This window comes from Pinus tabuliformis, chromosome Q (genome assembly GCF_031772625.1).
Source record: "Pinus tabuliformis cultivar Carrire ecotype Pingquan chromosome Q, CPIR1, whole genome shotgun sequence".
Classification (NCBI taxonomy): Eukaryota; Viridiplantae; Streptophyta; class Pinopsida; order Pinales; family Pinaceae; genus Pinus; species Pinus tabuliformis.
The window spans coordinates 1,233,850,118-1,233,922,206 of NC_142296.1; positions in this window are offsets into that span (position 1 = coordinate 1,233,850,118).

A 72,089-nucleotide genomic window follows, 5' to 3' on the forward strand; every position below is an offset into this window, starting at 1 on the left:
TCAAACCATCACCCTGCTTTCGACTCGATCGACTGTCAACCAGAACAATGCTAAAGCACCAAGCTAGTTCTTTCAAGATGTGTTTCCTGCAAGCATTTTAATCAGCACTCATGCTAGCCACCCAGGCAGTCGACCAGATGTTCATCTCATAAATTGCACAGTGCTCATGAACAGGCCTCTCGCTGCCCATCAATCAGCTCAGCTTAGAAATTGTGCAGAGATGATCAGTAGGCCGGCCTCCCAGCCTTAATGCAGTTTTCCCAGCCAAAAGCTCCCAGTAGCAGACTACCTGTTCCCTCCAGGAATCGCGTTGTTTCTGATGCCAGTGACTATCAGCCAACTGGAAGTTCCCTATGGGAATTCCACAAGTCTGGCTGCCAGTGACCCCAGCAACCAACTGGAAGTTCTCTCTGGGAATTGCACAGATCTAGCTGTCAGTGACACAAGCAGCCAAATGGCAATTCCCTTCGTGAATTGCGCATATATGGCTACCAATGACTCCAACATCCAACTGGAAGTTCCCTCTGGGAATTGCATAGATCTTGCTGCCAGTCTCCCGAGCAGTTCACCAGAAAAATTTCGCAATCCCTGCTTGTTGACCCCTCATGCAGCCCGACCCGTTCCTCTAGAAAATTGCACAAATTTGGCTGTCTAGCCCCTGCTGACTGTTCATTCCAGAAAATGCAGAAAGCATTTCTATCTTGCCTTCCAGTAGCCCGGCCTGTTCGTCCCAAAATTTGCGCAATTTTTCCTCCCAGTCGAGCTAGACCTTGCAGTCAGTCATTGTTTACTCATATAGCCTATCTCCATCTCTCAGTGACACTTGCGTAGTTTTCATCAACAGTTGCTTAGAGCCATCATCCCGCATCACAGCCTTGCTACCTATCTTGGTCACCCGCATCCGAATGATCATGTGTCATGGTAGACTAGGAGGTTTTGTATTTTATGTCGTCTCATCATGAGTGACTGCAGGTACAAGTACACCCACAAACATGTCAAGACAAAAAATAGGATGAACGAAGGGAGCACAAGCAGATGGACAGGTTCACCAATGGATGAACGAATGAAGTATGTGAAGCGGGCGAATGAACGAAACATGCGAAGCAGACGAACGCGACGAACATGCACCTTCACGAACAAGTGAGCCTGTCAAGCCTTCCAACATGAAATCAAGGAACAACATGCTAGAGCTTCATCAAGTGAACCAAGGACCATCGAAGACTCCGTGCACTTTTCCATGTGGAGGTGAAGCTATGATACACCATGAAGACATCCATCACTTAGCAACATTGTAGCTCAACATGCACTCCAGCAGCAACACGAATGTACCAACATTGTCTTGTCAAGTCATGAGTCATGCTGCCTACATCTCCACTATGGGCTTGTTGCTAATCAATGTGATGTAACATAGAATTCCAAGATACCCACTTCTTGAACATAGAGTCATGTAAGTCGGAAAGTCATGGAAATTGAACGGTCATGAGGGTAGTCGAACAGCCACAAGGATTAGTTTCACCTTTGGCTATAAATACCCCCCTCATTTGTACATGAAAGTAATTTTCACCTCAACTCCTCCCACATAGCCAAGAGAGTCTGTAATTTTTTCTTTGAGGAGTAAGTAGTGGCTCCAATGCTCCAACTCACGGGGTTAGTGATGTATGGTGTAACAATGTGTCTTGGAACTTTCGTTTAATTTAGAAGCATGTTAACAGGCTATCACGTTTTCATACATGTATTGTATTTGTTGTAAGATTGATCTTTAACACTTGTAATGCATGTTTCTTTAACCATGTGTTCTACATCTGAAGTGATTCATTTGTTGTAATGCATCATCTATTAATGGAAATGTGTTGTATATGTTGTTAATGTTGTCCCATCTGTGTCGACTGCTCTTCCGGACATCAGACAGACCTTTCACATGAACCTTGTTGCAAAAACCATCGTACTCATCTTGGACTGATCCATGAGTGTTGTACCTGTTATCTTACCTTGTATGTTGTGACAGCCGCATCCGAGTGGACTGCTCTGCGGAAGTTGTGCATGTCCTTTTGTGTTGTGTGTTCCTGGCCGAGTTGGGACTAATCCCTTTCAACCAGGAACTCACCTTCACTCTCTTCCCCTCACAGTGAAAGAACCATTGACACAAGTACACTTAGACTCACTAGGTACGCGAACCTCACTTCTCGAAGACAAAACGAACCACTCTCCTGTGCTGACAAGCAAGAGTTGAGACAAATCCTTAAGACAATGGCAACTGGGCCATCATACCGGATCAGACTCCCACACCAAACAGTGTGAGGTCTAGTTGGGACTTCATACCAGGGTGATCCCCTGAATGTTGGCAGGTCTAGCACCGTCAACATTTTTGGCGCTAGAAGGAGGGCAGCCAGTTGTACATGGCTGAAGTTCCCCTCACATTCATTCAACAAACATCTGGCCAAGGTAGTAACTCACACTCTCTCTCACCTACACGAAACTCAGAGGTTGGTTACTCCTCACCCCCCCAGTGTTGAGCATGAGACTTCATATCAACACCTTCGCTTTGTTCGTCCCATCACTCGCCATCTCATGAAAGCAGTCAGACTGATCCCAGAAAGACAACATCTTCCACGCGCAGTGAGGAAGCAAGAGGCCAATCCCACAGAAGTTGTAGTACCATTAGTGGAGGAAGCAACCCTTTCCACACTTGAAGGTCCAGGAGGAGCTATCAAAGATGGAAAGAAACCTCCAATCCCCCAGCAAGGTGAACAAGGCACTCTTGTGATCTAGAGATCAAACTTTTGTGTAGGAGGTGGAGGAGAAGGAAGCGGATGAGGCAGAGGCGGAGACGAACCAATAGATTAAGAGTCGGACACATCAGACTCTGAAGGGGAGGAAGAGAATGAAGAAGACGAAGAGATGGTTGACCCAAATCTTGAATGGATGACTCAGGGACCATTAGCTCTATCGACTGTCTTACATAAGATGTCGAAGCGAGGCCCTTAAGGTATGTTATGATGATGTTGCATGTAGATTGTTCACATGTACCTTGGTCAGTCATGCAGTTGCTTTGTATCACAGCCTTCCACCAAACTCTATACGCAATTGGGTCACATTCAATCGCATGTTCCTTGAGAAGTTCTTTGATGTCAATACCCCAACCATGCTACTCAAAGAGTTGGGAAGCCTCAAGATGGAGGGAAAATACAAAGTGAAAGATTTCAATCAGAGGTTTACACGTATACTTAACAAATTCCCAGCGGACACTAAGCCTCATGACTCCATCACAACTGATTACTACACATCTGCACTGTCGACCATCACTGCGTAGTTGGAAAATTGTGAAGAGGCTATCCTTCTGAGACGGACATGCATGCAGTTGGAGTCATCAGGGATGATGAATCGACGAATGACTCCAAGGATGTGAGCAGGAAATCCCAAGCAACGGAAAGCAATGGTAGAGACAAGGAAGCAACCAACATTGAGACCCTCACTCATCTTGTCAAGAGCTTTTCCACTGAAATGTTTGAACTCAAACAACGCATAATCGGACACATTTGCAAGAATTCTCCCACCCAGACAGAGACAGGATTGGATTTCATCAACTGACTCATCAAGTAGCAACCAATTCATTCCAAAAACTACGCAAAAGCATGTGTTCCACCTCAAACAGTGTGCAGATCTGAAATTTTGTTCTTTCCACGAAGAACATCATCCTGAGAACTCTTTCCCAGGCTGGAAGTGAGTCACAAATACTTTTTATAGTCGTACACTCAAGGTGGGAAGTGATATGCAGGAGCAACCGGAAGACATGTATAATGATGCAGAGGTTTCACCTGATGAGCCATCAAGCTCTGAGCATGTGGTGAACACGTATCAGTGCTCGCAAACAATGGCAAAGACGAACACCGAGAAGCAGCCCCAGAAGCAAACTGACCATTACAGTCTTAGAAGTAAAGGGGCTCCCCCCACACTTGAGGAGATGCAACAAAAGGTTAGACTGCTGATAAGGAAGACCGATCCACCGGCTGCCTCGAAGCAACAAACAAAAAATAAGTCCGGAAAGACTATGGTGGGTCAAAGTACGTCCATGAGAAGCAAGTTGCTGAACACTTTGCCGAACATCATGAGTACCCGTTCCACCCCGGACACCTGAGTCTACCACCTCTAGATTATAACATTGTTGATTACATGAAGAAAACTCGAGCAAACATCAGTTTGTTCGAGTTGGCTAAGATCTAGAGTCAACTAGTTATCCTGTTGTGTGCTTTGGGACACACAGTGATGGACAATTCAGCCTGTACTAGTAAGGGAGCAAGCACACCTCCAGGACCACTTCCAAATGTGCTCAATACACTCTAGATGGAAGAAGCAAACTCACGTTTCCCTCCATTCCTACTATCTTTTGAAGTCTTCAACTACAATGTTCACAACTACTTGGTTGATTCTGGTGTGACAGCCAATGTCATGCCACTCTCCATTGCTAAGAGGATCAATGCATGATGGAGCGAAACATCCGTGAGAATCATCCAACTTGATAGAACATCTGTACCAGCCATTGGTGAACTATGAGATGTGATCATTCAACTATCCCATGACCGTCGAGTCCACCAATGCATCAATATAGTGGTCGTGGACATTCCGGAAGCATATGGTCTATTACTCAGTAGGGACTAGTCCAGCAAGTTGGATGGATATTTTTCTACAAACTGGTCCCACATGTGGCTTCCATACAAGGGCAATTGCAACCAAATTCAGGTAGAATCCGAGAGGTACATGAAGCATAATGTCACTCCCATCAATGGCAAGAATGAACCATTGGCTCTTGCAGAACTCGTGTTTGGAAACTGCCTCCTTGAAACAATGTTGGGGTGTTATCTTGCCCAGGCAGCTCCAACCCCACTAGACACACAGTTGGGACTCCTTCTGTTATCACAAAACCAGTACTAGGGACTGCAACCAAGCAAGGTCTCATGTAACTGTTTCAGACCATACTTTAGATTAGGAATTAGCCTTCCTAATCAGAGAGGGCTCTCTCACAACTCTTGACAAAATCCTTCAAACACTAGATGGCTAACTCTTTATTTACTTATGAAAGCATAACTGGTTGGAAACATATCAAACTAGCTCTCATTGGGCTATGGAGTCTATAATATCAAGTAAACAAGGAAAACACAGTGACCTCATAGAAATCAAGGCTCTTAGCATTACATGTCAAACATATTTCACCAAAACATAGCTTGCTGTATACACAGGAAGTCAGAGCATATATTTATGAATTCTGAGTGATTGCATACAACAAAACCATAAAATAACATAAAGTACCACACATCATCACTACATTTGATCATGACAATCCTTCGAGAATCTTGAGAAGAGAATAACTCTGTTTTACTATTACTGTCAAAAAAGGTCTTACAATGGCCCAAAACAACACTGTTTTTCTATTAAGTATCCAACCTTTTTTACATAGAAGTTATTCCTATATATAGCCTATCAAAACACTACTGCACGAGACTCCTCAACGAGCATGAAGGGAGCTCGGAATTTTGACATTAATGACCTTAACTATATCATAAACAAACTGATTGATTATAAGAGATATGGTGCTACGAAAACAGGGGATTCCATCATATTGGCACTTTAAGTCTTTATCCTCGTATACTTTGCTGCATTCTTGGAGCTTGCCACCTGTAACATTACAATAATAACCACACCCAAACTGAAAGCAGATTCAATGTATGAACAGCTCCGGATACCTGATGCATAGATGATTCAACAACCAATAAGAAAATGAAGCCTATATTCTCGGTTGCTGCCTCCCATCGGTGTTCATATATTAATGATCCATCTTCAAACCATTTAATCCTTGGATAGTCCCGTGTGACTGAAGAAAACTCATGATCTGGCTATCCCATAACTAGACAAGTGTATCACTTAACACCTCAGCAACTCTATCAAAACCCTAAAAATTCGGAGATAAAGTGACTTTCAACAAAAGACAAAACTTTACCTTTTCTTCGAATATTTACACCTGGCCTCTTTTTTAAATATCTGACTGATCTTCTATAACCTCCATGCTGGCATTAAATCATCTCTTTAAATATTTGCTGACCTCAGCATTCCAACTCAAGTTTTCAACAAAACCAGTCATCTACAGCAGTTTCGTAGCGCGCTACGAAACTGCTGTAGGTCATCAAAATTAAATACATGAACCTTAAAACAGCAATAACTCAAGTCTGTGATTTCTTCAGTCATTCTATACAGGTGTGAAGACATCAAAAAGTCTCAAAAAACTTTAAAAAGACGATGGCCCAAAATATATCAAAATTTGGAAAACACATTCCTCCTTGAATCATTTAGCTAGCTTGTCTAGCTTTTCTTTCAGGCTGATGACTTCTTCCTTCAACTTCTTGTTCTCGGCTCTTAGACCTGCATTCATTTGTTTCATAACCTTTGCCTGCTTCAGAGCTGGCACTGTCCATATATAAGCATCTGATACTGAACTAGCTTGACTGATCAAACTTGTTTTACCTTTCATTACAGCTTTCTTATAGCTTGTGTATCTTACTGCCTTTTCTTTAAAAACATTTTGAACCTGAGGTATTTCCTTGTTTGCTCCAGCTTGTTTCTTAATAGCAATCACATTTCCACTTTGACTAATAACCACCTTATTGTCCTTGTTCTTGTTTTTAGCTGCTTGGACTATTTCAGAGAAGATTTCAAGTGCCTCTGTCCTAGGCATCTCTGAAGGTACTTTCTCTTTTTGAGCCTTTTCTACTTCTTTCATTTGCCTTCTAGTCATTGGCCTGCGAGGTTTAAAGGCATACTCTTCACTTGGTTCTTCAAACTTTAACCTTTTAGAAGCCTTTGACTTCTTAGAACTTTCAGGTGAAGATTGTGTTAGATCAATATGCATTGGTGATACCAATTGATCTTGCTCAATCTCAAGTGGTTCAATTTGAATTGGATGCTCTTGTTCTAATTCAATGGCTTCCAACAAGTCATTTAAACTACCCTTAGAAACAGGACTCTCCTCCATAGGGGCTGACTTTCCTTTTTCTTTGCTTAGCTGGCCTCTAGTTCTCACCCTTGAAACCCTTTCAACTTCACTAGACTTAATTTCATCTTTTCTTTTGTGAGTCTTCTGTTTTGATGATTGAGGTGTTTCTTTAGGAGATAACTTAGAAGTTTCCTTTTCAGATATTCTAGATGATTTTGAAGTTTTGTCTACTGATGCTTCAGGTGTTTCTTTAACTGCTGACTTGGGAGTTTTCTTCATTGATGCTTCAGGTGTTTCTTTGACTGTTACAGACCTCTCTGGCTTCTTTGTTTTAGCTTTGGGCTTCTTATGGTCTGTTATTTCCTTCCTAATCTCAGCCAAAGTAGTTTCCTCACTCCTATCTTCTCTTTCTCTTACAGGTAATGGAGTGAGGCCCGTTTTACTAGGGAAACCGGCCATGAACACAAACGAATCCCAGTCCTTACCAATTTTATGTAGGCTATCCAACACCAGTAATTTAACCAGACCATGATGAAAAAGAGATGTTTCATAAGCTTCCTTCTTCAACTGAATCTTATCACACATCTTACTAATACTCCTGAATAAGTAAAAAGGTATGTCTATTGAGCTCTTACCAGTGAAGTGTAGCAGCAGCTTGAAATGGTATGAGTAGACTTTGTTGTACCGACCTTCACATGTCAAGTACTTCTGGATACATGTCAATAGCATAGCATAATTCTCCTTTAGATAGCTCCTTGGGATAGCTTTAGTGAGATCTTCGTCTACATATGGTGCCTTTAAGAACTCCTTACACGGACCCATGTCAAACTTGAAATTCTTGAACCACTCTTGGCCACCCCTCGGGATTTCTGTGACAGTAGAGATGACTTCAGGGGATACCGGAAACTCCAACATGGCCACCTTCGAATTGAGTCCAGTGAAGTTCAATGCAAATGCCTTGGTCACTTCTGCATGTCCACCCTTTAGTTTTTCACAAAACCGCCAACAACCAGCACTTCTGAACGCCTTTGCTACCTCCTCATCCCTGAGGGTTACATCTAATCCCTCCGGCTCTGTTCTCACACATTTACCCGAACGGTGCTCCTTTCTTTCCATGCTTCTTTGCGCAATTCTACACAAGGGAATGACAGAGGTTTGCAACACCAAAACACTTTTTAACTGTAGAGAACAGGCTCGCTTGCAGTAGTCTGTTTAGAACAAAGCTCAAGCTTTTCATAGAGCAAAAGCATTCATATGTTATGAAGAACACATTATGGAATGACCACCTCCTATAACGTCCTCCAAACTGACACCTAACTCTATGACTTCGGACCAGATGGCAAAGTAATGGCTAATCATGACATAGAAATGGTGTGAAGAAACAATCATGACCGGATTCGTGACTCACTACTTCTCGGATTAGACATTCAGGGAAAAACGCTGCACAAAAGCCTGAAACCGCGATTTCGTAGCGCGGGCAGTTCAAATTTAAGGGAATGCGCTACGAAATCGCTGACAAACGGGGCGCTACGAAAACACGCAAACATTATTTCGCAGCAGAACTGACCAATCACACTCGCGCTGCGAAACTGCGCAAGTACCTAAGACATCATATCCGCGCTGCGAAACTGCGCAAGTACCAATGACATGACATGACATAACTAACAATGATGGAGGATGACTAATACCCTTGCCTTTACACGAATTTCATCCATAACTCTTGAATTTCAAATTTTGAAATTGACATAAGCTAACAAACCTATTTACAAAACCTCAAGACTTTATAAAAACTTATGGACAATTATCATATACATGAACTATAGATTCTAGTGATAACAGTGGCTCCACTAGGGATAGTGTGCCCCTGTGGTACACTAAGAACACGTAGTACCAGTGCTTTATCCATTTATTACACTCACATCTGGCTGACAAGCATTCCTCTCAAACTTTGTGGGCCTTCTCCTCGGGCTAAAATCTGCTAGTTCAGCTTGTCACTTATTGCTAGCACAAAACACTTCAAAAACAATGATTATTTACAATGATCATGAACTACTTGGCAGACTTTTCACTGATAATAATGCTTTAAGAACCTGCCATTGACAGGCCCACCAGCATACTGTGATCCATCAACTTCTTGCAAAATATAAGTATTGTTTCCATGGAAGGCAGAGATCAAATATGGCCCCTTCCATAAATTCTCAAACTTACCATGTTTGCCCTTTTCCTCAATCTTGGCTTCCCATTTCAAAACCTTGTCATCAATTTGAAAGGTCACATCTTTAATCTTCTTGTCAAAAGCCCTCTTGACTCTATTCTGATTTTGTTGATAATCTTCAACCACTTCATTCCTTTTTTTTTGTAATGCAATCAATTGATTAATCCTCCTCTGTATGGCATTGGGCTCTTCTTCAAGTCCTTGAATTAATTTCATAACTGGGACACCAAGAGAGGTTGGAAAAATAGCTTCTGCTCCGTACACAAGTTCATAAGGAGAGGTTCCAATAGATCTTTTAGTGCATATGCGATCAGCCCATAATGCATACTTCAGTTTCAAATGCCAAGTTTTCTTGTTCTCTTCCAGCAATTTCTTGATAATCCTCACAAGACTCTTATTTGAACTTTCAGCTAGACCATTGCCTTGTGGATAATAGGCTGTTGAGTGACCAAGAGAAATATGATATTGGTGGCAAAAGTTTATCATTCTCTTAGACTTAAATGCTTGAGCATTATCTGTGACAAGCTTGAGTGGACATCCAAACCTTGATAAAATATTGTTCTCTAAAAAGGAGATAATGACTGCATCATTAGCTTGTCTAGTTGGCACTGCCTCTATCCACTTTGTGAAATAATCAGTGGCTGTAAGTATCCACCGATGTTGACCTGATGAAGAGGGGTGTATCTCACCTATAAAATCTAGCCCCCACTGCTGAAAGGGCGCTTCTACATAAATAGGAACTAGAGGCATAGGCATGAGCTTCCTTTTACCTTCAAACAACTGACATTCATGACAGGCTGCAACCTTTTTATAAATATCTTTGAACATGGTGGGCCAAAAATACCCGGCTCTCAATATTTTATTAGCAGTAGCCTTCCAATAATGGTGACCTCCACAATCTCCTTTATGAAATTCTTCAATCACCCTATCAGCCTCCTCTTCAATCAAACAACTTAATAGAATCCCTCCAGCATCCTTCCAAAATAAATTCTGCTCATAAACAAAATATTTAAGAGATTTCAGCTTGATGAAACGAGCTCTAGACTTGGGAAGATTGTCAGGGGCTCTGTTGTGCTGTAGTACAAATGAGACATCCTTATACCATTCAGATATCAGAAATTTTTCATTGATTTGAACCAACTCTTCCTCTTCTTCAAAAATTTCTGATATTTCTGCATTAAAATTAATGTCACTGCAGTCTAGATTTGAGTGAGTTAGCAACTCTGCTAACCCTTGACCCTTCACCAATTTAGTTGGCCTAATTTCAATATCATATTCCAACAATTTGGCTATCCATTTCCCTCTTTTACCATCCGGGTCTGCTTGTGTGAGAATTTCTTTAATAACAGCACTTGGTACAAATGCAATAATATGAGAATGAAGCACATAGATTCCAAAATCTTTGATTGCCTTTACCAAAGCATATGCTTGCTTTTCTAAAATGTTATACTTTAATTCAGCATTTGCCAATGTTTTACTAAAGAATGAGATAGGCTGCTCAGTACCTTGATTCCCTTTCTGTAAAAGAACTCCAGCGATTGTATCTTCAGAGGCATAGGTGAATATTAAAAATTCCTTGGAGAAATCAGGACTAATAAGAACAGGTGCTTGAGTGAGTGCTTTTTTAATTTCTTCAAATGATTTTCTTGCCTCAGCTGTCCACCTAAAGTCTGCTCCCTTCTTTAGCATTTTTGTGATGTGCTTAACCACCTCTGCAAAGTTAGGAATGAACCTCCTAACAAAATTGACTTTACCAAGAAAAGACTGAACTTCTTTCTTACTCCTTGGCAAATCCAGCCTTGAAATAGCACTAACTCTATTTGGATCTATTTTAATGCCTTCTTGAGAAATGATATGCCCAAGCAACTTACCAGAAGTCAATGCAAAGATACTTTTAGTTGGATTCAAAGAAATGCCGAACCTTCTACACTTCAATAATATCTTCTCCAGATGCTTTAAATGATCTTCCTCTCTCTTTGAAAAAACTGTGATATCATCAAGGTATACCACAACTGATTTATCTTTCTCCTCTGCAAAAGCAATGTCCATAGCCCTCTGGAAAGTCGCCCCTGCATTCATGAGGCCAAAAGGCATCTTAGCATACATAAAGGTGCCCCATGGTGTCGTAAAGGCTGTCTTCTCCTGATCCTCTGGATGAACAAGGATTTGGTTGTATCCTGAAAAGCCATCTAACATTGACATTCTTTGAGAACCTACAATATTCTGCAACATAAGATCCATTTTAGGAAGAGGATAGTTGTCCTTGAGTGAAGCCTTGTTCAAATTCCTAAAGTCTATGCAAATCCTTATTTCTCCGTTCTTTTTCCTAACTGGAACCAAGTTGGCTAACCAATTTGAAAATCTGATAGGCACAATAATCTTTGCATCAAACAGCTTCTTGACTTCTTTCTCAATTAATGGCATTAGCAGAGGATTTATTCTTCTCAATTTTTGCTTAAAAGGTTTCTCATTTGGCTTGATGGGGATTGTATGTTGTATAACTGAGGAATCATATTGTTTGAGATCAGTATAATTCCAAGCAAACACATCAATAAACTTCTTCATCAGATCAATGTACTTAACCTTTAGATCAGCTGATAAAAATTTTGAAATTTTGATCAATTTAGGCGCTACTAAATCACCTAGATTGCAGTTTTCTATCTCCTCTTCATTTGCTTGCAACCTTGGCGCCTTAAAGACATCATTCTGATCAAAAAGCTTCTCAAGTGGAATCAGACCTTTAGGGATGAGATTATTTTGGAGCTGTAATACCTCAGACTTTTCTTTTGTTTCAACTAACATGTTTTGCTGATCAATTTGACAATGCTCAAATTCTCCTTTCAATTCTATGAAACTTTTCACCTGCTGGTCATCTTCAAAGACTTGCCAATTTAATATATTATCAGGGATTACTGGCCTATGGCGGACTTTGACTTCATAACTGTCAGAAGCATGTTTAGGAATGACAAAAAGACTAGCTGCTACAGCAAGGGAATCTGCCATGGAATTCTGCTCTCTGGTTTTGACATTGAAAGTGTATGATTGAAACTTTTCCAACAATTCTAACACCAAATTCCTATAAGCTCTCATTCTTGCATCTTTTGTTTGGTAAACACCTTGAACTTGCTTTATAACTAGCTCAGAGTCCCCATAAACAGCAATGTTTTTTGCCTTGAACTCAATCAAATTTTCTAGGCCTAAAACCAAGGACTCATACTCGGCCATGTTATTTGTGCAATCAAAATTGAGCTTATAAGACAGAAACTTACTCTCATCAGCTGGACTCATGATCCAAATTCCAGCGCCAGCTCCTTCCTTCCCTGCTGCTCCATCAAAATACAAAGACCAGCAACCAGAAATGTCTTCTTCATTACTTTGCTGCAACTCTTCACACTGATTTTCTGCTTTTTCTTTCTGTGATTCTTCTCCCACTGATTCATTAAATAGAATGGCTGATCCCAAGCCTGTGTCACAAGAATAGATAGGAAAATTTTGTGGTTTATCCTTGCTACTCACCATATATGCCATCCTTGTTTCCCGGTATAACCTTCTCTGCTCTCCAAATACTGGAATAGTAGCATAAGTCAAATCCATTTGCATAGTACCTTTAATTTTAGCTGCCCATGACCTTGAAAGTAAAATCCCAAATTTAGGTGGAACATCAGCCACAACAATATCCATGACAGTGGTTTTGGCTGGGATTTGTGTAAGAGCCACAACAACATCCTTAATTAACCCAATACAATGTACCCTCTTAGAATCAAAAGAAAATAAATCTTTATAAGGCCTAGTCACTTCCAATCCTAACCTTTCCATAATGACTTTGGGCATAAGATTATGAGATGCTCCTGAGTCCAACATGGCATTATGAAGAGTCATTTCATGTATATTGATGCTTATATAAAAAGGAGGAAATTCATCATTCTGCTCATCTTCAAGCCTTGGGCCCAAACAAATGATAGGATTGTCTTCTTGCAAATTTAAAATATCAGCTCCTCCTGGGGGAGAATTAAGCATTTCCACAATCTTGCTTCTATACTTGTTTACTTTCAAAAGTTCATTAAATGGGACTGATATTTTGATTTTAGAAATCTCATTTTCTATATTGAATCCTGAAGTAGACTTCTCAGCTTCCTTAGGAAGAACAAGAGCTTGATTATCTTTCTTTTCAATAGGAGCATCACCTTTTTCTTCAGCTTGTTTTGGCTTTTCTTTTTTGTCTTCCACTGCTTTTGGAATATTCTTCTTAGGCTGACCCTTGTTTGCTGTAATGGGGACATCTCTATTTCTGAGGTTATATTGCTTTTGAATTTCAAATATGGCATGCTGATAACCCTTTAGGAAATCTGAAGGTTCTTCTTCAACTTTTTGTTGACTAGACTCATCATGTTCCTCTTTTGTTAGAAAGATCTCTGAATCTTCTTCACCAAGACAATGAATAGATTCTTCAGGATCCTCAGATTCTTCTTCTCCATCTACCATATTTTGCTGAAACGGAGGTCTAACAGGAGGATCAGCTTGTTGATTTCTATTCTCCCTTGGCCTTTGTTGATTTTGTGGCCTTCTAAACTGGGGATTTCTGAACCGAGGTTCTTGTTGTGCTTGAGGAGCAGCAGTATTCCCAAGTGCTAATTGGTCCATCAATTTTTCCATAGTCTTTATCATGGTTTCAACTTTATCCTCTTGAGCAGAAGTAGAAGGCCTTTCCTCTTCCTTTATCTTGGTCTTAGCCATCTTAGACTTTTTAGCAGCAAGTATATTCACCTCTACTTTGATAGCATCATTTTGCATGTCAGCCAATGTAGCAGACTCTCTTTCTCTGAGTAAAAGAGAGAAGTCAGAATCAAAAGACTCAGCATATCTTAATTGTGCTAAAGCTCCAGGAGGTTTCAAGTGAGCTGGAATGGAATTATAAATCTTGTTAAACCTCTTAGAAAAATTTTGAATAGTCTCATCTGGAGTTCTTCTTAAATTATTGTATTCAGTGAGGGCCTGAACTGGATTAGTTCTATTTCCCCACTTCCTCAGAAAGCTATCTTCAAACTCAGCCCAACTGTGAATGCTACCAGCTCCCAAGGCCTTGAACCATTTCCTAACCTCTCCAATGAAAGACTGAGCAAACAATCTCAATTTGACATCTTCATCATCCACTTCATATCTATCAATAAAGTCATTGAATCTATCCACATGCTCTTCAGCTGTAATGTCCTCATCTCCTCCCCATGTTGGGATCCTAGCAACATATTTATTTGGTAAATCATGCAGAACAGCAGGAAGAGCCAAAGGAGCATACCTAGCAGGTACGGCCATAATGAAAGGAGGAAGAGTGACAATAGGTATGTTATGACCAGAACTAGTATGAAATGTGAGTTGAGGGCTATTTGGACTTGCAGAAGCAGAGGACAAAATATGAGTACGAAAAGGACTATTAGGACTTTGTAGACCACTAACAAAAGAACTCCAGTTTGGAAGAGGTAAACCAATCTTTGAGTTGAGCAAAATTTCGAAAGGGTCAAGCTCCTTGAGCTGTTTTAAATCCTCTTTCTCTAATAATAGCTCAGAAGAAACAATTTCCCAAAACTCCTCTTTATCTTTATGTGAAATTAGAGAAGAAGTATCAATACCTCTCTTTTGTAGATCCAAAATGATACCAATTAATTCTTCTTCATTTTCAGACCTTAATATGACTTCTTGAACTTTATCATCCACAAGTTTATTCTCAGGACTTCTAGAAAACTCAGTAAATAATGACTTTGAAATACTTGAAGTACCTGGTATGTCAGAGAATCTTTGTTTACTCCTTGAGATGATATTCGGATTTTCCACAGGACTAGGTGGATTTGGATCAGGGTTACTCCTTGTGTACCTTCCTTTCGAAGCCACCTTTAAACTTTAAAATAACAAATGGAGTCACCAAGGTAGAATGCAGCCTCGAAAATCATTTGAACTCCTGCTACCTTCAGAAATTCAATCTTAAACTCCCGGCAGACGCACCAAAATGTTATCACAAAACCAGTACTAGGGACTGCAACCAAGCAAGGTCTCATGTAACTGTTTCAGACCATACTTTAGATTAGGAATTAGCCTTCCTAATCAGAGAGGGCTCTCTCACAACTCTTGACAAAATCCTTCAAACACTAGATGGCTAACTCTTTATTTACTTATGAAAGCATAACTGGTTGGAAACACATCAAACTAGCTCTCATTGGGCTATGGAGTCTATAATATCAAGTAAACAAGGAAAACACAGTGACCTCATAGAAATCAAGGCTCTTAGCATTACATGTCAAACATATTTCACCAAAACATAGCTTGCTGTATACACAGGAAGTCAGAGCATATATTTATGAATTCTGAGTGATTGCATACAACAAAACCATAAAATAACATAAAGTACCACACATCATCACTACATTTGATCATGACAATCCTTCGAGAATCTTGAGAAGAGAATAACTCTGTTTTACTATTACTGTCAAAAAAGGTCTTACAATGGCCCAAAAAAACACTGTTTTTCTATTAAGTATCCAACCTTTTTTACATAGAAGTTATTCCTATATATAGCCTATCAAAACACTACTGCACGAGACTCCTCAACGAGCATGAAGGGAGCTCGGAATTTTGACATTAATGACCTTAACTATATCATAAACAAACTGATTGATTATAAGAGATATGGTGCTACGAAAACAGGGGATTCCATCATATTGGCACTTTAAGTCTTTATCCTCGTATACTTTGCTGCATTCTTGGAGCTTGCCACCTGTAACATTACAATAATAACCATACCAAAACTGAAAGCAGATTCAATGTATGAACAGCTCCGGATACCTGATGCATAGATGATTCAACAACCAATAAGAAAATGAAGCCTATATTCTCAGTTGCTGCCTCCCATCGGTGTTCATATATTAATGATCCATCTTCAAACCATTTAATCCTTGGATAGTCCCGTGTGACTGAAGAAAACTCATGATCTGGCTATCCCATAACTAGACAAGTGTATCACTTAACACCTCAGCAGCTCTATCAAAACCCTAAAAATTCGGAGATAAAGTGACTTTCAACAAAAGACAAAACTTTACCTTTTCTTCGAATATTTACACCTGGCCTCTTTTTTAAATATCTGACTGATCTTCTATAACCTCCATGCTGGCATTAAATCATCTCTTTAAATATTTGCTGACCTCAGCATTCCAACTCAAGTTTTCAACAAAACCAGTCATCTACAGCAGTTTCGTAGCGCGCTACGAAACTGCTGTAGGTCATCAAAATTAAATACATGAACCTTAAAACAGCAATAACTCAAGTCTGTGATTTCTTCAGTCATTCTATACAGGTGTGAAGACATCAAAAAGTCTCAAAAAACTTTAAAAAGACGATGGCCCAAAATATATCAAAATTTGGAAAACACATTCCTCCTTGAATCATTTAGCTAGCTTGTCTAGCTTTTCTTTCAGGCTGATGACTTCTTCCTTCAACTTCTTGTTCTCGGCTCTTAGACCTGCATTCATTTGTTTCATAACCTTTGCCTGCTTCAGAGCTGGCACTGTCCATATATAAGCATCTGATACTGAACTAGCTTGACTGATCAAACTTGTTTTACCTTTCATTACAGCTTTCTTATAGCTTGTGTATCTTACTGCCTTTTCTTTAAAAACATTTTGAACCTGAGGTATTTCCTTGTTTGCTCCAGCTTGTTTCTTAATAGCAATCACATTTCCACTTTGACTAATAACCACCTTATTGTCCTTGTTCTTGTTTTTAGCTGCTTGGACTATTTCAGAGAAGATTTCAAGTGCCTCTGTCCTAGGCATCTCTGAAGGTACTTTCTCTTTTTGAGCCTTTTCTACTTCTTTCATTTGCCTTCTAGTCATTGGCCTGCGAGGTTTAAAGGCATACTCTTCACTTGGTTCTTCAAACTTTAACCTTTTAGAAGCCTTTGACTTCTTAGAACTTTCAGGTGAAGATTGTGTTAGATCAATATGCATTGGTGATACCAATTGATCTTGCTCAATCTCAAGTGGTTCAATTTGAATTGGATGCTCTTGTTCTAATTCAATGGCTTCCAACAAGTCATTTAAACTACCCTTAGAAACAGGACTCTCCTCCATAGGGGCTGACTTTCCTTTTTCTTTGCTTAGCTGGCCTCTAGTTCTCACCCTTGAAACCCTTTCAACTTCACTAGACTTAATTTCATCTTTTCTTTTGTGAGTCTTCTGTTTTGATGATTGAGGTGTTTCTTTAGGAGATAACTTAGAAGTTTCCTTTTCAGATATTCTAGATGATTTTGAAGTTTTGTCTACTGATGCTTCAGGTGTTTCTTTAACTGCTGACTTGGGAGTTTTCTTCATTGATGCTTCAGGTGTTTCTTTGACTGTTACAGACCTCTCTGGCTTCTTTGTTTTAGCTTTGGGCTTCTTATGGTCTATTATTTCCTTCCTAATTTCAGCCAAAGTAGTTTCCTCACTCCTATCTTCTCTTTCTCTTACAGGTAATGGAGTGAGGCCCGTTTTACTAGGGAAACCGGCCATGAACACAAACGAATCCCAGTCCTTACCAATTTTATGTAGGCTATCCAACACCAGTAATTTAACCAGACCATGATGAAAAAGAGATGTTTCATAAGCTTCCTTCTTCAACTGAATCTTATCACACATCTTACTAATACTTCTGAATAAGTAAAAAGGTATGTCTATTGAGCTCTTACCAGTGAAGTGTAGCAGCAGCTTGAAATGGTATGAGTAGACTTTGTTGTACCGACCTTCACATGTCAAGTACTTCTGGATACATGTCAATAGCATAGCATAATTCTCCTTTAGATAGCTCCTTGGGATAGCTTTAGTGAGATCTTCGTCTACATATGGTGCCTTTAAGAACTCCTTACACGGACCCATGTCAAACTTGAAATTCTTGAACCACTCTTGGCCACCCCTCGGGATTTCTGTGACAGTAGAGATGACTTCAGGGGATACCGGAAACTCCAACATGGCCACCTTCGAATTGAGTCCAGTGAAGTTCAATGCAAATGCCTTGGTCACTTCTGCATGTCCACCCTTTAGTTTTTCACAAAACCGCCAACAACCAGCACTTCTGAACGCCTTTGCTACCTCCTCATCCCTGAGGGTTACATCTAATCCCTCCGGCTCTGTTCTCACACATTTACCCGAACGGTGCTCCTTTCTTTCCATGCTTCTTTGCGCAATTCTACACAAGGGAATGACAGAGGTTTGCAACACCAAAACACTTTTTAACTGTAGAGAACAGGCTCGCTTGCAGTAGTCTATTTAGAACAAAGCTCAAGCTTTTCATAGAGCAAAAGCATTCATATGTTATGAAGAACACATTATGGAATGACCACCTCCTATAACGTCCTCCAAACTGACACCTAACTCTATGACTTCGGACCAGATGGCAAAGTAATGGCTAATCATGACATAGAAATGGTGTGAAGAAACAATCATGACCGGATTCGTGACTCACTACTTCTCGGATTAGACATTCAGGGAAAAACGCTGCACAAAAGCCTGAAACCGCGATTTCGTAGCACGGGCAGTTCAAATTTAAGGGAATGCGCTACGAAATCGCTGACAAACGGGGCGCTACGAAAACACGCAAACATTATTTCGCAGCAGAACTGACCAATCACACTCGCGCTGCGAAACTGCGCAAGTACCTAAGACATCATATCCGCACTGCGAAACTGCGCAAGTACCAATGACATGACATGACATAACTAACAATGATGGAGGATGACTAATACCCTTGCCTTTACACGAATTTCATCCATAACTCTTGAATTTCAAATTTTGAAATTGACATAAGCTAACAAACCTATTTACAAAACCTCAAGACTTTATAAAAACTTATGGACAATTATCATATACATGAACTATAGATTCTAGTGATAACACCTTCCTTGCCCAATTGATGGTAATGAAACTTGTACAACCCATTGTACCAATAGTAGCAGTAGTAGCAATGACAGTAGTAGCAGCAGTACTATCACATCAAGTGGTTAATGTATAAATGAGTTGTGGACTTTGTACTTCAACAGATCAAAGACACAGGACGGCTCAGGAGCCGGGTGTGTTCTGATCGACCCTTGCAACAGGAAGCATCTGGTGTCAAGCCACTTGGAGTTTGAGTGCACAAACAATGTAGCAGAATGTGAAGCACTCGTATTGGGCTTGCATAAATCCATCAGCCTCAATGTGTTCATGCTTAAAGTGGTAGGTGATTCAGAGATAGTGGTACGGTAGGTACATGAAACCATCCACTATTTATCACCACATCTAAAAAACTACCAGGAAGAGGTATGGCGACTAATCTCAAACTTCCAAGCATTTAATATTATTATTGTGCAATGCAGCTACTAATGCATTAGCAAATGCAGCCTCAAGAATGTCACTGATTAAGGATAGATTTACTATTGAAATTTTTTACAATCCATCTATCCTGGATAACATAACTAACTTACATGTGTTTAATGATGATCAACAAATAATACATTTTATGGACAACGCTGACATTTTCAAATATGAAGCAATAGATGATGAAGAGAACGAGCGCTCTCTACAAGCAGGAGCTAATGACATCAAAGGCCACATTATCACAAAAGGTGTGGTATAACTGGAAAAGCTATCTGACTTGCAAGACCAATTCCAAGGTATAAGGAACAGAAAGACCCATAGTTCCACCAGGAGGCACGAACTGATAAACCTAGGAACAGAAAAGGATCCGAAATTTTCAACCTTGGTATGTGTTGTACACAACAAGAATAGAAATCCTTCATCCGCTTGTTCAAACAGTACTGAGATGTGTTCGCATGGACATATGATGACCTGAAAACTTATGACACACGGATCATCCAACATATCATCCCAATCAAGGAAGGGGCCAAGCCATATCAACAAAAGCTGAGCAAAGTACATATGTCACTTCAACCCCTCATACAGAAAGAGATTACTAAATTGTTGGATGCGTGGATCATATATAAAGTTCGTCATTCCACTTGGGTCTCCAACCTCGTGCATGTACGAAAGAAATCCAGGGAAATCCACTTATGTGTCAATTTCTGGAACGTTAACCGTGCTTAAGACATAGACAACTACCTCATGCCGTCTATGGACCATATCTTGCAAACAGTATCTGGGGCATAGATGTTCTCTCTCCTTGACAGTTTTTCAGGATACAATCAAGTTCTGATAGTAGAACCTAACAGACTCAAAACTACTTTCCATACCAACTCGAGTACGTTCGCTTATAGACAGATGCCATTTGGGCTTGTGAATGCATGCGCAACATTTCAGCGCGCTATGGACATTGCCTTTCGCGGGCTCATTGGAAAAAGCATCGTGGTATACCTAGACGATGTAACTCTGTTCTCCAGAAGACGAGAAGACCACATACGCCATCTTAAGAAAAAAAAATTAGGGATGTCGAAGATACGAGATTTCCTTGAACCCCAAAAAGAGCGTATTTTCTGTGTCATAGGGGAACCTCCTCGGACACACTGTTGCCAAGAGAAGTATCAAGGTGGATCCAGACCGAGTCCAAGCTATCACATGCAGTCCTCACCCAGTCAACAAGAAAGCCATGCAGTCCTTCTTGGGCAAGATAAACTTCCTCCAAAAATTCATCTCAGATTATGCACAAATAGTCAAGCCCATGTAGGACATGATCAAGAAAGATGTAGTGTACACCTGGGGCAAGAAATAAACGAATGCATTCACCTAGATTAAGCAAATCATTTCCAAAGTGCCTGCACTATACATCCCAGGCTTCAAAAAATATTTCCTGCTATACACCTTCGCTTCCGACAACTTGCTAGCTGTTGTACTCACTTAGAAAGACGAAGCTAATGATGAATGTTCCATCTCTTTCATGAGTGCAAGCATGCAGGGACTGGAACTTAACTACCCCACCATTGAAAACAAGCTTATGCAGTTTACAAGGTGGTGAAACACTTCAGGCCCTACTTGCTGAAAAACCATTGCATTGTCTTCGTTCCCCACCCAACAGTGCGTACATTGCTGGTACAACAAGAGCTAGGAGAACGACGTGTGAACTGGATGACAGGTTTGCAAGAATATGATCTTGAAATCAAGCCAGTACACATGATCAAAGGACATGGGCTCTGCAGACTTACGGATGAAGCAGTACACGCCCCTGAGAGTGAAGAAGAGATCACCAGTTGGGAGCAGGAGATTGAAATGTACGAAATAAGGTGAGCAGCCCCCATGGAAAACGGAACCTCTTGGTACGCAGATATACATCAATACCTTGAGCATGGCACCATATCCTCTCATTTTTCTATCAGAAAGAAGAGGGCATTACGCTTGAAATCCTTAGCATACCAGTCGGTGCACAGAGTGCTTTACATAAAGCACAGTGATGGAGTTTTTCTTAGGTGCCTGGAGGCATAGGAATCATAGAAGGTACTTCAATACCTGTATGACGGACCCGTCGGGGATCACTTTACAAGAAATACTATATCACACAAGGTTATGCGAGCCGATTTTCACTAGCCCACATTATTCAAGGATGTGCATGCCTATGCCCGTAAATTCCCAGTCTGTCAACGGTGTGCCAACAGAACACGAAGATCAGCAGCCCCAATACACCTAGTTGGAGTGAATGAACCATTCCAACAGTGGGGCTTGGACATTATTGGGGAAATTTTCCCTCATTCGTCAATGTAACACGGCTATATCCTAACAACAATTGACTACTTTACGCGGTGGACAGAGGCAGTTCCGCTCAAACAATTAAACGACCAAGAGTTCATCATATTCCTCCAGCAGAATATCATTTCACGCTTCGACGTTCCAGTATCACTTGTTTTTTATAATGCAACTTGTTTTTCATCTTTGAAACTATATGAATTTGCATTACAAAATGGTATTGTGTTAAAGCATTCATCAAATTATTATCCGTAATAAAACAGTCTATCAAAGTCTACAAATAAGAACCTCATCCGTATAATCAAGAAGATCGTTTTATCTTAACAGCATAACTGGCATACCGCCCTGACGAATGCACTATGGGCTGACCATGTGACACCTAAGCCCTCTCTGAACACCTCACCATACTTCCTGGTCTAAAATAAAGAATCCATCTTCCCGCCAAATATCTACTTGCCTACTCTTCAGCTTTCCCAGGAATCCCAAGGCAAGCCTTGCCAACTAGTTCGGCATAGGATGGATGCTCTCCATAAGCTCTGGGAAGAAAGGATGAAAGCAAAATAAAAATTCATACTCCACCAGAACCGTATCAATATGTGGTTCGATAAGAAGTCTGCAAGAAAATCTAGCTTTGATGTGGATGACTTAGTTTTGAAATGGGATAAACCCCATGAAGACAAAGGAAAACATACAAAGTTCCAGTCCCTGTGGATTGGCCCATACACAGTTCATGAGAATCTTAGCCCATACACATATCATTTGCGATCACTCGGCGAGAGGATTGACAACCTTCCTGTCAACGGCCAAGATCTCAAGCATTATTTCCAATAGTTCAAGCCACGCTTGTGCCATGTACATAGTTTGCTTGCTACTTATTGTTTCATTTGATTTGTTTTTATTATTATCTTTACTTTTGCTTTGTTTTATTCTTATTACTATTTTTGTTCACGTGCATTTTGTTTGTTTGAAATATTACTATTTTTGTTTCTGGAAATAAGCGTTGCCAACTACTACATTATGTCTTTTGAATAGAGTATGTGGCTGAAATTTGAAGAGACTTGTGACACTGCAGCACTTGGCTAGTCTTGTGTCCATTTTCTCTGTGCTTGGTTACAACCTTCGGCCGATGAAGTCCTGACGGAAAATATGAACCGTTTGTAAGGGAAGCTTTGGTCCAACCACGAACCTGTGTCCACATTGGGAAGCCCCATGCCTGTACTTAGCCTTCTGCTTTGTGTTTTGAAGGTAATCCAATTAGTATAAATGAAGAAGGGGAAAAATCTAAATGAGAAAACCTATGTCAGAGGTCTTACATGCTTCTCTGAAGGAACAACCTCTTCTGCTCTCAATAAGTCGGGATCCCTCTTCCACCCCAAAAATAAATAAGTGCCTATGCACAGTTCTCTTAAAAAATACAAAGGCGAAAGAAGAGAAAGGCTTCCTGAGTAGAGAGCTGAAGCATGCAACTCGACCGGCGTACTGACCAGGCTCATTGGAAGTGGAGCAATGTGTGTGTTCCTGTGTGACTCTGCCGGGGTACTGTCCAGGCCTACTGGCAGTGGAGCAACACCAGATATGAAAACTTATACTCTGAAAATATTCAACTCACGAACTAAACTACCCTTCCCAGATTTGAAACATTGAGGTCTAAGCTAAACTTTTCATTGTGTTTCACTAAGTTGGAAAAGTGTGAACCATGTATGTCCACGGACTAAGTGGGGAAATTGAAGCAACCTACATAGAAATTTAACACTTTCTGAAAGACCAAGGCCTTGTGCTAGCAAAGAATTGAAACAGAGAAGTTGGAGTTCTACCAGTGTGTCGCCAAGTGTTGTAGCGGCTACAACCACCCTCCAAAATTTTGGCTTGCACCAATTTCGGAGCCTCCCTTGGAGAGTTTCACTTGATGACTGCACACACTCGGGTTCACTCCATGAGCTCGTGTGAGTCTTTACATTCACCTTACTTGCTTGTTTCACTCAAGTCTCTGCATGTTGATGTCTAAGTCATGCTTGCGACCATTTTTTGGTTATGCTCAAAGTCTTTGCTTCGTATGTGTTTGATGTGTTCGCCATGAAATCATATGTCGCACTTACACATGGAGTCACATTCATTGTTGTGCAAGCGTCATTTCGATCATGAACGATCATGAACGAGTGTCGCACTTGTCGATTGCACCGTCGGTCAGTCATGTTTAACATATGTATCTGAATGGTTTTGTCATTTCGTCATCAAGTTGTGTGAGTGTGTGTCCGTATGATCACCTATGCATATTTCGATTGTTCACACACTTAGTCGTTTTGCTAAAGTTCTGATGACCAGACTCTTCACTACTAGTCAAACCATCACCCTGCTTTCGACTCGATCGACTGTCAACCAGAACAATGCTAAAGCACCAAGCTAGTTCTTTCAAGATGTGTTGCCCGCAAGCATTTTAATCAACACTCATGCTAGCCACCCAGGCAGTCGACCAAATGTTCATCTCATAAATTGCACAGTGCTCATGAACAGGCCTCTCGCTGCCCATCAATCAGCTCAGCTTAGAAATTGTGCAGAGATGATCAGCAGGCCGGCCTCCCGGCCTTAATGCAGTTTTCCCAGCCAACATCTCCCAGTAGCAGACTACCTGTTTGATCCAGGTGGATGTTGGTGGCCACCCACCAACCCATTTGGACCCCCACAACTGTCTCTTTCAGCTTTTTCAGTTTCCTAAATTGTAGCACGGTTTACCATTTTTAGCAGTTTTTCGGGTCCTGAACTTCCGGAGCCGTTTTGAGGCCCTAAACGACATTTTTTTGGGATTCTGGGGCAACCTGGGTCCATGGACCGATGTTGCCTCCCAAAGTGGTAGTACTCGGATAGATCTTTCTAACGAGCTATCGTACGCGTCAAACGGAGATCATATGCCAAAGTTACGACCCCGGGAAATTGATGTACCAATTTACCCAAACGGGGCCCACAATTTGGCGTTTCATCTTCTAGGGTTAGGTTTCGGGATGTGAAGGGTTTTCCATTGTTTCTCAACAATAAATAGGCCTTCGAGCCTCATTGTAACACAGTTTGGAACAGTTCAGAGGCATGTAGCCGCCACATCTCTTCTCAGAGATAAGCTACCATCGCCCTAGCTGGTTTCTTTCCATTTCTGCTTGTAAGCATATTTCAGTATTTTCCATTAATGAAATGAAGTATTATTTCCGCTGCATCTCTGTATTTATGGTTATCGCATCTATGTATTTATGGTTATCTTTGTAAACTATTGCGTTCCTGTTTAAATCCGGATCAGTGGTATCAGAGCGGTCTGCTTTTTCTCTGTTTTTCTTTGCATGTCCCCAACGAGGTCGAGATATAAGGAGTTAGGGATTGAATTGGTCGAACCTTTGCAAGACCAACCTCGCAAATCTCGATGACCTCCCATGGCGGATGAGAAGAAAGACGAGGGGGCAGGAGATCCTATCAGAATCTTGCTCGAAGAAGCCCTCAAGCGGCAAAGGAACGCGATGATGGATAGCTTTGCGCAGATCCTTCAGCGGCTACCCAGAGGCAATGCATCGGCTTCCAACAGCTACTCTGGAAACGCCACGCCGTTTAAGGTACAAGTTAACTTTGAAATCCCCATCTTCGAGGGTCAAATAGACGCAGATGCCGTAGATAAATGGTTAAATCTGCTAGATGGGTATTTTTCTGTTCATGAATTTTCAAGTCGGGAAAAGATTGTTTTCGCTCTTCTCAAAGCAGCCCCCCACGTCAAGGACTGGTGGGAAACCTACTGCGAGCAGAAGGATGAAAGTACAGGCTCACTATTTTCAGCCGCACTGATCCAGGTGGATGTTGGTGGCCACCCACCAACCCATTTGGACCCCCACAACTGTCTCTTTCAGCATTTTCAGTTTCCTTAATTGTAGCACAACTTACTATTTTTAGCAGTTTTTCGGGTCCTGAACTTCCGGAGCCGTTTTGAGGCCCTAAACGATGTTTTTTTGGGAATCTGGGGGCAACATGGGTCTATAGACCGATGTTGCCCTTCCCAAAGTGGTAGTGCTCGGATAGATCTTTCTAACGAGCTATTGTACGCGTCAAACGAAGATCGTATGCCAAAGTTACGACCCCGGGAATTTGATGTACCAATTTACCCAAACGGGGCCCACAATTTGGCGTTTCATCTTCTAGGGTTAGGTTTCGGGATGTGAAGGGTTTTCCATTGTTTCTCAACAATAAATAGGCCTTCGAGCCTCATTGTAATACAGTTCGGAACAGTTCAGAGGCATGTAGCCGTCACATCTCTTCTCAGAGATAAGCTACCATCGCCCTAGCTGGTTTCTTTCCATTTCTGTTTGTAAACATATTTCAGTATTTTACAGTAATGAAATGAAGTATTATTTCCGCTGCATCTCTGTTTTTATGGTTATCGCATCTCTGTATTTATGGTTATCTCTGTAATCTATCGCGTTCCCATTTAAATCCGGATCAGTGGTATCAGAGCGGTCTGTTTTTTCTCTGTTTTTCTTTGCATGTCCCCAACGAGGTCGGGATATAAGGAGTTAGGGCTTGAACTGGTCGAACCTTTGCAAGACCAGCCTCGCAAATCCCGACGGCCTCCCATGGCGGATGAGAAGAAAGACGAGGGGGCAGGAGATCCTATCAAATTCTTGCTCGAAGAAGCACTCGAGCGGCAAAGGAACGCGATGATGGATAGCTTTGCGCAGATCCTTCAGCGGCTACCCAGAGGCGACGCATCGGCTTCCAACAGCAACTCTGGAAACGCCACACCGTTCAAGGTACAAGTTAATTTTGAAATCCCCATATTCGAGGGTCAAATAGACGCAGATGCCGTAGATAAATGGTTAAATCTGCTAGATGGGTATTTTTCTGTTCATGAATTTTCAAGTCGGGAAAAGATTGTTTTTGCTCTTCTCAAAGCAGCCCCCCACGTCAAGGACTGGTGGGAAACCTACTGCGAGCAGAAGGATGAAAGTACAGGCTCACTATTTTCAGCCGCACCCACTTGGAATGACTTTCGGGATGCCATCAAGGAGCAGTACTACCCTGTCGGAAGCTATGAGGACAAATACATCAAATGGACCACATTGCGGCAGGGACGAGACCAAGATGTGCCGGAGTTCACAAACATTTTTCATACCCTTCGCACACAGTTGGGTATCAAAGATTCTGAGCTGCATCTGGTACTCAAATACCGCGGCTGCCTACATAGATACATCCAGGAAGAGATGGTGTTCTTGAACATCTCCTCACTCGGCACAGCATATCGATACGCTGTCAAAATCGAGCAAAAGTTTAAACAGAAGAAGCGAGACTTTGGATCTGCAAATCCGAAGCCCAAAGGACAAAGCCAAGGCGGGGTGACCCAAGATAACCCGTCGAAGCCACAAGAAAAGAACAACACCACGAAGCCGAAGAAGGACACAGGAAAGTGGTGTGAGTTCCACAAGAGTCCCACTCATAACACAAGTGAGTGTCGGACCAAGCAGTCGCTGGTGGCCGAGTTGAAGGCTTCCGAATCAGATGCATGTTCCGACCCTGAGCCAGAACTCGACAAGGGGAATGGTAAAGGGAAGCAGATCATTGATGCGGATCCTAGTGCCACTGTTGCCACCGCCAAGATCAAGAAAAATGAGCCCGAAGATCCAGAGGAGGGGGAGCGTCTTTTCCACTCACAGATGTGGGTGAAGGGTTCACCGCTGCGATTCATTGTCGACAGTGGTAGCCAAAAGAACCTGGTTTCAGCAGAGGTCGTGAAGCGGTTGGGCCTACTGACTACACCACACCCACAGCCGTACAGTATCGGGTGGCTTCATGAAGGACGAGATCTGAAAGTTCGCCAGCAGTGCCGCCTTCCCTACAGCATCAAACCATTCACAGACGAGGTATTGTGTGATGTTACACCTCTGGATGTTTGTGATGTATTATTAGGCCAGCCATACTTATGGAGGCGACATGCTGTGTATGAGTCAAGGCCTCGTGCTGTCATTATTTCTTTGAATAATTCATTATACAGGATACCAGAGGTAGCCCCACCTACTGCCACATCCTTGATCACTACCAAGAAAGGCAGCAAGCTCATATCACAGACTAGGAAATTCATTTGTCTGGTTCACTCCCAAAATAAGGGGAAGATCGTTGCTACACCCATGACCCCTGCAAAGGGTTCCTCCATGCAGCAGCAGCAGCAAAAGGATACGGTCATGACAGAACACAGGAACAACTTCTCCTCACCCACAGGGGTACCACATAAGTTTCAGGTGGGCAACAAAGTCTGGTTGCATCGACAGAAAGAACGCCTTACCAGAACCCATCAGAAGCTCAGACCACACCGACATGGTCCTTATAGCAGTACCAAGGCTATGGGGAACAATGCTTTGGAGCACATAATTCCTCCATTCCTTCGCCTGCACCAAATGTTCAATGTGGACCATCGTCGACCATGCTTCCCACCATCACTGGACACATCAGAGATTGCAGGACAAGTTCAGCAGATGGAGGAACTCAACGCAATGGGGACCATTGCTTCCTAAGGGGGGAGGAATGATCCAGGTGGATGTTGGTGGCCACCCACCAACCCATTTGGACCCCCACAACTGTCTCTTTCAGCATTTTCAGTTTCCTTAATTGTAGCACAACTTACTATTTTTAGCAGTTTTTCGGGTCCTGAACTTCCGGAGCCGTTTTGAGGCCCTAAACGATGTTTTTTTGGGAATCTGGGGGCAACATGGGTCTATAGACCTATGTTGCCCTTCCCAAAGTGGTAGTGCTCGGATAGATCTTTCTAACGAGCTATTGTACGCGTCAAACGAAGATCGTATGCCAAAGTTACGACCCCGGGAATTTGATGTACCAATTTACCCAAACGGGGCCCACAATTTGGCGTTTCATCTTCTAGGGTTAGGTTTCGGGATGTGAAGGGTTTTCCATTGTTTCTCAACAATAAATAGGCCTTCGAGCCTCATTGTAATACAGTTCGGAACAGTTCAGAGGCATGTAGCCGTCACATCTCTTCTCAGAGATAAGCTACCATCGCCCTAGCTGGTTTCTTTCCATTTCTGTTTGTAAACATATTTCAGTATTTTACAGTAATGAAATGAAGTATTATTTCCGCTGCATCTCTGTTTTTATGGTTATCGCATCTCTGTATTTATGGTTATCTCTGTAATCTATCGCGTTCCCATTTAAATCCGGATCACGCACCCACTTGGAATGACTTCCGGGATGCCATCAAGGAGCAGTACTACCCTGTCGGAAGCTATGAGGACAAATACATCAAATGGACCACGCTGAGGCAGGGACGAGACCAAGATGTGCCGGAGTTCACAAACATTTTTCATACCCTTCGCACACAGTTGGGTATCAAAGATTCTGAGCTGCATCTGGTACTCAAATACCGTGGCTGCCTGCACAAATACATCCAGGAAGAGATGGTGTTTTTGAACATCCCCTCACTCGGCACAGCATACCGATACGCTGTCAAAATTGAGCAAAAGTTCAAACAGAAGAAGCGAGACTTTGGATCTGCAAATCCGAAGCCCAAAGGACAAAGCCAAGGCAGGGTGACCCAAGACAACCCGTCGAAGCCGCAAGAAAAGAACAATACCATGAAGCCGAAGAAGGACACAGGAAAGTGGTGTGAGTTCCACAAGGGTCCCACTCATAACACAAGTGACTGTCGGACCAAGCAGTCGCTGGTGGCCGAATTGAAGGCTTCCGAATCAGATGCATGTTCCGACCCTGAGCCAGAACCTGACAAGGTGAATGGCAAAGGGAAGCAGATCATTGATGCGGATCCCAGCGCCACTGTTGCCACCGCCAAGATCCAGAAAGATGAACCCGAAAATCCAGAGGAAGGGGAGCGTCTTTTCCACTCACAGATGTGGGTGAAGGGTTCGCCGCTACAATTCATTGTCGACAGTGGCAGCCAAAAGAACCTCGTTTCAGCAGAGGTCGTGAAGCGGTTGGGCCTACCGACTACACCGCACCCGCAACCGTACAGTATCGGGTGGCTTCATGAAGGACGAGATCTGAAAGTTCGCCAGCAGTGCCGCCTTCCCTACAGCATCAAACCCTTCACATACGAGGTATTGTGTGATGTTACACCTCTGGATGTTTGCGATGTATTATTAGGCCAGCCATACTTGTGGAGGCGACATGCTGTGTATGAGTCCAGGCCTCGTGCTGTCATTATCTCTTTGAATAATTCATTATACAGGATATCGGAGGTAGCCCCACCTACCACCACATCTTTGATCACTGCTAAGAAAGGCAGCAAGCTCATATCACAGACCAGGAAATTCATCTGTCTAGTTCACTCCCAAAATAAGGGGAAGATCGTTGCTACATCCATGACTCCTGCAAAGGGTTCCTCCATGCAGCAGCAGCAGCAAAGGGATACGGTTATGACAAAACACAGGGACAACTTCTCCTCACCCACATGGGTACCACACAAGTTTCAGGTGGGAAACAAAGTATGGTTGCATCGACAGCGCCTTACCAGAACCCATCAGAAGCTCAGACCACTCCGACATGGTCCTTACAACAGTACCAAGGCTATGGGGAACAATGCTTTGGAGCACATCATTCCTCCATTCCTTCGCTTGCACCAAATGTTCAATGTGGACCATCGTCGACCATGCATCCCACCATCACTGGACATATCAGAGATTGCAGGACAAGTTCAGCAGATGGAGGAACTCAACGCAATGGGGACCATTGCTTCCTAAGGGGGGAGGAATGATCCAGGTGGATGTTGGTGGCCACCCACCAACCCATTTGGACCCCCACAAATGTCTCTTTCAGCTTTTTCAGTTTCCTAAATTGTAGCACGGTTTACTATTTTTAGCAGTTTTTCGGGTCCTGAACTTCCGGAGCCGTTTTGAGGCCCTAAACGACATTTTTTTGGGATTCTGGGGCAACATGGGTCCATGGACCGATGTTGCCTCCCAAAGTGGTAGTACTCGGATAGATATTTCTAACGAGCTATCGTACGCGTCAAACGAAGATCGTATGCCAAAGTTACGACCCCGGGAAATTGATGTACCAATTTACCCAAACGGGGCCCACAATTTGGCGTTTCATCTTCTAGGGTTAGGTTTCGGGATGTGAAGGGTTTTCCATTGTTTCTCAACAATAAATAGGCCTTCGAGCCTCATTGTAACACAGTTCGAAACAGTTCAGAGGCATGTAGCCGACACATCTCTTCTCAGAGATAAGCTACCATCGCCCTAGCTGGTTTATTTCTATTTGTAAGCATATTTCAGTATTCTCCATTAATGAAATGAAGTATTATTTCCGCTGCATCTATGTTTTTATGGTTATCTCATCTCTGTATTTATGGTTATCTCTGTAATCTATTGCGTTCCTGCATAAATCCGGATCACTGTTCCCTCCAGGAATTGCGTTGTTTCTGCTACCAGTGACTAAGCAGCCAACTGGAAGTTCCCTCTGCGAATTCCACAAGTCTGGCTGCCAGTGACCCCAGCAACCAACTGGAAGTTCTCTCTGGGAATTGCACAGATCTAGCTGCCAGTGACACAAGCAGCCAACTGGCAATTCCCTTCATGAATTGCGCATATATGGCTACCAATGACTCCAACATCCAACTGGAAGTTCCCTCTGGGAATTGCACAGATCTCGCTGCCAGTCTCCTGAGCAGTTCCCCAGAAAAATTTCGCAATCCCTGCTTGTTGACCCCTCATGCAGCCCAACCCATTCCTCTGGAAAATTGCGCAAATTTGGCTGTCTAGCCCCTGCTGACTGTTCGTTCCAGAAAATGCGGAAAGCATTTCTATCTTGCCTTCCAGCAGCCCGGCCTGTTCGTCCCAAAATTTGCGCAATTTTTCCTCCCAGTCGAGCTAGACCTTGCAGTCAGTCATTGTCGACTCAGATAGCCTATCTCCATCTCTCAGTGACTCTTGCGCAGTTTTCATCAACAGTTGCTTAGAGCCATCATCCCGCATCACAGCCTTGTTGTCTCTCTTGGTCACCCGCATCCGAATGATCATGTGTCATGGTAGACTAGGAGGTTTTGTATTTTATGTCGTCTCGTCATGAGTGACTGCAGGTACAAGTACACCCACAAACATGTCAAGACAAAAAATAGGATGAACGAAGGGAGCACAAGCAGATGGACAGGTTCACCAATGGATGAACGAATGAAGTATGTGAAGTGGGAAAATGAACGAAACATGCGAAGCAGACGAACGCGACGAACATGCACCTTCACGAACAAGTGAGCCTGTCAAGCCTTCCAACACAAAATCAAGGAACAACATGCTAGAGCTTCATCAAGTGAACCAAGGAGCATCGAAGACTCCGTGCACTTTTCCATGTGGAGGTGAAGCTATGATACACCATGAAGACATCCATCACTTAGCAACATTGTAGCTTAGCATGCACTCCAACAGCAACACGAATGTACCAACATTGTCTTGTCAAGTCATGAGTCATGCTGCCTACATCTCCACTATGGGCTTGCTATTAATCAACGTGATGTTACATAGAATTCCAAGATACCCACTTGTTGAACATAGAGTCATGTAAGTCGGAAAGTCATGGAAATTGAACGGTCATGAGGGTAGTCGAACAGCCACAAGGATTAGTTTCACCTTTGGCTGTAAATACCCCCCTCATTTGTACATGAAAGTAATTTTCACCTCAACTCCTCCCACATAGCCAAGAGAGTCTGTAATTTTTTCTTCGAGGAGTAAGTAGTGGCTCCAATGCTCCAACTCACGGGGTTAGTGATGTATGGTGTAACAATGTGTCTTGGAACTTTCGCTTAATTTAGAAGCATGTTAACAGGCTATCACGTTTTCATACTTGTATTGTATTTGTTGTAAGATTGATCTTTAACACTTGTAATGCATGTTTCTTTAACCATGTGTTCTACATCTGAACTGATTCATTTGTTGTAATGCATCATCTATTAATGGAAATGTGTTGTATATGTTGTTAATGTTGTCCCATCTATGTCGACTGCTCTGCCGGACATCAAACAAACCTTTCACATGAACCTTGTTGCAACAACCATCGCACTCATCTTGGACTGATCCGTGAGTGTTGTACATGTTATCTTACCTTGTATGTTGTGACAGCCGCATCCGAGTGGACTGCTCTGCGGAAGTTGTGCATGTCCTTTTGTGTTGTGTGTTCCTGGCCGAGTTGGGATTAATCCCTTTCAACTAGGAACTCACCTTCACTCTCTTCCCCTCACAGTGAAAGAACCATTGACACAAGTACACTTAGACTCACCAGGTACGCGAACCTCACTTCTCGAAGATAAAACGAACCACTCTCCTGTGCTGACAAGCAAGAGTTGAGGCAAATCCTTAAGACAATGGCAACCGGGCCGTCATACCGGACGGGACTCCCACACCAAATAGTGTGAGGTCTAGTTGGGACTTCATACCAGGGTGATCCCCTGAATGTTGGCAGGTCTAGCACCGTCAACACAATAGTAAGATATTCAACATCGAGATGCATCTATACTGAACACTCGTTCATATTTTGGGATGTTTTTCAGTTGCAGTGCAGTTGAAGTGTTAGCAGTTGTAGTGCAGTTTAAGTGTTAGCAGTGGCAGTGCTAGCAGCAGCAGAGATGCAACAATCGAGAGGGAGTTGTAGTGTGGACGCAGTGTTGACAGTGGCAGTGTTAGCAACAGTACAGTTGCAGCAACAGCGCAATAGTTGGTGGACAACATGTCAGACACTAGCAGAGCGGAGGACGATGTTATGAAGTCAGGGTGATGCTTTAGTGGGAGGCATTGCTAGAGCACATTCCTCGCTAAGAGGGTGTTTATTTATGGTAGCATCAGATGTGATCTAAGTCTCCAATTTTGCAGGGAGGCTTGGGAACATGTATTCCAAAGAACCCAGAAATCGTCTTGGGAAATTCCACTTGGAGACAACTTTATTAAAATAATTAATCATTTTTAATGGGTCCCTAAGTCTAAACTTAGGAAATTAAAATAATTAATGGTTATTGATCTAATTGTGGGTCTAACTTCTAGAAGAAGACAAGGATCAAGTGGAAATTATCTTAGCCATTGATTAGCTTCTAATATGGGTCGTTGAATGTCAACGAGAAAATTATTTAAGGAGGCTTGAGGGTCATTTGGAAGAGACACAAAGAGTTGATCAGTCAGATCGAATTGTTGAGCTAGAGAGTAGCATAGGGATTTCCTAGTGATCACGCAGTGAGGGGCAAGGATAGCATCCGAAGGGAAATCTTTCCCGGTAGAAGAATACTTAGCATAGAAGGAAAAGGGAGATCCAGTAGTGGCAGCATAGAGCCAAAGGGGCTGACGTAGAGCTACGCATGCCCATGCAGAGGCAGCGTAGGCTGACGTAGAGGTATCGCAAAAGCCTAAAGGAAGTCCGAAAATTTACTGGGGAGATCAATTTCTGAGCTGGAATCTGGGGTGTGAGACCGAGAAGCAGAAATTGAAGTTCCTAGGTAGCATATTTATCAACTGGAGGAGTGACATTGTCCCCAGAGGGTTTGACGTTGGGCTAATGCAGAGGCAGCATAGAGGCAGCCAAGGGAAGTCATTCAGGAGCTGGATCAACCAGGATTTCCATTGATAGTGTGAGGTAATCTCATATATCTCTCTGTCAGTGATATTCTTTGTAACTAGACTGTCAGGAAGGCATCCAAAAGTTGTATTCAGATTTACTACTGCATAATAATAAAAACCCTCAAATTTGCTACACTGGTTTTCCCTCATTGGGTTTTTCCGAGGACATTTGTCCAAAAATAACTATGTCGCTTGTGTTGTATATTTTCCTATTCAGTTTCTTGTTTCAGATTATTATTTTAATTAATTGATGGTTGCATTAGTATTTACTTCGATATTTACCATAGAACAAAGTAAATATCTTGTATGGATTAAAAAGTAGGAGAAGTAACATCAGTTTACTGCAATAGGGATTCCGAGTTTAGGAATTTTCACAGAAGCAAGGTTTCTTGGTAAGGAAAGTGTGGTTTTGGATGTGTGGTACTACTATTGTGCATATGTTGCATATGCGGCACATGTTGCATATATGATGTGTGCACATGCAGTGTTGTATATATATAGTGTGTGTACATGTTGTTTATGCAGTGTTATGTACAGGATGGTACAGATAGTGTTGTGTGAATATTGCATATGGTGTTGTGCACATTATTGGATATGCAGTGTTATGTGAAGATGATGCTATGTACATGTTGGATATGTAGTGCTATGTATAAGTGGTGTTGCATGCATGTTGTACATGTGATGCTATGTACATATGGTGTTGTGTGCATGATTGTACAAGTGGTGTTGTGTGCATGTGGTGTTGTGTACATGTTGTACAAGTGGTGCTGTGTGCAGGTGGTGTTGTGTACATGTCATGCATGTGGCGTTGTGTACATGTGGTGTCATGTACTTGTCATGCACGTGGTACTGTGTACATGTGGTATTGTGTACACGTTGTACAATGGTGTAGTGTACATGAGGCATTGTGTACAGTTTGTGTAGGCGGTGCCGTGTACATATGATGTCGTGCACATGTTATGCAAGGGGTGCTTTGTACATGTGGTACTAGTGTACATGTGGGATTGAGTGCATGTTGTACATGTTGTGTTGGGGGCATGCAGTACTATGTATGTGCATTGTGTAGTCATTGTATCGTGACATATGCATTCATTTTGTTGCACTCTATATACGTATTTGTGTTGTATTGTACACCAGGTGTAGGTGTATGTGTTGTATGTTAGGTGTAGGTGCATGTATTGCATGGTGTTGTATGTAGTGTGTGATTGTATGTGTGTGATGCACACTATGTGTACGTGCACATGGTTTAGGAGAAAACCTTGGGTGTTTGCCTGGTGTGGCAACCGATCCAGAGTGTCTACAGAATAAAAACAAAGGTAGAAGCTAAGGATTGATGAAAGGATAAGTATCAACATTTTATTTCAGTTTTATCATGCATTAGATTTATGATTATGGTATATGATGATTATATGAGATCTATGATTCTCGTTTATTATGGTTACATGTGATTTATGATGTTGATCTATGATGGTTGTGTTTTGAGCTAACCAAATGTGATATGTTTATGCATGATGTTTTTATCAAACAGTTAGTTTGACTTGTTGTGGCAGGAAGCGAACAGAATTGCAAGTGTACCTTATTAACGAGCTACCAAAAATGTATAATGTGAATTTATTTCAACTTATTTTAAAACTAATGGAATTTATGTGCTTGGTACAAGAGGCATGAAAATGCCTGGTTGGGTGGTTGAAATCGGCTACAAGAATTAGCAGTGTCAGCAAAAGGAATTGGAAAATGCAGCAGTATGTTGGTAAAGAACTTCAGGAGCAGGGCGATTGTGGGACACTGGTACCCAATATTGTCCATTGATTTCCATCAGCATGATAAGACATGTATGATGGTTTTAAGGCAAGGATATGAATTGGTTTTTGTATCTTCTGATGCAAGGAAGCCTTGCCAAAGGATGGACTGCCCGAGATGGGTGTCAGCTGAACTTGGAAGGTGACTGACTGCACGAAAGGGGTGACCGGCTTCCCAAGGGACTGTGTAGCAGAGAAGGGAAGGTCGTGGATATATTTGTTTTGGTCATTAGCATTTCCAGATGGAACCAGATGCACATTGGTAGTTCGCCCTGGAACAATGAGTTGGTAACTGTTTGCTGAAAGAACAAGTAGCACAGGATTGTAGGGCTGGATATTGGATGCAGATTTGAATTTGCAATGGATTTTAGAGTTCCTGGGAAGGAGGTGGATCCTAGTATTACTTTTAGGGTGGAGGTGTGAGCCTATGGATTCCCTTGTTGATTGATATGGGCATCATATTCTCTTATTTTTTGGTTTAGCAGACGTGCATGTGTATATGTGATTATTGTAAATACCGTAATGAGTTGTGTTATAAAGTTCCATGGTAGCACGTTTTGTTTTCAGCAGTCTTGTTGGTTATAGGTGTCAATGAACACCGAGGACAGTGTTCCCCCAAGGGGGAGGGTTCTATAACAACCCCAATTAAAAAACTTGTGTAAAAATATATAAGACCATGGTTGATGGGACACATATTCCAAGCTAAATGTTGGGAAAGACATCCTAGGGGGTGTTCATTTGGTTGTTTATGGCTAAGGAAATTGCCAAAGGCAATGGCTAAGGATTTGGACAGGCACAATGGAATTTTTGGCACATTCGTTTATGAAAATAATGGAAATTAGGAGAAAAGGAAGGTGAAGGGTCACAGGTTGCATGTGAGGATGAAACTGAAGGAAAATAATGGAAATTGAAGAAAATAGAGGCCATATGATAAAAGGCTTTTGAGGATCCGTGGGCAAGCTTGGTTAGTAAACTTTTATCAGTTGAGTTTTGGAGCTCTCACATTATTTTCTCTCTCCCTCTCACTCTTGGACACTTAGATTTTCTTGGAGCACTTTGACATTGGAGAAAGAAAGGCAAAGAAGGCAAGTGAAAGAAAAGATCAATTAGGGAAAGGCAGGATCAAGCAGCTACAGCAGGCTTCAATGCAGGTATCAACTTGCATGTGTATTTTCCTTGCTAGATTTGGCATGCATGGGATTTCATGTGGTTCTTTTCTATCATGGCATGGGATTTTCCAGGTGTGACAATGTTCTTCAACCTAGCCTTTCCATTTCCTGATATCTTTGATGAGATGGGCTCTCACATTCGGTTAATGTGGGATGGCGGGATTGGATTCAAAGATTGGTGGGGTTAATCTCCGAATTGACAAACACGTGGCCTAGTGGTCCCTGAACCATACTGTTGATCATGGTAAAGCAAATGGCCTATTAACCCTTGAACCAGACTGTGGGTTGCCGTAAAACTAGTTTTTTTTCCTTGGTGGGCCTAAGAATCCTTGTCGGTGAATGGCAGGATATACAGTAAAGCCAAGAGGTGGATTTTCTCTCTGTTTGGCCTAGTAGTCCCGGGATGGGATGTATGGTAAAGCCTGGAGATTATGACTCAGTGTAGGGCCTAATGATCCCTGGATCGGATTGTGGATTGCGGTAAATCCTGAGAGACTAGGAGGCACTCAAATTCCTCATGGTTTAGGTGGAAAACTTCGTGGAATCCATGCTTGTTGGTGTTTTTGGTGTGTTCTATGAGTCCCACATTCATGCTTTGAATATGGCACAACGGTGATTAGCTGAAGAGATACTTGGCTCAACCAATCTATGGTCAGGTGGAACGTGGTAGTCCCATCTCCAGTTGGTTTACTGCATTCATTAATGAGACATTCATTCCCTTGATTTTCATGTGTAAATGTACAAATTTATATATGGATTTTATGGCTGATATGTTTATGATATTTATGTTCCTATTATGTTGGTTATATGTATGTTTTATGATTGCAGCTATGTAATATGTTTTTACTTGTTTATGAGCGGATAATGTGTGTATGACCTAATAGATGATAATGCAGCAAATGACATGAGGGAAAAATGGTTCATAGTGATTCTCATATAAGTATGATATCCCTACACTTAATTATGTTGTTTAAACTTGTAGGTTACATGTTGATGATATGTTTGACGAAGTACCTGTCAACGCTACTAGGGGTCTGGTTAAGGTCTTGTTTAACTTATTTGTTTTGCTTCATTTTTTCCTTGTACTTTTACTGATTCTAAGCTATCACTCCATTCTGGGCAGTGACCTATGTTGTGGGCCTGAAAAAGTGGTTTAAATCCCAGTGTCGCTAGCATAGAACTAGAAATTTTAGTCTTTGTTTGCTATTAAACAAGCCTATGAGAGCGAATTTGGGTTTTTGGATGCTCCCTTGCCCATAACATGGGACCGATTGATGCCTAAGATGTCCAGAACATTAGTGGGACCCAAGGACATGCTATATGAGTGGCTAACTTGTCTCCTGAGGATTCTGAATCTGATTTTGGATGATTGTGTGTGATGTTTCCATTGATTCCACTTCCTTAAGGTCACATAGGAGGCCGAATCCAATCATAGTAACCTCTCGTCTCATGTTCACCCTAGTTGGCTAGTTACTTGGGTAGATGTGGAAGGCCGGTGTTACACATTACATTGTCCATCTGTTGTTGTTGTGCAGAGGAGCCATGTCTGGAAGTTGTGGCCACAACCTTCTTCTTGACTTGGGGGGCGAATCATAAGGAAAACAAATTTCCTAGTCTAGGAAATGATCTTACTGCATTGCTTTGTGGTGATCAAAGAGATGGCAGTAGGCGGGGCTACCTCTGGTATCCTATAAAACTTACTGCCCAAAGTAATAATCACAGAGTAAGTTCTATACTCATATACAGTATTATGCTTCCATAAGTATGGTTTTCCTAATAAGACATCACAAACTTCAAGATGAGAAACATCACATAGTACGTCATCCGTGAAGGGCATGATGTTGTAGGGAAGGCAACACTGATGGCTGACGCGGAGATCTCATCCTTAATGAAGCTACTAGATGGTGCAAAAATGCAAATGTGATGTTGTCGGTAGGCCCAGTCACTTCACGACCTCTACTCAAATGAGGTTCTTTTGGCTCTCGCTGTCGACAATGAACTGCAGCGGAGAACCCTTCACCCACATCTATGAGTGGAAAAGGAGTTCCACCTCCTCTGGATCTTCAAGCTCATTCTTCTAGATCTTGGTGGTGGTCACGGTGGCACTAGGCTCTGCATCAATCATCTGCTTCCCTTTTTCACTCCCCTTGTCAGGTTCCAACTCAGAGTCAGAACATGCATCTGATTCAGAAGCCTTCAGCTTGGCCACCAGTGACTGCTTTGCTCAACACTTACTTGTGTTGTGAGTGGAACTCTTATGGAACTCACACCATTTTCCCGTGACCTTATTTTTCTTTGGGGTGTTTTTCTTTGCTTCTGGTTTCAGCAAGGTGTCCTGGGTTGCCCCGCCTTGGATTTGGCATTTTCTCTGTGGTTTGGGGGTGCCTTTTCCTTGATTTAGATTCATAGATCCAAAGTCTTCTTCTTTTGTTTAAACTTTTTCTTAATCTTGACAGTGTATTGGTATGTTGTGTCAAGTGACGAGATGTACATGAACTCCATATCATCCTAGAAGTACTTGTGCAGGCAGCCACGGTACTTGAGTACAAAATGTTGCTCAGAATCCTTGATACCCAACTTTGTGCGGAGGGTATGGAAAACATTTGTGAACTCCAACACATCTTGGTCCCTTTCCTACCATAGCATAGTCCACTTTATGTATTTATCTTCATAGATCCCGACAAGGTAATATTGTTCCTTGATTTCGTCTCGGAAATAATCCCAAGTGGGTGCAGCTGAAAACAGTGAGGATTCCCTCTCATCCTTTTATTCATAGTAGGTTTCCCACCAGTCCTTGACGTGTGGGGCAGCTTTGAGAAGTGCAAAATTAATCTTTTCTCGATTGGAAAATTCATGAAATGAAAAATATCCTTCTAGCAGATTCAACCATTTATCTATGGTGTCTGCATGTATCTAGCCCTCAAATATGGGAATGTCAAAGTTAACTTGTACCTTAAAATGAGTGGCACCTCTAGAGTGGCTACCGGATGAAGATGTGTCGCATGTGGGTAGTCGGCGAAGGATCTAGGAAAAGTTATCCATCATTGTGTTCCTCTGTCGCTCGAGGGCTTCCTCAAGGAATATTTTGATAATATCTCCTGCCCCCTTGTCTTTGTTCTCTTCCACCATAGTAGGTTTTCGAGGTTTACGAGGCTAGTCTTGAAAAGGTTCAACCAGATCGAGCCCTATCTCCTTATACCCTGACCTCGTTGGGGACATGCAAATAAAAACAGAGAAAGAGCTGACCACTCTCATACCAATAATCCGAACTTAAGCAGGAAGGCAAAAATTTACAGATATAACCACAAATACAAAAATGCAACAGAAATAACCCTTCATTTCATTAATATCATAATACTGAAATATGCTTAGAAACTAAATGGAAATAAACTAGCTCGGATGATAGTATCTTATCCCTGAGAAGAGATGTGGTGGTTGCATGCCTCTGAACGCTATTACAATGAGGCTCAAGGGAATATTTGTTATTGAACAAAAAGGGAAAACCTTAAACAACCAAAATCCTAACCCCGGGAGATGGAATGCCAAGAGTTTATGGGCCCCGTTAGGGTTAGTTGGGCAGCCAACTTCCTGGGGTCGTAACTTGGTCATATTATCTCTGTTTGGCACGTAGGATACCTTGTTAGAAAGGTCTCTTAGAATAATATAGGATTTGCATCAGGCCCCTACTTACTGCCACAAGCCTATTGCGGATCTCAAAAAATTATCATTTAGGGGGTCAAAACTACTCCAGAAGTTCAATACCCGAAAAACTGCTAAAAATAGTAAATTCTAAAATAAACAAGGAAACATATGAAACTGGATGGAGGTCTAGGTGGAATGGGTGGGTGGTTACAAATATCCACCTGGATCAACTGTCTTTGTTATGAAAGGAAGCTTTGGTGTACTTCCCCAATCTACACCTTTGCATGTGTCTCTCTTCTCTAGTGTACCCTTGGGAAGCCCTGTAGAAATTTGTTGCAATATATTCAAAACACCATGATGCAAGTGACCCAATCTCCTATGCCACAACTCATCAATGTATCATCTCTACACCTTCTCTGCTTTAGTGCTCAAAGCAGCGTAGTATTCTACCTCCAATTTGTAGAGGTTCTTCACTCGAACCCCTATCCTCTTCACCTGTCCTATGGCTATGTGATGAAGGAACGCCTTTCCCTTACTAAATATCACAGCATAGCCTCTATCCTCCAACATGGCAACAGAAACCAAGTTCTTCTTCAAACCCGAAACATAAATAACATCTCGTGAAGTGAGGGGAGACCCATACTTCCTTTGAAAGGTAACTGTATCAACCTCGATTGCATTATACCTCCCATCATCACTCATCTAAATATGCATGTAGAGACCCTTCTCCTCCAAGTTACTAAAGAGGTCTTTGTTACCGATCATATGGAATGAAGATCCACTGTCTAGGTACCACACTACCCATCATCAATGACAACATACAAGTGATTAGGGTAAAATCCAGTTCCCGCTCCTCTTGAGGGCTTCTTTCCGACCTTCTTATGCAGACACTTTGTGGCAAAGTGTCCCATCTCGTGATAGTGAAAACACTTAATTTTCAACATTTCCTTCTTCTTTCTGCCCTAAAAAGAATATGATTTGGAATGAGATGACTTCCCCTTCCCTTTCTTTGCCTTACCCACTAAGTCACAATTCTCCTCATCATCATGCTTTGATGAGGATCCGTCTCTGGTGTTCTGCCGAATCTCTTCCTGTACCAAGTCAGACCACAATCACTCCCACTTTGGTAGCTTCTCCCTCCCATTAATTGAGTCCTGGTAATTATGCCAGCGCTTGAGAAGTCTTAGAAGTGTTAGGCTCATTAGATATTCTTCGGAAACAATAATCCTGACACTTCCAAGCTCATCCCAACATTGAGAGAACTTGGTCAAGTACTTCGGAATAGAGTCGCCCTTCTCCATCTTGATCTTTCTGAGTTTTTCTTTCAATTCCAGCTTCCTGTGGTCTCTACTATTTTGAAACAGGTATGTCAATGCATTCCACATTGCAAATGGAGTTTCCTTGTCATGGATATTCGAGACAATATGATCCCAAACTCCTTCTAGGATAACCCTTCTCTCTTTTGCCACACTTTATCCATTCAGCCAGATATTTAGCATCATATGTTGGAGGCTTCAAAATATCATGATCTATGAATTCCTTCAACCCGTTGTCTTCCAACATGGCCTCCATCATGTCCTTCCAAGCTATGTAATTTGAGCTGCCCTCCAGGGCATACTCAAGTCTCAATCTATAGAATGACATACCGCTTACTTTGAAGTATCAACCTGCAACTTCGATTTCACCTGCACAACAACTTGAGTTCTCCTCTTCTATAAGGTCTTTAGCTCTGATCCCATGTATATTTTTACTTGTAGATTCAACAACTTATGTGATATGCTAAAACATAAGACAATAATCTACTCTACTCATTAGCAGAAAACAAAATTGATCGATGAAAACACTAAGCAAAAACGGAAAAATTTCAATTGCACATAACAAAATATTTTTTTGGGGAAAGCAACTGCTCAAAACCTCAACTATCTATATTGCATTAACCAGAAGATCTGATACGAAAATACAATGCTTGTTCAACCCCAACAATTCCTGCACAAGTACAATCTATCTCTCTGCTTCACAAACCAGCTGATGAGCCCCAAGAATGGGTAACGTATTAGGCTCATTTTGCCTATTTTTCTCCATTTATCCACCATTCTTCATAGTTTATGTATGATTTTGAAGTATGTTTATGTTAATTGAATGAATGAGAATAGTCACTTGACCATGAAGGCTAATACGTGTTTGTTGCATATTTTTGGACAACTTTTGGACCAAGGTCAAGCATTTATGGGCCATTTGACAGCCAAATACGAGGGGACAAGGCTGAGGATTCGTAGGAAGGGTGTCTCCTACACTAAATGACCCCTTCCTCGAGTTCTCCACCATCAGCTCGGAGTTCAGCAACCCACCAAAGTTGATTTCCAAAGGCAGCCGAGCAGCTTTTATGAAGTGGCTGAGTACTTGCAGTTTTGAGCAGCCAAGCCCCTTGAATTAAGGAGGACTGCTGGAGGTCCTCATAGTGCATAAGTAGGAAGGCTTCCAGCCTTCGTAGGTTACTTGTTGAACATTTGTATTTCGCACTATAGTGCTGCTTTGTTTCTCAGCCCATTTTGGAGCTTCTACTGTAACACATTTTGGACATGGTTGTTTTTTGAGTAATGGAAACCAGTTTTATGTTGCATCAGTTCTGAGCTTCTTTTTAGGAGCCTGTAGCTCTTGGGGTTGGGCCCAACCCAAGTGCCAGGACCTCCTCTATGTATTGTTATATGTTTTTCTTTACTGTCTTCATAAAATAGTTTCTGCTGGTAGATTAGAATCTTGCTTGGTTATCTAGGTCATTTTTTATGATTGAAAAATCTTTTCGTGGTTTAGAGTGATTTGATAGGTTGAAAACAGAAAAGATCTTTGAAAAAATGCCATCAAACAACCTTGGATCTCACCTCTCCCTCCTCGAGACCATGAGCTGAGACCCAAGTGTCCTTGCTGCCACAAAAACACTATTTTTGCTTCTTCATGCAATTGCTAGTGTTAGTTTCTCAGTTGCAAAAGTTGATACCAGATGTGATTACATGCTTAGATCCATTATTGCTTGGTTTTCATAAGTTATTTTACATAATTTTCTACAAATGAATTTCTGTTCATCATGGGTGCTGGTTCCTAGGTCAAATTAGGTTAGAATAGCTAGATGTTTGGTTTGCATGGTCTTTGTTTGGTTAGTTTCAAGAAGTAGCGTGCAGAACACCTGTGATACCTCCCTGCCTACCCTTCCACCATCAGTGCAGCCTGTGTCATCCCCTAACTTAGATTCTTGCCTTTCATTTGCCACACTTTCTCACTTTGACCTAATTTCCATATTTTTGTGCAACATTGCTCTATCCATCCTTGAACAAATCCAACCATCCTCATCACTTCTCAGCTTCATTTGCCAAGTTCTAAACCTCTTCACACCCTCATCCAACCTCCATCTCCACTTCTCCATCTTTCTTCCACCTTCAACCCTCCAAAATCCTTTCGAAACATCCTGTAGAACCCCTGTAGACTTCCTGTAGAAGATCACTAGAGTGGTTTTTCGAGATCTGATCACGATGAAACTCTCTGGAAGGGTGTTAGGGACCCCTTAGGCCCTCTTCTCACCTCCCCAACCTCCTGCAAGTGCCCTCACCATTTCCTTCCATCAATCAATCTCTACACAGTCAAAACAATTAAGCACATGCATAATAATTTTACAAGATTACTCAAAAATACAAAAAGACATTCCTTTTCAGATTTCACTGCAAAAGTAGCTTAATCACATGCATTCTACATTTCTAGAATTCAATGGCATCCATTTCCGCTGCTTTCATCTCTTTTCTTGCACCGGTAGGGTTAGTCTGTAAAACTAGGGTTTGCTAGGGTTTGCATTCCTTTTCCACTTTCAGCTTCTTTCTGCAAGTAGACTAGCTTCCTTTGAGTTAGTTTTCATCCATCACCGTTAAAAGCTTCTTCTAAGACCTCATAGAACTTGGCTTAAGCTCCTAGCGGACTTGTGCCAGCTGATCCAGTGACAGTTGCGGCAAGAGCTAATACTTGTGCATATAGCACCATCGCTTCCAAGTTTGTTACGAACTACTGGGTTGATAAAAGTAAAGAAGGGAGTCCCAGGAGTTGCAGCATTATCGCTACAATACTGGAGCCCACCATCTTTTTGGCATCGTTGCAGGGGAAGCGTCAGAGTATTTGTGATTGCTGCTTTTCTTCTACTTTCTACTTCAATCTTCTGCTAAGTAGTTTATTTCAGCAAGAGTAGAGTAGTTGTTTCATTTCCATTCTGCAATTTCTTTTCCACAAAAGTAGATTAGATATTTCTTGCTTTCATTTCATTTCAGCAAGCATAGATTAGATCTTTCCCGCTTTCATATTTTAGCATTTCAATTCCGCAATTTCAATTTTGCAAGCGTAGCTTAGCACTTCATTTCTACAATTTCGTTTCAGCGAGATAGATTTTAGTTAGTTGCAGTTCAATCGCTCTCAGTTTTGTAGGTACAAGTAGAAAAAAACGCCAAAACTCCACCAAAAATATTCCATTTCATGCCTCGTAGGAACAGAGAAAATACAGGGAAATTCTTACCCAACACCCCCACCACATCACTAAGTCACCCTTCTCTCTTCTTCGGTGGCAGTGATCCAGAAGAACCTATAGGTGAACCTCCAGAGATATACGAAGATCTTATAATAGAAGAAGAGCAAGAAAACATTCCTCTTGAGACCATGTCTGAACACAGAAATGGTAGAGAAGATGAGGAGAGAATAGAAGGTGCCTTTCCATCCGAGAGACCAACGAGGACATGTAAATGAAAAACATAAGTCCCTCAGCCTTACCTCACTTCCATGGATTGACCACTGAAGACCCTGATACCTTCCTGTTTGAGTTTTCTATCCTTTGTCAAACTTATGACTATGCAGAAGACGAGCAAAAGTTGAAACTCTTTCCCTCTACCCTCAAGGATGAAGCACTACGCTGGTTCATGGGGTTACCTGGAAACAGTATCACAACTTGGGCTCAGATGCAGCAAGCCTTTAACAACAAATACCGGGACTATTGTAGGTCAAAGGAAACGAAGGGAGAGATCTTTTGGATGACCATGGGAAGTGATGAGCCTTTAGAAGACTATGAAGAAAGGTTCCAACTTAGTTATAAAAGGGCCAGGTGCACACTGGACCCCGAATCCCTGAAGCTGGTTCTGCTCCGAGGAGTCCCTGAAGACCTTCTAGATACCCTCCATTTGCTCGCTGGAGGAGACATCTACCAACTACCTTATGAGGACATAAAGACTGTGTTTAGAAACCACTCTAGGGCAACCCGGAAAAGAGGTAGGGGAATCCACTTTCAGCTAGTGCCACCTTCTCCAAGCATGAGTTTGCGAATTAGATGAAAGACCTCAAAAGTGAGATGAGACAGACCATTGCCATGCAACTGGATACCTTTCGAATCCAACAGAAGAAAGAGGAAGCTGAGAAGGCTTTGGCCATCTTTTGTCCCAGATGTACAAGGAAGCATCCTAAGAATGAGTGTCCATTGCACTCAGTGGAGGTATGTTTCGTTTGTGAGGAAGACCACCCCACAAACCAGTGCCCAACCTTACCTGGACTTAAAGCCATGTACCAAGGGGCTGAAGGGGCCACTGAACCACTCTATTTCCTCAACCAAAGGAGGCCGCATGGATCCAGACCTTACCAGCAGGGGATGCAAGGAACATCCCAAACTTGCTCACATGCCTTCTTGGGGCCCCCTGCTCATCCTTCCTGGTCCGCACCTCCTCCTTGGTCTTATCCATCTCAATACCATACTCAGCTCGCTGCTCATTCGTTTCACTCTCATGCTCAGCCACAACCTCAGTGGAATGCACCTCAACCAGGGTGGAGGCCTCAATACAACTCTCCTCCCGCTATTTTGCCTCCACCGCTCGCTCAACCACAACCATTACCTCCTGCTCCTCCAAGACAACCTCAGATGCCTGCTCAACCGAACCCGAACCCCAACAATAGACAGGCCCAGCAAGTATACACTGGAGAGATGACATGCCCTACCTATGTTGTGGAGATTCAGGAGATCAACCTACGATCTGGAAAGGTCCTTCCAGATCGCCAACCTCCTCCCCTGGAGGATGAGGAAGGAAAACAGGAAAGTGAACCCAAAGCCATTCCACCCTTTCCTAAGAGACTAACAATAGCCACGCAACCAAACCCAGAGGAGACCGAACTTCTGGGAGAACTTAAATAGTTGTGTGTGAAAATCCCACTTCTCCAGGCTATAAAAGATGTACCAATTTACAACAAATTGATCAAGGAGAAGTGTTTCAGGCACCCAGGCAGGCGCAAGAGAGATGCCCCGACTATCAATGTCATAGGACAACTGTCCGATCTGATGTTGGGGCAAATAATCTGTCCAAAATATTTGGATCCTGGAAGTCCTGTAGTTGATGTCCACATCAATGGCACCATAATCCCCCACACCCTAATCGATCTAGAGGCTGCCATCAATGTGATGACCATGGACACTATGCTCAAACTCAACCTTCAGAGTTCCCTAAGAAATACCTCGGCAGTACTGCAGTTAGCAGACCGCTCCACCGTGACTCCCGAAGGGATTGTGGAGGATGTCCTAGTCTCTGTTGATTCTTGGGAGTACCCTGCGGACTTTTTGGTCCTTCAACCAAAGGCAAAACTCACTGGATACCCCCTCATTTTGGGAAGGCCTTGGTTAGATACTGCGGATGCTTACATCAGTTGTCGAGCTGGGAGCATGACCATCAAGAATGGGCCTATGTCCAAACAGCTAGTCCTATACCCTCCTGCCCAACCTCTGCTAGAACATGACTTACCTCTCTAGTTGGAGGAGGAAGATGAGGATGAAGTCTACTCTGCACCAGTGTGCACAATGGAAGCCACCCGGGGAGGTCCTCAAACCAAGGACGACCTAATTGAGAATTTGATTCAAAATCCACCTCCCGGTGTGCTACCATTAGAGAAGTTGGTGGAAAGTACCCAAGCTCGCACTTTAGTGGACCTTTGTGTGTCTGATCTGACCTCTCCAGGAGTTAAGAATGTGGAATTTGACCCTGAAAGAACCTTGAAGATCAGCTCATCCTTATCTCCCTCTCAGGAGAAGGAACTATGTAGCTTATTGAACCGCCATTTGGAGGTTTTCGCTTGGAGCTATAAGGAGATGAAAGGAGTCCATTTGTTGGTCTGTACCCATCACATTTACATTAAAGAGGATTGTAAACCAGTCAGGCAGCCTCAGAGAAGAATGAATCCAACCCTTAAGGACATTGTTAAAGAAGAATTGCAAAAGTTGTTGGATGCAGGATTCATCTACCCCATCTTGGACAGCGAATGGGTTTCTCCTCTGGTGCTTGTGCCCAAGAAAAATGGGAAGTGGAGAATCTGTGTAGATTATCGAGAACTTAACAAAGCCACCAAGAAGGACCATTTCCCTTTGCCTTTCATAGATCAAGTGCTAGATGGGCTGGCAGGGAAGAAGTTCTTTTCTTTCCTAGATGGGTTCAGCGGGTATAATCAAATCCAAATCAGCCCGGAGGACCAAGATAAGACCACCTTCACTTGTCCATGGGGTACCTTTGCCTACCGGGTCCTTCCCTTTGGGCTATGCAACGCTCCTGCCACTTTCCAGAGAGCAGTACTGAGCATATTTGCTGAGCTGGTTCATGATTCGGTAGAAATCTATATGGATGACTTTACTCCTTATGGGTCCAACTTCCAAGAAGCATTGACTAACCTGGGAAAAGTTTTAACCAAGTGTATTGAGATGAACCTGTCCCTCAGTCCTGAAAAATGTGAATTCCTGATGACTGAAGGGACCGTGCTAGGTCATACAATCTCTCAGCAAGGATTACAGGTGGATCCTAACAAAATTGCTATCATCCAAAAGGTTCCACCTCCTCAAAAGGTAAGAGATGTTCAGAGTTTTCTAGGCTTAGTAGGATACTATAGAAGATTCATCAAAGATTTTAGTAAGCTAGCCTCACCATTGTTTGGTCTTTTTGGGAAAGATGTTGAGTTTAAATGGACTGAAAACTACCAAGAGGCTCTGGATGAGTTAAAAGATAAACTGGTAACTACCCCAATCCTGGCAGGTCCAAACTGGGCCCTGCCTTTCCACATCCACACGGATGCCTCGAACAAAGCCATAGGGGCAGCCTTAGGACAAGTTGAAGAGAAGCTACCATATGCCATATACTTTGTCAACAAAAACCTGTCCAAGGCAGAATTAAACTATACTGTGACCGAGAAAGAGCTCCTAGTTGTAGTCCATTCCCTAAACAAGTTCAGACACTACATCACTGGTTATCAAACATTTGTACACACTAATCATGCTGCAATAAGGTATTTGATGAATAAACCTGATGTGAATGCTCGTATCATTAGATGGTTACTTTTATTGCAGCAATTTGACTTAACCATTGTTGACAAGCCAGGAAAGGAAAATGTCGTTGCTGATTTTCTGTCTAGATTAGATTTGCCTGCAGATGAAGAAGGGACGGTGGATGACCAGATGCCAGATGAACACCTATTTGCTATTTCAGTACTCTCTCCATGGTTTTCTGATATAGCAAACTACTTGGTCTCAGCACAGTTCCCTCCACACCTATCCTCGAAAGAGAAGAGCAGAATTGTGAGGAAAAGTGCCCCCTTTACTTGGATTGGGGGCAACTTGTTCAAACTCGGCCCAGATCAGATCCTGAGGCATTGTGTTAGGGAGGAGGAAGTTTTTGACATTCTCCTAACCTGTCACAATGGACCCTGTGGAGGCCACTTTGCAACAAAAAGGACTGCCTTCAAAATTCTACAAGTAGGCTACTATTGGCCCACTCTTCATCAAGATGTCAGAAGATACATCAGCCAATGTGACCGATGTCAAAGGATGGGGAAATCGACTCTGAGGGATGAAATGCCCCTCCAACCTCAAGTGACTTTCGAGCCATTTGAGAAGTGGGGCATGGATTTTGTGGGTCCTATCAACCCTCCTTCAAAGAAAAAGTCTTACATCATTGTGTGCACAGACTACCTGACAAAGTGGGCAGAAACAAAGGCAATCAAGGCAGTGACAGAAGAAAAAGTGGCTGAGTTTTTAAGGGAAAATATCTTCTACAAGTTTGGCTACCCAAGAGAATTAGTCATAGATCAAGGAAGTCAGTTCACCTCTAACCTGATTGAAGACCTGCTCGCTCATCATAAGATCAAGCATAGAACTTCCACCCCTTATCATCCGCAAGCAAATGGGCAGGTGGAAGTCACTAATAGGGCTCTAGAAGAAATTTTGACTAAGGTGGTGAGTAGTAGCAGAAAGGATTGGGCAAATCGCTTGGTTGAGGCCACCTGGGCCTACAACACCACTTGGAAAACCACAACAGCTTTCACACCTTATGAGTTGGTATACGGGAAGAAGGCTATGTTGTCCATAGAGTTCGAGTACAACACATTAAGATTGGCAGCTCAGCTGGACCTGGATCTCAGCCATACGCAACAGGAAAGGTTACTACAGCTGAATGGATTAGATGAATAGAGAATGCAGGCCCTCCTCCACTCAGAAGTAGTTCAACTCCAGAGAAAGATATGGCATGACCGGCACCTCAATGAAAATCAATTTCAGTCAGGAGATTGGGCGCTGTTATATGACTCAAGATACAAGGATTCCAAAGGGAAGCTGGGGACAAGCTGGCTAGGATCATATGCAGTGGAGAAATGCAACGACAATGGTTCAGTCCTTATTAGGACCATTGATGAAGAAGCCATCCCCATGCTCGTCAATGGGCACCGATTGAAAATCTACAAGAAGCCCCTTTCCAAGCAAGAGTTTAATGAAACTATGGATAAATCAGTGCTGATAGTGGAGCAGGGCCTTGTTTCTACTCCACCCACACTTTGATCATCAAAAACAAAACAAAAAAAACAAAAACAGAAAAAACAAAAACAAAAACAAAAACAAAAAAAACAGAAAAGAATAAAAAGATCCTTGGGTGAAAACCTCTTAGAGGCGCCCGGGGCAGACAGTGAGGGTGAAAACCTCCTGGAGGCACCCCAGCTGTCTCACCAAAAAAAAAAAAAAATAGGCCTAATTTCTGTTGAATAATTGCAGGTTGCAGGGAAGACATTGCAGGTTAGGGGGGCGCGCAAAACAAGGACAGAGGTCAACACCAGGCTGCAAACATCCCTCACACACACTTCCTCCATGACCACTCCCCTTTCCTAGGATTTGATCACATTCAGGCTAAGATTTCACCTTCTACAGGAAGTTCTATATCTTCTACAGGAAGATCCTGTAGAACCTCCAGACAGGCAAAAATTGATCGTGGAAGGGAATCCGAAGGTTGGAATCTGCCTGCTAAGCCTGCAACCACCCCTGTTTACGTCCATCGCCATACATCACCCTGTTTCATCTCTTTACACCCCCATTGCACCCATGCTGTTATTTATGCCTGCACAGTCACACAAAAATATATAATAAAAAAACCCCTGTTTTCCTCATACTGCCAGCAAGAACTTTGAGTGACAAATATAGCAGTGGTGTTTCACTCTCCCTACCTATCAATCTCCATCTGGACTCCTCATCAGCTGAATCCCTCGTCAGCAGTATAGCCCTGCTCGTTTAGCTTGCATCCCAGGAGGAGAAGCAGCTATAGGACATCCTACAGGAATCCTGTAGCAGTTGATCCCTCTGGAAGACATACTCTGGAGACGAGGACAGCCGAAAAATAGTAAAGGAGACATGCAAAGAGCTCATCTTGAACGCAAAAACATCATTAGCAGCCGAAACCAAGCAAGACCTAAGCATGCAGCAACAACAACCAATGGAATGGACTCCGAAACACGTGCATGCAGCATCAACAAATGAAGGAATGGGTTCCAAAACATGTGCAGGAAGCAGCAGCAAACGAAGGAATGGTTCCAAGACCCGAAGTCTACACAATGCGGCCGTGACCACGCAGGTAAGTGCCTAAACTCATTCGTCAATTGCATAAACTATATTTTAGAAGTTGCATGCCTATGGAAATGGTTCGGATAGAATGGGATTGGTGGCCAGTCAACTGGCCACCCTCGGCCAGTTACATAGCCTCGTGGGATCCGAACAAGCTCAGTTACATTCAAAATTGCCAACGAGACGTGCAGCCAACACGTGTGGAGTGTCCATTCAGGGAGAAATCGTCGGGACTGGCAGTGGTGGCGGCGGTTAACAGCAGAGGGAAGGTGATGGCAGCCGGAAACACGCAGAGAAATTATGGTCGTGACGTTGGATCAATGGTTCAGTCTAGCCACCTCATCCCCTCACCACGAATTACGCCGCAGTTAAAACATGCTCGGCTGAAACTCACACCACCCTCTGTTCATTTGCACTTGCAATGTCCTCGACTGCAGTACGCGTCCTCCGCTTCCAAAAACTGTTAACCAGTCGTCCACCACCAGTTTTTCTACCTATTTTTGAGAATCTCCCACGTATCAGGCTCGCTCAGAGGCATAGAGATATTCTACAGGAACCGAGGAGTCTTCTATAAGAAGGGTTCTACAAGAAAGCCTGCACAACTTTCCGGAGCAGAGAAGCCTGGGATTTCTCTTCATCGAATTTGGAGCTCCAACCGAGGTAGGCTCGAAAAAACTCTTCTATGCATGGTATGATTTGAAAAGGTGGTGAATTGAACGGTATCAGACTGGGGAACCAGAGAAAAATCTGCCTGGGGATTGGAAGTAAAACATTTGCCTGTGTGTTGCACTGGGTTTCTCAGTTGTTTCTGCATCCAAATTCTCCTCCACATTCCTATTTTTTTTTAAATTCTCCTGTAGGAAGATATGCAACTGTGGGGGTCAGCCTGTGTATGAAAATTTTGAATTTGTATATCTGTATATGTGCTGGGAAGAAAAATTGAGCTCTGTACTCTGTCTGTAGAAACGAAACTCTTCCTTTCATAAACAAGCAGCCGAGTTCTGGGCAACAGCAGTCTTGAAAACCAGGGAATAGCTGCTAATTAATATTGATACCCGAGAAATCCCTTCTTGAGTTCAGGGGGAAAACCATAAATAGCATTCCTTTTTCTGATCAAAGAAAAAAGAAAAAACACTCTCACCATGCCAGGGGGATTCATAAGGAAAGAACCCTTGGACACCAGCAAACTGCACGAGCATCCTGAGGTGGTGGACCTTTTCACCCGAGCCAATTGGATGTCATTTTTTGACAAAATTCGGGGTCATGACAAGGAGATAACAGAGGAATTTTTGATGTCCCTGAGACCTCAATCAAAGACACAGGCCACAGTAAGTTTTAGGGGTTTGACCCTAGAACTTACCCCTGAGCTCATCAGCTGTGTTACTGGTCTACCATTAGGGCTCCCTTGGAGCAAAGAAGAGAGGTCATTGGGACATGTTGCCAAGAAAACATTCTTCCTACCCGAGGAACATCCTGTAGAAGACAAAAACGGGGTTAGGAGAACCAGCTTGCCTCCTCTTTCGAGTGAGGTCAGTTTCCAAATTATGAAGTACATTACATGTGAGGGGAGGTTTAGCATTGTCTATGGATATCATTTCAGGTTGCTGTGTGAACTAAGGCATGGGATTGATTCACCTCCAGCCCAAAAGCTGAGCATTCCCTATTTTCTTCTTCAGTCACTAATTGAATGTGGTACAAAATTGAATGAAGGGACCCCAGATCAGCTGGCCCATCATGGGCTCATTAAGCTATTAGTGGAAGATGCCCTGCACACCTACATTGTCCCTATATCTTGGGAAATCTTTCGAAACATGTCCCGGGATGACGATATTAGAATCCTGGCTGAAGACATCACCTCATCTAGTAGTGAGGAGGGAGAACACACTAAAGAAGGTAAGAAAACCAATGGTGAAGGAACACAGGACATTCAAGCACAACAAGGACAGAAAGAAAAAGAGGGAGAGGGCCAGATTGCTAAGCCTAAAACAGAGGAAGAAACAACAACACAAACACCAAGGGAAAAGAGAATGCAGAGGAGAGAAGAGAAGGCAGAAAAACCCCAAATGAAGGCTGTCACAGCCAAAGCAGACACACAGAAACAAAAGGGAAAGACAGATCCTGAAATGGCCGCAATACAGACAGAAACAGTTGACACAGGGACTTCTACAGGAAGCATGGAAAAAGAACAGCAAAGGGGGAAATCACCTAAAATATTGGCAAGGGAGGCAGCAGTTGTGCTTGCCGCCTTAAAAACACCTCCAAAACAAAAGGGAAGACAAAGAGGCAAACCTCCATGTACTTTAAAGCAAGGAGGAGCACACAGATCAAAGTAGGCAGACCCCAGTTGCAGTCAAAGGAGCCAATTGTCATTGAGGACACAACACCTAAACCAAAAGAAGGGTCTCCTTCAAAGATATATGTCACCTATGAACGAGGAAGCCCAAAAACTTCCACCTGGAGAGAGAGAATGAAGACAATAGACTCAAAGATATTGCTACAGGAAGCTGAGAAATCTCTACAGGAAACTCGATCTAAGCTAAAAGAGACCGAGAAATTAGAGGAAAAGGCGGCCAAACAATCACAGGAAGAAGAAAAGACAAAGGAAATATTGGAACCAAGCCCTCAGCCTAGCTTGGGCTCATACTATAACCTGTTAGAAGCCGGGAAAATAATTCCCCAGAAATTTGTGGTGCCACTCTTCTTTGCACTGGAAGAAGAAAGAATTAGGACTCACACTTGGATGAGGATTTCCAAGTCCAAGGGTGTGGCAGACATAGGCCACCTAGAAGAACAACTCAAGGAGTCAAGGAGAGAATTGGCCATGGTGAAAGATGTGGAAAGCAGTTAGAGGGCCAAACTACAGGAAGAGAACAAGCTGCTAAAACAGTAGCTACGGCTACAGGGAATTCATAAGGAAGACATGCCCTCCATTCTAGGAGAACAGTAGCAACAAGAAAAGCCTCCAGCAGACAAAGAAACCTCTGATGAACAGCAGAGAGTGGACGGGCTACAGGCTGAGGTTGAGGCACTAACAAAACAGCTATAGGAGAAGGAGTCACAGGCAGCAGAGGAAATACAGTCTCTAAAGCAATAGGTACAAGAAAAGGAAGCCCAACTGGCCTACATGGCCAGCTGGGCAGTAGAGGCCTTGCAGTGTAGGCAACCTGCCTAGTCATATGCCCTATATCTTAAAGATCAATGGTTGCAGTTCTAGATTAACACCTTGGCCCAAAGGGGCACCATTCCATTTCAAAACTACTATCAATCCATGACCTTGTGTGACAGCAGCTCAGTAGAAGAAGAGGCTAAGTTATCTGAATTCTATTTACACAACTTGGCCCTTCCAAACATGACTCTTTGGGACCCTAATGCTACATTGGGAGATGTGCAACTTATGGCCATGGCCTCTTGGTTAAATCATGAGGAAAATAGGGCAACATAGATTTGGGATATTATGAATAGGGAGCTGAGTGAACCACTCATGATCAGGGTAGAACCAAAGGATACATCAGCTTTAATATATGCCCATCAGTACCTGGCCAACAACCCTCATGTTTTACCAGATTACATTGAACAACAAGCTTAAGCCATTGCCCACTTTGAGGACATGGAAAGACTGTTGGGGGATAACTGCATTCATGCTTGCACAAGGAAGTGGAACACACTGCCCCACAGTTTGAAAATAAGAGAATACCACTCCCCAACCAAGATGAGGGAAGCATTGGCAAGGGTACCCCTCTATAAACAGTCAATGCAAAATCTGCAGGCCAACTGGATCGGCCTAAATTTCAGTCCTCCCTTGCTTTTAGGATTGCTGGAAGGAGTCAAGGAAGAAGAAGAAAACAGGTAGTGGGAGGAAGTGGAAAGAAAAACAAGATTTCATGACCGGGAAGAAGACATCACCTCGGAGGCCTAGGACGTGAGGGAGGCAGTCAAAGCTATCAAGGATGATGAGCCAGATTAGTTGCTCAGAGGATGAGCAACCCATTTAGCAAGGGGGTGATGATGAGCCCCAAAAATGGGTAACTTATTGGGCTCATTTTGCCTATTTTTCTCCATTTACCCACCATTCTTCATAGTTTATGTATGCTTTTGAAGTATGTTTATGTTAATTGAATGAATGAGAATAGTCACTTGACCATTAAGGCTAATACGTGTTTGTTGCAGATTTTTGGACAACTTTTGGACCAAGGTCAAGCATTTATGGGCCATTTGATAGCCAAATACGAGGGGACAAGACTGAGGATTCGTAGGAAGGGTGTCTCCTGCACTAAATAACCCCTTCCTCGAGTTCTCCACCATCAGCTCGGAGTTAAGCAGGCCACCAAAGTTGATTTCCAAAGGCAGCTGAGCAGCTTTTATGAAGTGGCTGAGTACTTGCAGTTTTGAGCAGCCAAGCCCCTTGAATTAAGGTGGATTGCTGGAGGTCCTCGTAGTGCATAAGTAGGAAGGCTTCCAGCCTTCGTAGGTTACTTGTTTAACATTTGTATTTCGCACTATAGTGCTGCTTTGTTTCTCAGCCCATTTTGGAGCTTCTGTTGTAACACATTTTGGACATGGTTGTTTTTTGAGTAATGGAAACCAGTTTTATGTTGCATCAATTCTGAGATTATTTTTAGGAGCCTGTAGCTCTTGGGGTTGGGCCCAACCCAAGTGCCAGGACCTCCTCTGTGTATTGTTATATGTTTTTCTTTACTGTCTTCATAAAATAGTTTCTACTGGTAGATTAGAATCTTGCTTGGTTATATAGGTCATTTTTGATGATTGAAAAAAAAATTCGCGGTTCAGAGTGATTTGATAGGTTGACAACAGAAACGATCTTTGAAAAAAGGCTATCAACGAACCTTGGATCTCACCTCTCCCTCCTCGGGACCATGAGCTGAGACCCAAGTGTCCTTGTTGCCACAAAAACACTATTTTTGCTTCTTCATGCAATTGCTAGTGTTAGTTTCTCAGTTGCAAAAGTTGATACCAGATGTGATTACATGCTTAAGCCATTCTTGGTTGGTTTTCATAATTTATTTTACATAATTTTCCACAAATGAATTTCTGTTCATCATGGGTGTTGGTTGCTAGGTCAAATTAGGTTAGAATAGCTAAATGTTTGGTTTGCATGGTCTTTGTTTGGTCAGTTTCAAGAAGTAGCGTGCAGAACACCTGTGATACCTCCTTGCCTACCCTTCCACCATCAGTGCAGCTTGTTCCATCCCCTAACTCAGATTCTTGCCTTTCGTTTGCCACACTTTCTCACTTTGACCTAGTTTCCATATTTTTGTGCAACATTTCTCTATCCATCCTTGAACAAATCCAACCATCCTCATCACTTCTCAGCTTTATTTGCCAGGTTCTAAACCTCTTCACACCCTCATCCAACCTCCATCTCCACTTCTCCACCTTTCTTCCACCTTCAACCCTCCAAGATCTCCTTTTGGAACATCCCGTAGAACCCCTGCAGACTTCCTGTAGAAGATCATGAGAGCGGTTTTTCGAGATCCGATCACGATGAAACTCTCTAGAAGGGTGTTAGGGACCCCTTAGGCCCTCTTCTCACCTTCCCAACCTCTTGCAAGCATCCTCACCATTTCCTTCCATCAATCAATCTTTGCACAGTCAAAACAGTTAAGCACATGCATAATAATTTTACATGATTACTCAAAAATACAAAAAGACATTCCTTTTCAGATTTCACTGCAAGAGTAGCTTAATCACATGCATTCTACATTTCTAGAAGTCAATGGCATCCATTTCCATTGCTTTCATCTCTTTTCTTGCACCGGTAGGGTTAGTCTATAAAACTAGGGTTTGCTAGGGTTTGCATTCCTTTTCCACTTTCAGCTTCTTTCTGCAAGTAGACTAGCTTCCTTTGAGTTAGCTTTCATCCATCACCATTAAAAGCTTCTTCTAAGAGCTCATAGAAGTTGGCTTAAGCTCCTAGCGAACTTGTGCCAGCTGATCCAGTGATAGCTGCGGCAAGAGCTAGTACTTGTGCATATAGCACCGTCGCTTCCAAGTTTGTTACGAACTACCGGGTTGATAAAAGTAAAGAAGGGAGTCCCAGGAGTTGCAGCATTATTGCTGCAATACTGGAGCCCACCACCAGCTCAACCCAACACTTAACCAATTCTAGTGCCTGCCAAACCCCTACCTCCTTGTGTAATTATTGAGAGAATTATCCCATATTTAATTGGGAAATTCCTCATTCATAACTGCACAATCCATCATAGGCTTTCTACTGATTGCATGCACCATTTGTACAACTTGGAAAATTATACAATTGATAGCACACATTCCCTAAACTCTAATCTCAACTGGATCTTCCTCTGAACTGACATGCATGAGTTATTTATGAATGAATATTCAGTTAACTGGTGGAGCAGTGAACTTCCACTAAATATGATCCCCACTACTAGACCTCCTGCTAGTTCCTCCAACTGTTTGAACTAGTTTAATTGACTATAACGCGATTAGATTGAGTTAATTAATTACAACTCAAAATAATTCAACCTGGACCCCTAAAATTTAGGAATCACTCTACATGACTCTAGATAGACTTCCAACTTGAATTTACTAAGCCAACTAAGTCAAATTAACTTAGTTAACTATTACAAGTTGCTATGAGAATAAAGTTTCGATTTAATTCCTAATTTATTTCAAGGACAAATTAAATTAGGATTTCTTGTTTCTATTTTTAATACTTCTTGTGGGTCTCCTAATGTTTGGCTTTGTAGAAGGATGGTGCATGGTGATGGCGATCACATTTGGTGAAGAGTCAAGCCAAGTACAAGGCTAAACATGATAAGCATCATGTTGACCATAGTTTTTAGGTTGGAAATGAAGTAAGGCTTTGCATCAGCAAAGAAAAACTTCGAGGTGAAAAGAACTTGAAATTGGGTAAGCCTCCTTTGATTGAAGACCCAGGAGAGAATGTTCAGATTCTTTCAATAGAAGTTTTATCTCCTGAATATCTTGAAGAATTGCAGCAAGATCCTATCCTTAATAGAAAAACAAGAACTTCAAGAATAAGGAACGGGAAGCACCTTCGTATGGGGCTCAAAGGTACAAAACCAGGCAAATCCAAATGGATTGAAAAGGGAAGGGTGAGGGAACTATACCCTCATCTGTTTGTTGACTAAAAATAGTCTTTTGGAGGTCCAAAAGCTTCCAGTTGGGAGGAGTGATCTAGGGGATCAGTAAAGTGCTCAAAATTAAAAGTGTTCAAAAGTGCTTGAAACCTATGCCAAAGCGTAGAGCTCGGCGACTTGAATCCAACACAACTTGAATCTCTCAAGACCGATATTGTATGCTCCTGATATCGCATTCTGGTCGTTTTCTCAAATAGGCAAAAAAAATTGCAGGTTGGATGTAGGACTGTTGACTGTGCAGTCTGTACACTGACAAGGCAGGTTCACTATGTTTCTTGGGCCAATAGCAGGTTATCGAGTGGCCTGACCACATTGGTCAAATTTGTTGTGTTTTTTATTGGTCGACTTTTTTGTTTGTTTGCCCAATGGATGGGAGCCACGTGGGCCAATGGTGGGTAGCCATGTGGCCTCCCAATGGGCTTGCAATTTTTTGTTAGGGTCGAAATTCCATTGACTCGATTCAAACTCGCGACCGTAGAACCAACATTGCAGCGCTTTACCAATCACGCTACAGGTGTTACTTATTAACTATGGTGGCACATTTTTATTTAAATTTTATGCATTGTTGTGTTGAGGGAAGGGGTCAGGGCTAAGCCCTGGCCCCCAGTCACCTTACCGCCCATGGGACTGCAGGCGGGTAGGATCCAAGGGCTCAAGCTTAGCCCCGGCCCAAGGTTCGGAAACCCATGTATAACCTACAACTAGACCGGAGCACAACAGTCGTGGAGGCTAGAGTTAAGCCCAGCCGACAGTCACAACACATAGCATGGAATCATGGTGCAGGCACAATGGAGTTTGGGGGTCGGGCGCAGAACTTTGGGGGCTAGCCCACGATCCCGTCACACACCATGGAACTGAATGTTGCCAACGGCGTGGGAAGTTTGGATGGGTGCGAAGTTTGGGGAATGAACCCAGTTTTAAGGCGCTCCATGGAACCATATGTAGAAAGCCTAGGGGCTATGCCGACGGGGGAAGGTGGTTAGCCCTAGCCCCGGGCGCATGGCCCCGTGTGGCCCAATTTTTCCGCTATAGGCCTTATTGGGCATTTAAATGAAACAACATAATGCACCCGAACTGGTGGGAATCTCGTCGGCACTGGCTGAAATTGGTGCTCGGCGCGCCCTAGAAATGCAGAATCCGTAGATCAGTTAGCAATACAATCCAATTTGTAGAGTAGTTAGCAGAAAAACTTCTAGAGAGCATAACTTCTTCAGTTTTTGGCCAAATTGAGCCCAACAAGAGTCTGGCTGGGGATTTTTTACTATTCTGAAGCCATTGGAGACAACAAAATTACATTCTGAGCCGTAAAATGAAAGGGGCCCAACATTAATGAAAGAGGCCCAACATTGGAAGCTGAACCAGGAGATGTAGCCTAGGAGATGGGTGAACTCCTTTATCATTTTTGTTGTCATGTGTTTCTGATATGGTATATTTGCCTCTATTCTATGCTACTAACTAAGTTTTATAACCATTAATATATGTGTTTTACAAAGTGATCCATTGCCTAAAATACATATAAATTTAGTTGCAAATTTTTACATCGCCTTCAGATTTGCATAACAGATCATTGAAGAAAATACATGCCAATGTGGCTCTTAGTGTTTTCATATTAAAGACAATGGTAATGGTTATGACAAGGTCACACCTCTTGGCTCTTGGTTGTATGGGAAGAGTTGTGAACCAATGAGGGACTTTGGAGGTGTTCACAGTGTTTATCTTTTTTACTATGATAAACATTTTTCTATAATGATTAGATATATTTTATAATATTAAGGATATTGATGGTGGTTTGGTCATATATCTCTTTATTTAAAAATGGTTAATTCAATTAAAAATAGTTAATTCAATATTTGAGTTTCATTGAAATTTGTTTGACACAATAGATTGATGCCACGACCATTTTATTGCATCTTATACATTTCATATTACACTTATTGAATTGATTATAGGCTTATGTCTAAGTTCTCAATTGAAACATTTTAGTAAATCGTTGACACTTTCATATCATTTTGCATGTTAGATTTTGTAGCGCAGGCGTTTTAGTCTTGGAAAATGTTATTCAATCTAAAAACATCTCGAAATTAATTATTTCCAAACCCATATAATTTTTTCCAAGGGAAAATATCTTAATTATGTCCATTAATGATTTTTTTAATTATTTCCAAGTCTAAATTGAAGGTAAGAAGGTGGCAAAGGAATGCACGCTTTAGTATTTCTTAATAACATTTATGTTCGTCACACATGTGGGGAAGCTGGGACTACTACGACTGTTCAATCCTAATCTGACCATTATTCTGTCTTTCAAGCATAATCAAACCGCAAAGCACGTTTAGCATCAACGACACAACTTATCTTTCATGGTATAGTTAGTGTTCGTTTGCTTAACAACACAACAACAAAGTTAATGATCGTGTGCCCAACCACATGGATAAAGTTTCGATGGAAGTGTTATAAAATTAATATATCGAATTAAAGGGGAAGTGAAAATCAGATGTATATTTAGGTGTAGCACACGGTTGACAGGTGCAGTCAAACCTTTGACATTGTTTTTTAATAGAAAAAGTTTTAGTTTGTGTTCTGTATAAAATCTAATCTAGAGTGTATGATTAATTAAGAAGTAAAATATAGCGTATGATTAATTAAGAAGTAAAATATAGTGTATGATTAATTAAGAAGTAAAATATAGTGTATGATTAGTAAAATATAATGGGTGACTTTATATAAAAGAGTGCTTTAACAGAGCATCTGATTACCATCTATCTAAGACCCCACAAACTAGAGAAAATTATTTTTAAGATGTTAATATTTTTTTAAATGAATTATTAAAAAAAACAATAATTTTAAATTTTAAAAAAAAAATACAATTATTAATTTACAATTATTTTTTTAATTGAAATTGACTAGAAAAATCAAAATTAAAATAAAAATTTATATTTTCACAATGAAATAAGAAAGATGTTGATTACATAACTTTATGATTTTGTATTATTATAATATTATTTTATAAAGTTATTGTTGTTTTTTTTGTTTTAACAAGAATGAGTATATAGATTATATTGAAAATATTCCCCTGGATGTGGCAAGTACATTAGGAGTTACATTGTTTTTGCCTCACAAAATTCTAAAAAGGCTAAAAGTCAGTTTCCTCCCAATAAGAATAGGGGCGGAAAGGTCCAAAACTAAATCTTCGAATGTTTATTCCTACTACTTCATGGGAGCAAAGAGTAAATTCTAACTAATTGCTTGCACAAGAAAATATAGAAATGGAACATTTTTATAAATTGCTAGAAGGTGACCCACCATTGGACCCACAGGGTACAAGATAAATCTCAGTACTGGAGTTATTTCTACTATGGTCTTTCCTACTTCTTGTTATCAGTGGGGAAGAACATTGATTTTTAAGCACATCTGAATAGGAAGGGGAAGAAGAGGAGGATTTTAACTTCTTCTCGACCACCTTACCAGCTTCTTCATCTTTCAATGCAAGAGGAACCTTTGGAGAAAATTTCCCCACCACAGAAGTTTTCCTTGGAGAATCTTGATTTGGGCCTTCTTCATCTTTTGAATCATGAGTATTCTTTGAAGAGTCTTGGTCTAGTACTGGTTGATCCACTTGAACCTCAAGATTCTCACCTTTTGCCTCAGGAGCATTCAAGACTTCAAAACTATTGTTAGAAAGGGTTCTGATGTGGACATTCAACCTTACACATTTGTTGTAAGAAGGAAAGTTTGACTTGGGTTGAAAAAGTGCTTCAAGGAGAAGTTTGACTTGGTCTTGGAGGGGTCTTGGTCAAGGGTCATAGGTCTTGGAATTCGTCAATTGAAGTTTTTGTGGGTTTTCCTCTCAAGAGGAGAGGTTTTGGCCCTGGTTGATAGCCTACATCTTTTGTTTTATTGTCTCATTGATTTTATTGTTTAGTAGTTCTTTGATGATAGAGAACACTAATAAGTGAAAGAAGAAGTTAATAAAGTTAAGTAAAATACATCACAAACAGTTATCAAAGTAAGAAAAACCACTTAATTTGTTGCCCCTAGATTTCTCAACACCTTCATGATTGGGTAAAATAACTATAAATATAGATTGAGTTCTCCCATTCTAGCCATCTAAATTGTCTAATAAAGAAGAGTGAAGGAGTATTCAAGTTCACATCTCATGAACTAGTAGAGCTAAGGAGATAAGGATCGGAATTTTAAAGATTTCTTGTGTTTTTTGGCATATGGTTCTTGGAGAACAACTTGACATCTTCTTAAATCAGACTCCTTCTATTGAAAACCTATGGAGGCATATATTCGACTTGTTGTAGCACTTTTTGTAAAACAATTGAGGAACACTTTTCGACCTATAGTAGCATCATTTTCTAATCCTTTTTTCGGACCTGAAGTGACACTTATTGTTGACCTGTGGAGATCACTTTTTCAAACCTATAGTAATACTTGTTGCAGATATGTGGTGATTATTTTGCTTCGAACCAGTGGAAGAATAAGTTTAGACTTGTTGAATACCTATGGTGATCATTTTTTTGGGCCTGTGGGAAGATAAAATTGGTCTATTTCAAACCTATGGTGACAATTTTTTTCATTCTTGTAGTGGAAGACCTTGACTTTTGGAGTAGAATAGATTTCAATCTAAGGAACCTGTGACAAAGAGAAGCTCAGACCTTAACATTGAAGGTTTAGACATGTCAACAATTTAAGGTTTGATGACTTTGAAGGTTCATATTTGAGGAGAGTGGAAGACCAGAACTTGTGACCAGTACCTTGAATCTATGGACAATTTGCTAATATCTCTGTGAAATACCTTTAATCTTTTGTTGAAGCATCATTAGGAACCATTGAGGACTCTTGAAGTTATTATGTCAAAGCACCAGTAAAGAAACTTGAAGCATATTTGGATCTGAAGATTACAATGGAGAAAAATAAGTAAGTCATTCAGTCAATTTTTGTTTTTTGGATAGGTGTCCTTGTTGTTGACCAAGTTGGAGCTTGGTGGGTTTGGTGTCCTGATTATTTATCAAGTTGGTGCTTGGAATTATTTAAGAGGATTGGAGTCCTCACCCAAGATTGGAGCCTTGGGGAATCTTATAAAGTTTGGAGCCTATTTCATTGTAAAATAGGATTGGTGTCCTCATTACCCTATCACTAAAATCATTATATCTTTGTCTTTTATTTTATGATTCATTTTGTGAGTAAAATATTAAATGGCATAAATAACAATTGAATAAATATTGGTTCACCCTCCCCTCTTAGTATTTCCAACTGGTATTAGAGCCAACTTCTTCATAATCATCTTAACAACTAGAAGAAGGGTTTTGAGTCATGATGGCCAATAAAGATGCAAGAAGGGCCCCTCAATTTGATGGAACAAAGATTGCTTTCTAGAAATTTAGGATGGAATTTTACTTAATGTCTCTTGGATTCGAAGTTTGGAAACCTCTCACAGATGGATACACAATTCACTCTCCTCATCCAACAGATCCAAAACGAAGAAAGGCATATACGGAAAATGCAAAGGCCTTAAACTATATTGCAAGTGGTCTATCAGATTCAGATTTCTCTAAGGTAATTAGCATTAAAATAGTTAAAGGGATGTCGGACAAGCTCATTAGCATCTATGAAGGAGATGAAAAATTTAAGAAGGCTAAGCTCCAAACCTTTAGAAGGTAGTTTGAAGGACTCAAAATGGATGAAGAAGAGGACATTGTTTCTTACTTTCACTGGGTAGATGAAGTTGTCAACTCTCTCAAAGGGCTTGGTGAAGATATAAAGGAGAATACCATTGTGAAAAAAGTTCTAATATCTCTCCCATATCGTTTTGATGCCAAAGTCAGTGCCATAGAAGAGTTGAAAGACTTCAACAACTTATCAATGGATGAGCTTCACGGGATTCTCATTGAATATGAAATGAGAACAAGAAACTCAAATCACAAAGAAGTTGCATTTAAGGCATCAAAACCATCATAAAGAGGGAATAATTGTAGCTATAGCAGTGATGACTCTGATGTTGAAACGGAATTGGCACAATTTTTGAAGCTAAAGAAAGGATCAAAACTCAAAGGTAAGCACTCTCTCATCTATTTCAAATGTGGTAAAATAGGACATTATGTTGCAAAGTACCCCTTCAATGATGATAGTGATGATGAAGATGGGCCCAAACGAAGAACATTCAAGAAGAAAGGACCAACAAGAAGAATTTTTTCTCCAAACAAGAAAGTGATGATTTTGATGAAGATGAACCTAAGAAAAGGTCATTCAAGAAGAAAGGCTCTAGCAAAATAAATTTCTTCTCCAAGCAAGACAGTGATGATTCTAATGAAGAAGATGATTACGCTGGAAGTAGGGAAATATTGTTCATGGAATTTACAAATGATAATGAAACTGGAGAAGAATAAGAAGGAAATGTGGATAATTTGTTGATTAGTTCTATTGAGGAAATGAAAAACTAAGGAAGAATATCAACTCCCTCAAAACTGAAAAAGAAGAAACAAAGAGGATAGAAGATATCTTAAACAACAAGCTAAAGGAAAAATACGAAATCTATAAAAAAAAAAATAGAAGTCGAAGTAGTCTCTCTAAAGAAGGAACTGAAGCAGGTCAATATAAGTTTGCAAAGCTCTCAAATTCTTGATGTCATCCTCAACACTCAAAGACCACAACATGATAAATCAGGGCTTGGCTACACAAGTGAATTATCAAATTCAAAGGAGAACACTAATAATCATCATGAAGAAATGTCAAAAATCTATGTTCATGCTCTTTGAAATTATCCAAAAGAAGAGAAGAAGTTTCATCCAAGTCAAAGATCTTCTTACAATAATCTATGGAATGAGAATAAGTCTTTTCCAAAAAGGGATGTCACATCAAGCCAAGACTACCCTAACAAGCATCAAACTATTTTTCTTGGTCATTGTTTCTTTTGTAAAAAAAATGGTCACCAAGCTAAGCATTGCAAGGCTTATGGAAGCAATAAGGATGATAATTCAAGAAGGTATAGGACCAATTTCCCAAATAAATTTGTTAATTCATGGAAACAAGATCAGGTCAAGACTTATAACTCATTTGATCCTTTGTCAAAGTATAGTCTAGAATGCTCCAAATGTAATAATCCAGGTCATGAAGCACAAAACTAGCCTCTTGAGCCAAAATGAAAGATTTGGAGAAAAGAGTAATCTACTATAGATAGATGTGCTCTAGCTTTGTGCGCAAAATGAGGAAAATAAATGGTTTGTAGATAGTGGATGTTCTACGCACATGATTGGTGACCAAAAAAAGTTTATCTCGTTGGAAAAAAGGATGGAAATGTATCTTTTGGAAGTGGATCTGCTAAGATTGTTGGTAAAGGCACAGTGTCTCTTGCTAATGGAAAGGGACAAAGCACAAAATGCACTACTCGTTGAAGGAATCAAGCACAATATTCTAAGCATCAACCAAATTTGTGATCAAGGACATGATATTATTTTTAGTGCCAAGGATTGTGAGATAAGAAAGTCTTCTTCAAGAAAACTTGTGGGAAAAGGAGTAAGAACATCAGATAATGTATATGTTCTCAATGAAATTCAAGAAGAAAAATGCTACATAAGTCAAGCAGATGAAATATGGTTGTGGCACAAGCGATTGGGACATCTAAATTTTGACAATTTGGTGTAGATCAGCAAAACATAGGCAGTAAGAGACATTCTAAAAATGTTATTTGTGCAGCATGTCAAAATGGCAAGCAGAAAAGGACCAGCATCAAGACTAAGGTATGCTCAACATCAAAACCTTTGGAGATCATTCGTGCATATCTATGCAAACCCACCGAACTCCAACCCTACAAGGGGAAAGGTACTTTGTATTATTTGTAGATTATTATACTAGAATGATGTGGTTATTTTTCATAAGATTTAAATATAAAGCACTAGAATGCTTTAAGAATTTCAAGGCTCTTGTCGAAAATGAAAGGGAATAAAAAATCAAGTGCCTTAGAACAGATAGAGGTGGAGAATTTACTTCAAAAGAATTAATTGAATTTTGTGAATTACATGGAATCAAAAGGGAAATATCTATTTTTAAAACTCCACAACAAAATGGAGTAGTTGAAATAAGGAACAGATCTGTACAAGAAATGGCAAGAACAATATTTGCAGTTGAGTTGCAGCCAAAATTTTTGAAAGAAGCAGTGGGAGCAACAGTATATACTATTTATAATGCTCAACTCCAAACAAATAGTGACAAAACTCCATATGAACTATGGAAAGGTAGACCTGCTTCAGTAAAATGTTTCAAAATATTTCGAAGTAGATGCTTTATGAAGATCAATGATGATTCACTAGGCAAGATCAATTCTAGCATTCGAGAAATTTTGAGATCTAAAATGGGCATCCTAAGGAATATTATAAAATAATAGTGGAAATAATAAAATAATATTAGATTACCTCATCAAGTTTTGGAGGGGAAAAAAAGAAAAAACTAGTTTTTTGACTTGTATTTTCAAATTACCTCCCTGTGATTTTACTCAAATTTCGAGTGGGAGAACTCATTAGATGAAGAATTTAATTTTTGTCCAAGGAGTATCGATGTTGCATACTTTTGATGGACCCTTCTACACGAAAAAAGTGAAATATATGAAAAAGCGTGATTGCAATCACGTTTTTTCATGTATTTCACAATTTTCGTGTAGTAGGACCCATCAAAAGTATGCAACATGGGTACTCCTTGGAAGAAAAAATAAATTGTGCATCCAACGTGTTCTCCCGCTCAAAATTTGAGTAAAAGCGTGAGGAGATAAGTTGAAAATATGAGTTAAAAAATGAGTTTTTTTTTTAATCCAAAAATAGCCAATCATCCCCCATGGTTGACATAATCATATTGAATCCTATTGGTTCTTATAAAGTCTATTTTTGTTGTAGATTTTTGTTTTGAGGTCCATTTTTTAACTCAAAATTTCTCTAATGAGTTGATGAAGGAATATTTTTTGGATATTCTACAAGAAGCAAAGCCTACAAATGATACAACAATCAGTTGTGAAAGGAAGTTGAAGCATTTATGTAAATATTGATGAGACACTTCCTGAAAAAAAAAAAAAAAAAAAAAAAAAATGAAATCGATGAAGAAGATCATATTCTTGGAGAACCTAAACAAGATACTACATAGGAATAAAAGGAGCAAAAAAATCAAAAAGAACCATCTCAAACTCCATCAAGGGTAAAGTTCGTTCAAAAGAATCGTCCGGAAGATCAAATAATTGGTGATGTAGATTATGGAACACAAACTAGAAGGAAGATGAAAAATACACCAAGAATAAATGATGTTGTCTTACTGTCCATGTTACAACCAAAAAAAATCACTCAAGCTAGTAAGGATCCTCATTGGATAAAAGCAATGGAAGAAGAGATGCATCAAATCGAAAAGAATGAAACATGGGAGCCAGTACCTTGTCAAAATGATAAAAATGTTATAAGAATCAAGTGGGTGTTTAAGAACAATATGAATGAAGATGGACGGATCATCAAAAACAAGGCAAGGTTGGTGTGCAAAGGGTACTCTCAAATTGAAGGAATTGACTTTGAATAAACCTTTGCTCATGCAACTCTATTGGAAGCTATAAGGATGTTCTTGGAATTTTCTTGTTCAAAAGGTTTCAAATTTTATCAAATGGATGTAAAATTAGCATTTTTAAATGGTGACCTAAAGGAAGAAGTTTAGATGGAACAACCAGAAGGGTTCAATTTAGCAGAAGGAAAAGATTATGTTTTTGAATTGAAGAAAGCCTTGCATGGATTAAAACAAGCTCCAAGACCTTGGTATGTGATACTAGATCATTATCTTCGACAACAAGGTTTGAAAAGAGGAGTGGCTAGAAGCAATCTTTACATGAAGATAGAAAAAGACAATTTCTCAATCACACCTGTGTATGTTGATGACCTGATTTTTGCCAGCAACAATGATGAGATGAGTTGTGCATTTTCCCAAAATATGTCAAAAGAATTTGAAATTTTAATGATTAGTGATTTATCCTACTTTCTTGGGCTTCAAGTAAATCAAACCAAGGCAGGTATGTTCATCTCACAAGCAAAATATCTTAGAGATATGATGAATCATTTTGGAATGGAATAATGTGTCATTGTGAGCACACCTATGACTACAAATTGAAAATTCAGTAAAGATAATGAACCCCTTATGGTAGATGTTACTCTTTACAGATCAATTATTAGATCCCTCTTATATCTGATAGCTTCATGACCATATGTCATGCAGGTAGTAGGAATGGTGGAAAGATTCCAATCAGCCCCCAAGGAATCCCATATGCTAGCTGTAAAGAAAATCCTTAGATATTTGAAAGGCACTATTTATTTTGGTTTATGGTATCCTAAGAGCACAACGCTTACCTTAACAGCATATAATGATGTAGATTAGGCAAGATGTGTTGATGATCTAAAAAGTACTCGTAAAAAATCATTATTTTTGGGAGATTGTCTTGTATCTTGGCTTAGCAAGAAGCAATCATCCATATCTCTCTCCACAATTGAAGCTAAATACATAATTGTTGCATATTATTGTACACAAATTCTATGGATGAAGGAAGCTTTGAAGGATGTCAACATAGAAACAAGTCAGTCGATCATCATCTATTGTGACAACACTAGTGCAATTAGTCTTTCAAAGAATCCAGTGATGCATTCAAAGACAAAACATATCCCAATCAAATATCACTTCCTTAGAGAACACGTTGCAAAATAAAATTAAAATGGAGTATGTCAACACCAAGGAGAAAATTGCAGATATTTTCATGAATCTCCTACCACGAGAAGCATTTGAATATCTTTGTCAAAATATGGGGTCATCTCTCTTGCATCCCATTAGAGCATGTTATTCAAAGGAGGAGCAACATGATGACAAGAGAAAAAGCATAATGACAAAGGGAGCATTGTATGAAGAAGTTGGAATTGATGTCAAAGGGGGAGAGAATTCTCAAAAGGGGAGTGTATTTCCATCAATGACAAGGGGGGAGATTGTTGGATAAGGTTGTCATTGATGTCAATATATTTCTAATGAGTATCTACTTTCACTCTAATTATGTGTCGTTGTGAAGATATTAATTTTTGAAATTTAATGTGTTGAAAAATGGAAAACTCTGCTAGCCAACTTGAGTAGGCTCACCAAAGACAGGTTGGCTCCTCCAAGGGACATGTCCCTTCATGAATGAGTAAAATCAACATAAATATAGGTTGATTTCTTCTATTCTATCCATCTGAATTGTCCAAGAAAGAATAGTGAAGGATTATTCAAGTTCACATCTCGTGAACTAGCAGATCTAAGGAGATAAAGATCATATTTTCTAAGATTTCTTGTGTTTGTTGTCATATGGTTCTTGGAGAACAACTTTTCATCTTCTAAAATAAGACTCCTTCTATTGCATACCTGTAGAGGCATATCTTCGACTTGTTGCAGCATTTTTTGTAGAACTGTGGAGGCACACTTTTTGACATGTAGTAGCATCCTTTTCTGATATTTTTTCGAACCTAAAGTGACACTTGTTGCAGACCTGTGGAGATCACTTTTTTGGACTAAAGTAATACTTGTTGCATAATTTTGGTGATTGCTTTGCTTCGTACTAGTGGAATAATAAGTTCGGATTTGTTGAAGACCTAGGGTGAAAAAAAATCGGACATGTGGGAAGATAAACTTGGATTTGTTTCAAACCTGTGGTGAAATTGTTTTTTCGTCCTATAGTGAAAAACCTTGACTTTTGGAGCATAATATATTTCAATCTAAGGAACCTATGACAAAAAGAAGCTCAGACCTGAATAGTGAAGGTTTAGACATGTGGATGATTTAAGCTTTAATTACTTTGAAGGCTCGTATTTGAGGAGAGTATCAGACCAGAACTTGTAACCAGTACCTTGAATCTATGGAAAACTTGCTAATATCTCTATGAAATACTTTAATATTTTTTGAAGCATCATTGGGAACCATTAAATACTCTTAAATTTGTTATGTAAAAGCACCAGTAAAGAACCTTGAAGCATATTTGGATCTGAAGATTACATTGGAGAAATAGAAGTAAGTCATTTAGTCAATTTTTGTTTTTGGGATATGTGTCCTTGTCGTTGACCAAGTTGGAGCTTGGTGGGATTGGTCTCCTAATTATTTATCAAGTTGGTGCTTGGAATTATTTAAGAGGATTGGAGTCCTCACCCAAGATTGGAGTCTTGGGAAATCTTGTAAAGGTTGGAGCCTATTTTATTATAAAATAGGATTGGTGTCCTCACTATCATGTTAATAAAATCATTATGTCTTTGTCTTTTATTTTCTCGTTCATTTTTTGAATAAAATCTTAACTGGCATAAACAAAAATTGAAATAAATATTGATTCACCCCCCCCCCCATCACAGTATTTCCAACACAATGTGCATTTCATAATATTATCAGAGTACAACTAAAGAGGAGTATATAATAAGCTTGTTGAGCACTTCTTCATGGTTTTATGTCAGATGATCTTTGAGGACGAAGCCCCTTTCATGTCCCATGAGGCTAGGAAAGAAGTTGCAAAGATAGCAAATTGGTTTGCCTCACCTCAAGGCACATACCTTGGAGTTTTTTATTCTCAAAGGCCTCCACATCTTTAACCAAGGTATGTGACAAAAAAATGGTCATGTGGGAGGTTGGTTATCAGTTCAGCACAGGTCTATCTAAGTTGTTGCAGAAGAATAAAAAGGAAAATTAGCCTTCCTTTCCTCTGCAAGTGGGATCTTATGAGCTCAAGAGCTTTAAGGTTACAAAAACAGAAGTTGGTGAACTTATCAATCTTAGATTTGGCAAACGATCTTCCATAGATATTATCCCAAAGGAGTGTGTAAAATACATTGTGCCAAATTGCATTTTTCTTTGCTTTATGAGTCTTATTTCCGGAAGGAGGAAGAAAAGATAAATAATTGGTATAATGCTTCTAGAGAACATGAAGTAGGAAGTGAGGCAG